General features: G+C 31.8%; 3 protein-coding genes and 1 long non-coding RNA gene across 4 annotated transcripts; 3 read left to right on the top strand and 1 right to left on the bottom strand.

Moving 5' to 3' along the window:
- Positions 1–2,031: 2,031 nt before the first annotated feature.
- LOC143064367 (ATP-dependent DNA helicase RecQ-like) lies at positions 2,032–8,457 on the bottom strand. The gene is made up of 2 exons (XM_076237140.1): positions 8,165–8,457; positions 2,032–4,134 (listed from the first exon to the last, which is right to left on the bottom strand). Exons 1-2 carry the CDS (start codon positions 8,374–8,376, stop codon positions 3,297–3,299), a joined length of 1,050 nt encoding a protein of 349 aa, XP_076093255.1. The 5' UTR covers positions 8,377–8,457; the 3' UTR covers positions 2,032–3,296.
- An 82-nt stretch (positions 8,458–8,539) lies between these two features.
- On the top strand, positions 8,540–14,371 carry LOC143062543 (ATP-dependent DNA helicase RecQ-like). The gene is made up of 2 exons (XM_076234207.1): positions 8,540–9,282; positions 13,534–14,371. Exons 1-2 carry the CDS (start codon positions 8,789–8,791, stop codon positions 14,369–14,371), a joined length of 1,332 nt encoding a protein of 443 aa, XP_076090322.1. The 5' UTR covers positions 8,540–8,788.
- A 10,939-nt stretch (positions 14,372–25,310) lies between these two features.
- On the top strand, positions 25,311–40,391 carry LOC143064366 (melatonin receptor type 1A-like). Its single transcript, XM_076237139.1, has 4 exons — positions 25,311–25,535; positions 33,282–33,399; positions 37,781–37,904; positions 38,740–40,391. Exons 1-4 carry the CDS (start codon positions 25,353–25,355, stop codon positions 39,473–39,475), a joined length of 1,161 nt encoding a protein of 386 aa, XP_076093254.1. The 5' UTR covers positions 25,311–25,352; the 3' UTR covers positions 39,476–40,391.
- Positions 40,392–40,501: 110 nt separating this feature from the next.
- Positions 40,502–67,017, top strand: LOC143064365 (uncharacterized). The gene is made up of 4 exons (XR_012975234.1): positions 40,502–40,792; positions 59,272–59,361; positions 60,145–60,214; positions 66,651–67,017. It is a non-coding gene; the product is annotated as an uncharacterized LOC143064365 (long non-coding RNA).
- Positions 67,018–72,089: the final 5,072 nt, after the last annotated feature.

Here is a 72,089-nt window from a genome sequence, read left to right as displayed (position 1 = left end):
GTTTCTTATTTGCATTCAAAATACGGGTACATACAGGATTACATCGCCTTGATGTGTCTTTTCTGTTTTTATCCAAAATTTGTCTTACAGGCTTGATAGCCATATATAGGCCTAACTTTTGGCGATACTTGTTAGATCTTGTCACATCACATGACACAGAAATCTTCGGATTTAACCCTCCCCCTTTTTTGGTAAAAACGGCTCTAAGGGTATATGCATACGCTAAACGATTTCGCATCATTCAAAACATTTACCAGAGTACTTGTATAGCTAATATAGACCACCAGAAGCTGTTTTTTACGAAAAGAAGCTAAAGTGTGCACATGTATCCGATTTATAAAGCTATAGTCCGTTTCAAAATAGTGAATTTATTTCATATTGAACTGGTCCGAATTTTTAATTTGGTTTTCGGCACAGCGTCACTCAAATTAAATTTTCTGTTGATCGATATCAGAAGCACATGATTACTTCGAAAAGGCAATACTAATAAAGAGACAAAATATTACAGCTGCAACAAACAGTACCGTAATGTCTATAAAAATCAGTGTAATTTTTTACCAATTTTTAAACAGGGGTAGGCTCCAGAAATTAATTCCTGTGTATTATACAGTTTTCAATGAGATATTTTGCATAGTAGAATGAAGTCAAGCAATGTTCAAGTAACTAATGCGGCAAAAAAAATCAAATTTCAAAAATTGTTTATTACCGTATAATGGTCTCAAAATATGTCAAAAATTGTATTTAAAGAAAGATTTAGACATCAAAAACGCTTTACTAGTGTTGTGATATGTGTGAATAATTCCGTTTTCATGCTATAGTCCGTTTCTTATTTGCATTCAAAATACGGGTACATACAGGATTACATCGCCTTGATGTGTCTTTTCTGTTTTTATCCAAAATTTGTCTTACAGGCTTGATAGCCATATATAGGCCTAACTTTTGGCGATACTTGTTAGATCTTGTCACATCACATGACACAGAAATCTTCGGATTTAACCCTCCCCCTTTTTAGGTAAAAACGGCTCTAAGGGTATATGCATACGCTAAACGATTTCGCATCATTCAAAACATTTACCAGACTACTTGTATAGCTAATATAGACCACCAGAAGCTGTTTTTTACGAAAAGAAGCTAAAGTGTGCACATGTATCCGATTTATAAAGCTATAGTCCGTTTCAAAATAGTGAATTTATTTCATATTGAACTGGTCCGAATTTTTAATTTGGTTTTCGGCACAGCGTCACTCAAATTAAATTTTCTGTTGATCGATATCAGAAGCACATGATTACTTCGAAAAGGCAATACTAATAAAGAGACAAAATATTACAGCTGCAACAAACAGTACCGTAATGTCTATAAAAATCAGTGTAATTTTTTACCAATTTTTAAACAGGGGTAGGCTCCAGAAATTAATTCCTGTGTATTATACAGTTTTCAATGAGATATTTTGCATAGTAGAATGAAGTCAAGCAATGTTCAAGTAACTAATGCGGCAAAAAAAAAATCAAATTTCAAAAATTGTTTATTACCGTATAGGTTACAATGTACCAAATAAAATTACATGGGTGCAGCCATTTTATGAAGGGAACATGACATAGAGATAAAAATAGATGGCTCTCTGTGATTGGTTGTAATATCTTTTATATATTTTTCTTCTGGAAAGCATTATGAATGAAGTTTCATTCAAGCATAAATTTGTCCTTAAATGTATAGTATGAAGGGCCGGAAATATTTTTTTATGTTGCTCAAAATTAGGGAAATTTTTCTGCGAAATCGTCAGGTATCGTGAAAAACCCCAAGATTCACCAAGAAAAGCCATGGGACCATATATATTTGAGTGCGGTAAAATCGCAAATAGATATCGAGCTTCAATTAGACAACAGCAGTTTTTCCATAATTAGTTTATTAAAAGCACCTTTTAAGGAGATAATTGCTAAAAATAGCATTGCTGGCAATGGGGCCACCATTTAGTACTTTATATCCTTCAATCTCCCCAATCTCCCATGCAGAGTTGTCGGTCCTTGCTCTCTCTCAATCTCTGCTAATGTCTCAAAAGTAGTCCCAAAACACGTGTTCAAGAAAGATCATGTGACAATATTTTTTAGCAGGAAGTTGAACAACATGGCGGAAGATATGAAATAGTAAATAAGAGCACGATGTAAATTCGACACAATTAACCTTTATGTTGACTTCATATAGAAAATATATAAATATGTGAACTAGATAATATAAATATGTGAACTTAATAATATAAATATATGAACTAAATAATATAAATATGTGAATATGTGAACTTAATATTATAAATAGTGCTACCATTGCCTATCCAGTTTAAAAATGAATCAAAGCACGAAGACTGTCTTGCAATTATGGACTGCTATGAGGATCAGCTATCAAAGATTCATAGGGGTGCCTTTGGTAAGATAGGCTAACTGACCCAAGATATATTGAATAACCTGTTCCAAAATTGCAAATATTCCATATAATATAAAAAAAAAAAGATGTTGTGTGATTGCAAATGAGACAACTAACTCTTCACAAGAGACCAAATGACACAGACATTAACAATTATAGGTCACAGTATGGCCTTCAACAAAGAGCAAAGCCAAAACCACATAGTCAGCTATAAAAGAACAAATTCAAACAATTCAAATGAGAAAACTAACAGCCTTATCAATTTACAAAAAAATGAATGAAAAACAAATATGTAACACAGCAACAAACGACAACCACTGAATTACAGGCTCCTGACTTAGGACAGGCACCTTCATAAAGTGGCAGGGTTAAACATGTTAGCAAGATCCCAAACCTCCCCTAACCTGGGATAGTGGTGTAACCGTACAAATTGTGATGTTTGTTTGATATACTGTAGGTATACTATAGGTATAAAAGAACTGACATGTACACTTTATTTTTAAGTATCATGTATAAATGATTTATGATTTGCAAATGCAACTGAAATTAGATGAGTTCTCATAATGATTTATTTTTTTAAAGGAAATATTGATTTGCTTAGAAAATACAAAGTGCCACTTGGAGGGGACCAACTGACAAGAGTTAGATTGCAAGAAGCCAGAAATCTTAGGACATTGTCCATTACACCTGAGAAGAGATTTGATGACCTACACCCAATTGTCTGTGAAATGTGGCACAGTAAGCAAGATTTTTTAGAGGTAATTTGAGTTGATTAGTTATTAAAAAGGGGGGTAGGCACATATTGTTTATGGGACCATAAGCTGTTTAAATACCTTAATATAATTACCATCTTGGCAGGGTTAAACAAGTTTTACATTTATTTATACATTAAAATTTTGTAACTTTGATAAATCAACACAGGATTCACAAATACAGTTCTCAGCACAAAATGAACAACATTGACAATCAATAATGCTTTTGTCTTTTTCAAAGCCAAACACAGACAGCAGCTGATTCCTTATACATGAAGAATCATTTTTACAATAATTTATGATGTCATCCTTTATTCCTGGCAAATTCTTTCCTAAATCACGATTGGAATAGTATAATGTTGCAACTGACGGTTGTCCACAACGACCAGCACGTCCTATCTCCTGTAAATATTGTGATGTATTTCTGGGAGGGCATGCATGTATAATACTAGTAACATTTTTTGGATCAAACCCCATTCCTGAAATTGATGTTGTTAATACCAGCCGTATAGTTGGGTTCTCCTTTTTTAGCTCTGCTATTGTAGCATCTATTACATATTGATCTTGCCCTGAACATATAGCACTGTAAATTGAATCATTGATTGTTGAAGTACCAAATAAGCTCAGCAAATATACCATGGCTTCGCTCATATAGTATACTGGCAAAAATAATAAAGTTACTGGGAAGTCTGCCTTCTTGTCATACAAATCATCACATAACTTATGAACTATTTGTTCATATTCATTCATTACATCTGTTCCTGGTTCTTTCTTTATTTTCTTTAAGAAAATGTTAGGTCTGTCCGGTGTCTTTTCAATAGTGTGAAAATCTTCAAGTCCTAACTGTTTTGGAATAGTTTCCTTCTGCGAAACTGTTAATGTGCCACTCAATCCTATCACTGGCACGTTGGGAAAAAAGGATTTCAAACCTCTAAGTTTTTTGAATGCAGTTCTGAATTCTTCTCCCCTGAAAAAAAGATCATATACATGTTTATATTTTTTGCAGAGTTCTGGTTCTTGTTGAATATAAAAATATTACAAATTACTCATTAAGGTTGCCTTTTGTTTCAATGCAAGGATCTTTTAACTTGAAGGGAACTATGCATTGCTATGAAATAATATACATGCTGGTCTGTGTCCACACTTGTTATATGATGCTATCATTTTATATTGTTTTTGTGTTATAATTATAGATTCTTTGTCTATTGCAGAAATGTTATAAGACTCTTTACAAAGCAGACAATACACCAGGCACTCTGAATTTCTTCAAAACGATACTACACAGAACTAATGTTAATGGAAAAGTGAAAGGACGTTTCCAGCCACATTATGACCTGCTGATGGCCGTAGGAGAAGGTCTAATCAAAGAACAAATTTTTGAATTTTTCCAAATGGAAAACGAATACAGCAAACCAACACACCCACTGCTTACAGAATTAGAAGATGACAATTTTTCAGAAGATCAAAAAAGGGATATGTTTTATAATGTTATCGCTGATTTCATGAAAATGTATGGTTATGGGATGGTTGACACACCTGATAAGTTTATGGTAAATGCTCAGTATGTCCAAAAATTGCGGGCAGTTATTGTAGATGGGAAGTTAGCAATAGAACAGTTCTTGGAACCAATATTGGTTGAACCAGATGAGCTTTATAACTATTCATTACAATTATGTCACTGGTATTTACAGTTGGCCGAATTATCTGATACAGCAAAAGAGGGTGACATGAATCGACTTGTTCTAAACTGCATCATCATTGCCTGCTGGACTAATTTCTCCATTGTCTACCTGGAGATCAACTTGTTCATCCAAACCATCCTTGCCTACTTGACTAGTTTCATCATTGCCTGTTGGAGTAGTTTCATCATTGCCTGCTTGACTAGTTTCATCATTGTCTGCTTGACTAGTTTCATCATTGCCTGCTGGAGTAGTTTCATCATTGCCTGCTTGACTAGTTTCATCATTGTCTGCTTGACTAATTTCATCATTGCCTGCTTGACTAGTTTCATCATTACCTGCTTGACTAGTTTCATCATTACCTGCTTGACTAGTTTCATCATTACCTGCTTGACTAGTTTCATCATTGCCTGCTGGAGTAGTTTCATCATTGCCTGCTCGACTAGTTTCATCATTGCCTGCTCGACTAGTTTCATCTTTGCCTGCTTGACTAGTTTCATCATTGTCTGCTTGACTAGTTTCATCATTGCCTGCTGGAGTAGTTTCATCATTGCCTGCTTGACTAGTTTCATCATTGCCTGCTTGACTAGTTTCATCATTACCTGCTTGACTAGTTTCATCATTGTCTGCTTGACTAGTTTCATCATTGCCTGCTGGAGTAGTTTCATCATTGCCTGCTCGACTAGTTTCATCATTGCCTGCTCGACTAGTTTCACCTTTGCCTGCTTGACTAGTTTCATCATTGCCTGCTCGACTAGTTTCATCATTGCCTGTTTGACTAGTTTCATCATTGTCTGCTTGACTAGTTTCATCATTGCCTGCTTGACTAGTTTCATCATTGCCTGCTTGACTAGTTTCATCATTGCCTGCTTGACTAGTTTCATCATTGCCTGCTCGACTAGTTTCATCTTTGCCTGCTTGACTAGTTTCATCATTGCCTGATTGACTAGTTTCATCATTGTCTGCTTGACTAGTTTCATCATTGTCTGCTTGACTTGTTTCATCATTGCCTACTTGACTCATCAGTATAAACTTTAAAAAAGTAATGATGTACATAGTATGTTGGGTGATTTTTTACTTGTAAAGAGTGGTACTAATATCTTTAAACGTGTTAAATGCTTTTATGAAATGTGTGTTGATTTTGTACAGTACTGTGTAAATAAACACCATCTTAGTAAGACATTATTATCTTTGTTAAAGAGTGTGATGTTTACAACACAATATGTTCTTGTTGATTACTCATACATGTCAATTCAGTATGCTTTAAATTTGGACAATATTGAACGTAATCATGTTGTTGAAATGATCAATCTGGAGTATAAAAGTATAAATAGTATTTTGTTCCAATTTTTTTTTATAAAACATGATCATGAGCTTTCTATGTCTACTGAATTCTTCAGTAGTATGATGAATAAACCTCAGAACAAATATCAATTTCAAATCCAGTTAATTTAAAATAATTGGGCAATTTTTCAACAATATTTAGGGGCAAAAATATGTTAGTATTTGATTTCCAATGGATGATGTGAAATTTTGTTTTGGCACTGTTCATAAAACATCATAATAGGATTAAGCTAATCAGTACTTGACTTTTCCACTAACACATGTTTCCATTGTATATCATTGATGCTTTATTGTATAAATGTATGCCATGCACATTATCATCAGATGTGAAAGCTATTAAAGCTGAGTATTAAAGTTTAACACTTTTAAACTAGATGTATTTGTTTACATTATTTGATTTTATCCGCTTTGAAAGAACCTAATTACATGAATTTCAAGTCAACATTAAAAACAAAATGTTATGGAATAAATTATAATCAATAGACAATGATGGACTGTACATAATAACAGAAAAAAAACATGCTACAATGTAATTCAACCAGAGATAATCTTACAGTGTACATTGTACATCAATGGTTGCATTATTTTTGGACAACATAAACTACTGTCGACTGAACGAGAACCAAACAGATTTAAATTTAAGCTAATGGAATACTATGGGACTGTCATACAAGTGAGAGGTTTAGCTAGCTTTAAAACCAGGTTTAATCCACCATTTTCTACAATTATTAAATGCCTGTACCAAGTCTGGAATATGACAGTTACTCTCCATTCGTTTGATGTGTTTGAGCCCTCCCCTTGTTTTTGTCATTTGATTATGGGCTGTCCCTTTAGAATTTTCCTTGGAGTTCGGTATTTTTGTTATTTTACTTTTTGAAGGAACTTAAACCTGTAATTGTAAAGGATTACCATACTCTGCATTATGTCTTGGAATAAAAGTTATTTCATTGGTTCTCATACCTCATCTTCCTTAAATTTGCATATTTATTACATTTAGTAATACTGACTGAATAGTTAACAAAACCATTAACATACAGAATAAGAAAGAAATTACATGTATAAATACACATCTAAAAATAAACATGTTAAAAACAGATACAAATGTATACATGTAGCAATAGATGAGCCGGCATGGTTGTTTCCCATACAATTTTATTATATATATAATAAGAGGCAAAATATTGCATGTTGTTAAAACTTAAAGAATTACTGCAATACAATGGTTGTCCATGCTCCCTGGTCCCCCTACATACAATGAACATACAAAATGTACACTGAATGCAGTATTATCTGCTAAAAGCAGGGGTGTCATTGGATGCCATCCAACTCATTGTTGCCAGGATTAGGACACATTTGTATTTTAATTTTAGGTATTAAATAACATAATACAAACAATGAATTGTACATGTAGTTCTATCATTCCTATAACTATATCAACTGAAAATTTGGCTAAGACTGTTTTGTAAAGAAGAAAAAGTGTATGATATCCATGCTCCCTGGTCCCCCTACATACAATGAACATACAAAATGTACACTGAATACAGTATTATCTGCCAAAAGCAGGGGTGTCATTGGATGCCATCCAACTCATTGTTGCCAGGATTAGGACACATTTGTATTTTAATTTAAGGTATTAAATAACATAATACAAATAATGAATTGTACATGTTCTATCATTCCTATAACTATATCAACTGAAATGGCTTAAGACTGTGTTGACAAGAAGAAAAATTGTATGGTAATCACAATAAACATGAGTCATGAATGCAAATATTTTGAAGTTCCATAGGTGGATCCGAGCGCCCAGTCAGGCACCCGCTTTATATTTGAAAAATTTGGCTTATTATATAGGGAATTACTGAAGCTACCCCATCTTAAGGAAGTCAGTTAGCCCCCACTTCTTGTATGCATATTTATAAGTATGTACGTGTATTGACCAGCCACTGTGACTGAATTTAATTTAGCTCTACTTACAACTTCTCTATAATATGACATTCATCAATAACAACAGCAACTACTCTGGAGGTAAACTGTTCATCTGACAGCAGCTCGTGGCCAGTTTTTGTATTGAAGAGAGCCTCTGGGTGGCACAAAACAATTGAAAAGTCCCCCTTTTTTACACGATTCAAATCAACATCACACTCTGCTACAAATTCATCTTCTGTAGTATCTTTCACCTTGGACATGATGTTCAGTCTACAAGCGGTTATTCCATGAACTTTCAACGCCTTAATTTGATCCTTTTGAATAATATTCAGGGGTGAAATAGTTAAACAAATGGGCGTTTCCTTGTCTTTTCCAAGAACTTGTGGAAGAAGGTGGTGCAATCTCCCATGCAGAGTTGTCGGTCCTTGCTCTCTCTCAATCTCTGCTAATGTCTCGATTTTACAAGAATCTTGTAAAATATAATGATACTTTAGATTTTGATTTAATAGAAGTAAATAGCGTTCTTATATATTTTTTCAGTTGTGTCATATCGATTTATATTATTTGATGCGAAAATGCTTTTAAAAAAGGCTTCAGATAGATGTACTATATTTTTTGAGAAAGGTGTTCCTATTCTGAGTAAATCGGTTTATCTATTCATCCGACAAAATTATGGCCACATTAGATGAAATTGTAAGAGAATATGACAAGAATATGGTGTTAAAGGTCTGTCAGAGGCAAGCTTTTGATTATTTATCAGAGAAGAAGGGAGATCTTATGGTAAGCTTGCCTGTCGGATATGGAAAGAGTCTTGTCTACCACCTTCTTCCACAAGTTCTTGGAAAAGACAAGGAAACGCCCATTTGTTTAACTATTTCACCCCTGAATATTATTCAAAAGGATCAAATTAAGGCGTTGAAAGTTCATGGAATAACCGCTTGTAGACTGAACATCATGTCCAAGGTGGAAGATACTACAGAAGATGAATTTGTAGCAGAGTGTGATGTTGATTTGAATCGTGTAAAAAAGGGGGACTTTTCAATTGTTTTGTGCCACCCAGAGGCTCTCTTCAATACAAAAACTGGCCACGAGCTGCTGTCAGATGAACAGCTTACCTCCAGAGTAGTTGATGTTGTTATTGATGAATGTCATATTATAGAGAAGTGGTAAGTAGAGCTAAATTAAATTCACAGTCACAGTGGCTGGTCAATACACGTACATACTTATAAATATGCATACAAGAAGTGGGGGCTAACTGACTTCCTTAAGATGGGGTAGCTTCAGTAATTCCCTATATAATAAGCCAAATTGTTCAAATATAAAGGGGGTGCCTGACTGGGCGCTTGGATCCACCTATGGAACTTCAAAATATTTGCATTCATGACTCATGTTTAGTGTGATTACCATACAATTTTTCTTCTTGTCAACACAGTCTTAAGCCATTTCAGTTGATATAGTTATAGGAATGATAGAACATGTACAATTCATTATTTGTATTATGTTATTTAATACCTTAAATTAAAATACAAATGTGTCCTAATCCTGGCAACAATGAATTGGATGGCATCCAATGACACCCCTGCTTTTGGCAGATAATACTGCATTCAGTGTACATTTTGTATGTTCATTGTATGTAGGGGGACCAGGGAGCATGGATATCATACACTTTTTCTTCTTTACAAAACAGTCTTAGTCAAATTTTCAGTTGATATAGTTATAGGAATGATAGAACTACATGTACAATTCATTGTTTGTATTATGTTATTTAATACCTAAAATTAAAATACAAATGTGTTCTAATCCTGGCAACAATGAGTTGGATGGCATCCAATGACACCCCTGCTTTTAGCAGATAATACTGCATTCAGTGTACATTTTGTATGTTCATTGTATGTAGGGGGACCAGGGAGCATGGACAACCATTGTATTGCAGTAATTCTTTAAGTTTTAACAACATGCAATATTTTGCCTCTTATTATATATATAATAAAATTGTATGGGAAACAACCATGCCGGCTCATCTATTGCTACATGTATACATTTGTATCTGTTTTTAACATGTTTATTTTTAGATGTGTATTTATACATGTAATTTCTTTCTTATTCTGTATGTTAATGGTTTTGTTAACTATTCAGTCAGTATTACTAAATGTAATAAATATGCAAATTTAAGGAAGATGAGGTATGAGAACCAATGAAATAACTTTTATTCCAAGACATAATGCAGAGTATGGTAATCCTTTACAATTACAGGTTTAAGTTCCTTCAAAAAGTAAAATAACAAAAATACCGAACTCCAAGGAAAATTCTAAAGGGACAGCCCATAATCAAATGACAAAAACAAGGGGAGGGCTCAAACACATCAAACGAATGGAGAGTAACTGTCATATTCCAGACTTGGTACAGGCATTTAATAATTGTAGAAAATGGTGGATTAAACCTGGTTTTAAAGCTAGCTAAACCTCTCACTTGTATGACAGTCCCATAGTATTCCATTAGCTTAAATTTAAATCTGTTTGGTTCTCGTTCAGTCGACAGTAGTTTATGTTGTCCAAAAATAATGCAACCATTGATGTACAATGTACACTGTAAGATTATCTCTGGTTGAATTACATTGTAGCATGTTTTTTTTCTGTTATTATGTACAGTCCATCATTGTCTATTGATTATAATTTATTCCATAACATTTTGTTTTTAATGTTGACTTGAAATTCATGTAATTAGGTTCTTTCAAAGCGGATAAAATCAAATAATGTAAACAAATACATCTAGTTTAAAAGTGTTAAACTTTAATACTCAGCTTTAATAGCTTTCACATCTGATGATAATGTGCATGGCATACATTTATACAATAAAGCATCAATGATATACAATGGAAACATGTGTTAGTGGAAAAGTCAAGTACTGATTAGCTTAATCCTATTATGATGTTTTATGAACAGTGCCAAAACAAAATTTCACATCATCCATTGGAAATCAAATACTAACATATTTTTGCCCCTAAATATTGTTGAAAAATTGCCCAATTATTTTAAATTAACTGGATTTGAAATTGATATTTGTTCTGAGGTTTATTCATCATACTACTGAAGAATTCAGTAGACATAGAAAGCTCATGATCATGTTTTATAAAAAAAAATTGGAACAAAATACTATTTATACTTTTATACTCCAGATTGATCATTTCAACAACATGATTACGTTCAATATTGTCCAAATTTAAAGCATACTGAATTGACATGTATGAGTAATCAACAAGAACATATTGTGTTGTAAACATCACACTCTTTAACAAAGATAATAATGTCTTACTAAGATGGTGTTTATTTACACAGTACTGTACAAAATCAACACACATTTCATAAAAGCATTTAACACGTTTAAAGATATTAGTACCACTCTTTACAAGTAAAAAATCACCCAACATACTATGTACATCATTACTTTTTTAAAGTTTATACTGATGAGTCAAGTAGGCAATGATGAAACAAGTCAAGCAGACAATGATGAAACTAGTCAAGCAGACAATGATGAAACTAGTCAATCAGGCAATGATGAAACTAGTCAAGCAGGCAATGATGAAACTAGTCAAGCAGGCAAAGATGAAACTAGTCGAGCAGGCAATGATGAAACTAGTCAAGTAGGCAATGATGAAACTAGTCAAGCAGGCAATGATGAAACTAGTCAAGCAGACAATGATGAAACTAGTCAAGCAGGCAATGATGAAACTAGTCAAGCAGGCAATGATGAAACTAGTCAAGCAGGCAAAGATGAAACTAGTCGAGCAGGCAATGATGAAACTAGTCGAGCAGGCAATGATGATGAAACTACTCCAGCAGGCAATGATGAAACTAGTCAAGCAGACAATGATGAAACTAGTCAAGCAGATAATGATGAAACTAGTCAAGCAGGCAATGATGAAACTAGTCAAGCAGACAATGATGAAACTAGTCAAGCAGACAATGATGAAACTAGTCAAGCAGGTAATGATGAAACTAGTCAAGCAGGCAATGATGAAACTAGTCAAGCAGACAATGATGAAACTAGTCAAGCAGGCAATGATGAAACTACTCCAGCAGTCAATGATGAAACTAGTCAAGCAGACAATGATGAAACTAGTCAAGCAGGCAAAGATGAAACTAGTCGAGCAGGCAATGATGAAACTAGTCGAGCAGGCAATGATGAAACTACTCCAGCAGGCAATGATGAAACTAGTCAAGCAGGTAATGATGAAACTAGTCAAGCAGGCAATGATGAAATTAGTCAAGCAGACAATGATGAAACTAGTCAATCAGGCAATGATGAAACTACTCCAGCAGGCAATGATGAAACTAGTCAAGCAGACAATGATGAAACTAGTCAAGCAGGTAATGATGAAACTAGTCAAGCAGGCAATGATGAAATTAGTCAAGCAGACAATGATGAAACTAGTCAAGCAGGCAATGATGAAACTACTCCAGCAGGCAATGATGAAACTAGTCAAGCAGACAATGATGAAACTAGTCAAGCAGGCAATGATGAAACTACTCCAACAGGCAATGATGAAACTAGGCAAGTAGGCAAGGATGGTTTGGATGAACAAGTTGATCTCCAGGTAGACAATGGAGAAATTAGTCCAGCAGGCAATGATGATGCAGTTTAGAACAAGTCGATTCATGTCACCCTCTTTTGCTGTATCAGATAATTCGGCCAACTGTAAATACCAGTGACATAATTGTAATGAATAGTTATAAAGCTCATCTGGTTCAACCAATATTGGTTCCAAGAACTGTTCTATTGCTAACTTCCCATCTACAATAACTGCCCGCAATTTCTGGACATACTGAGCATTTACTATAAACTTATCAGGTGTGTCAACCATCCCATAACCATACATTTTCATGAAATCAGCGATAACATTATAAAACATATCCCTTTTTTGATCTTCTGAAAAATTGTCATCTTCTAATTCTGTAAGCAGTGGGTGTGTTGGTTTGCTGTATTCGTTTTCCATTTGGAAAAATTCAAAAATTTGTTCTTTGATTAGACCTTCTCCTACGGCCATCAGCAGGTCATAATGTGGCTGGAAACGTCCTTTCACTTTTCCATTAACATTAGTTCTGTGTAGTATCGTTTTGAAGAAATTCAGAGTGCCTGGTGTATTGTCTGCTTTGTAAAGAGTCTTATAACATTTCTGCAATAGACAAAGAATCTATAATTATAACACAAAAACAATATAAAATGATAGCATCATATAACAAGTGTGGACACAGACCAGCATGTATATTATTTCATAGCAATGCATAGTTCCCTTCAAGTTAAAAGATCCTTGCATTGAAACAAAAGGCAACCTTAATGAGTAATTTGTAATATTTTTATATTCAACAAGAACCAGAACTCTGCAAAAAATATAAACATGTATATGATCCTTTTTTCAGGGGAGAAGAATTCAGAACTGCATTCAAAAAACTTAGAGGTTTGAAATCCTTTTTTCCCAACGTGCCAGTGATAGGATTGAGTGGCACATTAACAGTTTCGCAGAAGGAAACTATTCCAAAACAGTTAGGACTTGAAGATTTTCACACTATTGAAAAGACACCGGACAGACCTAACATTTTCTTAAAGAAAATAAAGAAAGAACCAGGAACAGATGTAATGAATGAATATGAACAAATAGTTCATAAGTTATGTGATGATTTGTATGACAAGAAGGCAGACTTCCCAGTAACCTTATTATTTTTGCCAGTATACTATATGAGCGAAGCCATGGTATATTTGCTGAGCTTATTTGGTACTTCAACAATCAATGATTCAATTTACAGTGCTATATGTTCAGGGCAAGATCAATATGTAATAGATGCTACAATAGCAGAGCTAAAAAAGGAGAACCCAACTATTCGGCTGGTATTAACAACATCAATTTCAGGAATGGGGTTTGATCCAAAAAATGTTACTAGTATTATACATGCATGCCCTCCCAGAAATACATCACAATATTTACAGGAGATAGGACGTGCTGGTCGTTGTGGACAACCGTCAGTTGCAACATTATACTATTCCAATCGTGATTTAGGAAAGAATTTGCCAGGAATAAAGGATGACATCATAAATTATTGTAAAAATGATTCTTCATGTATAAGGAATCAGCTGCTGTCTGTGTTTGGCTTTGAAAAAGACAAAAGCATTATTGATTGTCAATGTTGTTCATTTTGTGCTGAGAACTGTATTTGTGAATCCTGTGTTGATTTATCAAAGTTACAAAATTTTAATGTATAAACAAATGTAAAACTTGTTTAACCCTGCCAAGATGGTAATTATATTAAGGTATTTAAACAGCTTATGGTCCCATAAACAATATGTGCCTACCCCCCTTTTTAATAACTAATCAACTCAAATTACCTCTAAAAAATCTTGCTTACTGTGCCACATTTCACAGACAATTGGGTGTAGGTCATCAAATCTCTTCTCAGGTGTAATGGACAATGTCCTAAGATTTCTGGCTTCTTGCAATCTAACTCTTGTCAGTTGGTCCCCTCCAAGTGGCACTTTGTATTTTCTAAGCAAATCAATATTTCCTTTAAAAAAATAAATCATTATGAGAACTCATCTAATTTCAGTTGCATTTGCAAATCATAAATCATTTATACATGATACTTAAAAATAAAGTGTACATGTCAGTTCTTTTATACCTATAGTATACCTACAGTATATCAAACAAACATCACAATTTGTACGGTTACACCACTATCCCAGGTTAGGGGAGGTTTGGGATCTTGCTAACATGTTTAACCCTGCCACTTTATGAAGGTGCCTGTCCTAAGTCAGGAGCCTGTAATTCAGTGGTTGTCGTTTGTTGCTGTGTTACATATTTGTTTTTCATTCATTTTTTGTAAATTGATAAGGCTGTTAGTTTTCTCATTTGAATTGTTTGAATTTGTTCTTTTATAGCTGACTATGTGGTTTTGGCTTTGCTCTTTGTTGAAGGCCATACTGTGACCTATAATTGTTAATGTCTGTGTCATTTGGTCTCTTGTGAAGAGTTAGTTGTCTCATTTGCAATCACACAACATCTTTTTTTTTTTATATTATATGGAATATTTGCAATTTTGGAACAGGTTATTCAATATATCTTGGGTCAGTTAGCCTATCTTACCAAAGGCACCCCTATGAATCTTTGATAGCTGATCCTCATAGCAGTCCATAATTGCAAGACAGTCTTCGTGCTTTGATTCATTTTTAAACTGGATAGGCAATGGTAGCACTATTTATATTAAGTTCACATATTCACATATTTATATTATTTAGTTCATATATTTATATTATTAAGTTCACATATTTATATTATCTAGTTCACATATTTATATATTTTCTATATGAAGTCAACATAAAGGTTAATTGTGTCGAATTTACATCGTGCTCTTATTTACTATTTCATATCTTCCGCCATGTTGTTCAACTTCCTGCTAAAAAATATTGTCACATGATCTTTCTTGAACACGTGTTTTGGGACTACTTTTGAGACATTAGCAGAGATTGAGAGAGAGCAAGGACCGACAACTCTGCATGGGAGATTGACACTCTTTTTCTACTAACCCGAATAATTCAGTCGTTATGTTCCGCTGATCTACGAAGGCTACATTAACGCCTGAACGTCTTCCTCAATAAAGACCGTCAACCGGAAAATTCACACCGCTATGCAATATGGGAATTTTGATTTAAGTTGGCAGCTACAGAAGGAGGAGTTCCGGATATTAATTGATGTTAAATGATGTTAATTGATGTTAATTAATTATTATCGGATTTGTGTTAATTGAATGCACGTGTTTGGTAAGACAACTACAAGACAGTTGCGCAGACTCATTATCCTGATCGCCGCCGATTGGCTCTCTCTCTCAGAGAGCAGGCGACGCGGCCAATGATCATAAGGAGTTCAAGCCCTCGTGTGGGAGAAAATCGGACACGGAAAGGGCTTGAATTATTCGAGTTATTTTTCTACACGAAGTTTTTGACGCAATTTTACAAAAAAATGAGATGAAAGACATATGATTTTCATTGGATTTGCTGAATGATATATGTACACAGTTTCAGAAAAGGTATTACTTCAAGCGATTGAAATTCTACTTTTAGCCAAATTTTGGGGAAATATGTGACATCTTCCCCCCCCCCCCCTTTTTGCAATATTTTATAACAAATAAATGCAGATTGTTGCCATGGATACACCAAAAAGAAATTATATTTTACCATTTTATATACTGGATATAAAATCTATGGAAGATTCTGATTACATATATATGCCCATATATGACACAAACAGTAAGCTTGATATTGCAAAAAAGCAATGAAAAGGGGATGGTAAAATTCTTAAGGGCATATTTTAGTATTTTTTCCTAACTGTTTATTGCTACCTAATGAAAAAAGTTACGGACAAGTTGTTTTTAAGTTACGGACAGCCTAAGCGTTTTTTTTTTCAAATCGTGCTGTGATCGTTTATTTTGTAGAATTTTTAAAATCACCTGTTAAGTTTAGGGGTTTCCCTAACAACTAATACAACTTTTTAATTCAGTGGTTTATTTGATGCATCCATGGTATTGTTATTCTATAGAAGAGAAGTCCCTAACCGACGCAAGGCGGCTCCATCTTGGGCTGTGGGTAGCTTAAGTTACCCACAGCCGTATAAGCACAGTGATTTTGGAGATAATTTTCTAATCGGTGGTATTTTGTTTTTGGAGTACGAATATTTTTGAATAAAGACAGTGTCATTTTTTGGGTGTTTGTAGTTTAGATAATTTAGTTTAAAATTATTGTATTTACAGGCAAAGTATTACATTAGTTATGTAAAAATCACACAATTAGACAGAAAAATAAAATTGAGCATTTAAATTGGGAATATGTCAAAGCGACAACAACCCGACTATAGAGCAAACAACAGCCGAAGGCAACCAATGGGTCTTCAATGTAGCGAGAAACTCCCGCACCCGGAGGCGTCCTTCAGATGGCTCTTAAACAAATTAGTATACTAGACTGCATATATTTATATACCTATACCTTATATGTTTGAAAATACGTCTGGAAATTGTAGAATATATATATCTGTCTTAAGACAAACACGAGTCATTTGTCGACAGATTAAAAGGTATGGAATTTATTTATTTATTTGATGAACTCCAAAGTATTCTTCAGAGGAATTATCTACAGTGTATTCACACGGTAGACTTGTAAATTTTTATTATTTCTTATTCGCATAATTACAATCATAAGAATGCAATAAATGTCATTCACTTATTTATTGTGACAATGTATGTATGTATGCACTGTAGTTTGAACACCAAAAAGATCAATACAACATAAAACATAAAGAGTTTCAATCCTGGCACCAGGTGAACTTTAATTCAAATTAAAAACAATTGACCCTAGGTTTAAGTCAGTATCTTTTGTATTTACAACATCGGCAGATTTGGAGTGTTCTAGGTAGTAACGAATAATAAGAACTCTCTTTCTCACAATTAGCACAAGACCTCGGTGTGTTGACTATTAAGCTCAATGTACGATCTTGATATTTCAAAATGTTAGTGATAACCGTCTCTGTATCACTGAAAAAAGATAAAACACCAGACAATAATGGAATTCAACCCGCGACAACAATAAGGTTTATGGAAAAACAAAAACAAAAAATACCGAAACCAAGGAATATTTAAAAGGAATAAAACCACATATTCACCCCCTGTAAAATGCTGTAATTTCGAGCTTTGACGGCTACTTGGTGTTAGGTTAAAATAAAGTCGCAGTAATTCAAAAGTACGTTATTCTGAATTGTGCTAAAAAAACAACATTCCTGCAATTGAATATAAAGCGCACTAGTTCCTAGAGGTTTGGTACTAAAAACAGGCAATTTTGATCTGAGTCATTAAGCTAAAATATAAATAAGGTTTTTACTTAATGTCTAAGTTCCAGCTATGCTTATGAACTATTTTGTTTAAAGTTTGTACTACATTGTTTTTGTATGTTCTTTCTGCAGAATCAGTGGTTCTATAATAAGGCAGAACGTTCATTATCAAAAATAGTGGATTAAACTTGATTTTACAGCGGACTAATGTTCTCAATAATATGATTCGTACATAAATCAATTAAAATGACAACAATGTGTGAGCAACAATCACTATAAAAGCAAACAACTATGTCCAGAATTTTTCTTGCAATGAAACCAGTATTGTGGAAGATATATACATTTTCATAGACGTAGATATTGTTTTTCAGTCAAATAATTTACTTTTCTTGTTTCAAAGTTAGACAGTACGCATGGAAAAGCTTTATTAATGTGAAGTCAAAGAAGCAACTAAATTGCCAAATAATAATCTCAAAAACAGTTTTACGTAACATTTTATTTTCAAATAAACACAGGAGAACTAATTAGACGATAGTTAATAGAATTAGCAATAAACAAATTGTATGATTCTAAATAAGGTAATTTAAAACATTGTAGGCGAGTGACATTTTCAGAAAAGACGATTAGTTGGTGACTTTAATGCACCCACCTAACACACAGCTGAATTTTTTATATGTTATAGTATAATATCTAAACTTCCTTTTTTGGTCGGTCGTAAGAAAATCGTACGGTGCAATTTTTGTAAAAATTGAATTAAAATCGAGAAATAATTTCAAATTGAAAAATGACCAACGTACAGTGTTGAAGCGTGAAAAATTAACATGTAGCTTTATTTTCTGTTGTCACAATGCAAAAATTGTGTACGTTTAACATGTCAATGTATAAAAAAATACTTTTCAAAAATAAAAGAAGTAATTTTTGCGAAAAAATAGAAGATTTTTGTAACATTTTTGGAATTTTTTTATAAAAATGGTGACAATTTTCATATTTTTCTTCATTTCTTAGATATTTTCGAAATTAATGATGTTCGTATTATTCAAAAGTTCATTACTCGTTTAATAAATATTGTTATCATTGTATTATTCTGGATTTTATACACTTTTACACGCTCCCCCTTTTCAATCAAATTTCCGAAATCGCTTTCTCTATTTGTTTCTCTCAAGTTAACGGAACTAAACGCTTCGAAAAAGAGTATGAATAACCATGAAGGCAATTATTTGGTACAAATATTGCGCAAAGTATTAAAAAAAATCAAAGGACCATAGAAGATGAGATGTCAACGTTTTTTTAGTCTTGGTAGAAAACCAATATCTTATTATTCTTAGTCAATTTGCACTTACAAAAGGCAGAGATTATAAATAACTATTGAAAAATACTTCTTTCTCATTATTGATCAATGCACATTTTAGTTTTGCAACTAAAAGTACGCAAAAATGTGTCAAATCTGATATTTTCCCCCATGAACTTGAACGTGAGATATGTCCACCTTTTAAATTTCCTACCGTTTGAACCATCGCATACGGTACACTTATTGATGATGCAAATTTGGTCAGTATTTTAGAGGAAGCATATTGTATGTGCTAGGGTCACGTCAAGAGCCTGTATGTTGACATGTTATAAATACTTTAATATATGGGGATATCTATTCATTCATGTATTTTAAATAGGATTACGTGTTTTTAAATTTTCTTCGAAGTTTTACTTGGTTCGAGCGTTACGAGTTCTATAACCGGTGGGATTTATGGTTGACGATGCACCATGCTAATTATTGTGCATGTATAGTTTTTTTTTCATTAAATATATGTTCCTTTACCAGCAGTTCATGCTCTTGCAGGTTCTAACAGCGCATCATCTATCTTTGTTCCTAAGAAAGCTCTCTTTTAACGCTTTCGAAATCATCAATAGATGGCGGGTCTATCACAAATTAAACAAAATTCATATTGACACGTCTACAGATCGGTGCTGCAAGAAAACTCTAAAGTTTCCGAAACCAAAAATAAGTATGTATAAGTCTAATCAAGACGATTTGAGCAAGCTACATATCAAACTTTTAACCAAAAAGATTGCCATCGTGTCACGCCTACCACTAAGTGCATCATCATTCAAACTACATGTTCTGAAAGCTAGCAAACAAAGACATGGCGTCATATAACAAATAAATACGGCAGTAGGTTTACCCATGTATCAGCACGGATGACACAGAAACTCCTCCAGAATGACAAAAAAATATATATATATAGGTTTAAACGAATTAAATCCTGCAAATTTCATATTAGTTGATAAATATCTATATATATCTAAGTTTTGAATACTGGTAAGAAATCAATGCTTGCATTATTAACTGCAAACCTTTCGACTGCACAAATGTGAGTGAAAATAAATGCAGTCGTAAGAACAAAAAACGTTAAGAAATTAAAGTGTTTGTAAATTATATAATCCCAAATGTCAAAATAAAGGTCACCGTGGGACCTAAATTTAGTCTGTAAATCACCGCATTCTAATTTTGCATCTGGGGTCAGTTTCACAACGAATCTTACGACTAAAACTGGTCGTAAGTCATGAATAGTTCAATTTACTTACGATTAATCTTGTCTTAAGTTTTTTTGTGAAACCGACTTCTGTATCTGAAGTTTGGTAAACCTTAGTTTTGCAGTTATATATGTCGCGGTAGGATTCCATTATGTTTTGATCCATATCACAGTGACCTGATTTTAGTTTATGACCATCCCCTAGTATATGATGTATGTTCAAATACTTAGTTTGGAAAACCCAGGTTCAACGGTTCAAAAGATATGGACCGGACACAAACCAGACAAGGAGGAATCAAACAATGTTTGAAAACTTGACGGCTCAAATGTCAATGCCAATGAACTGATTTAATTTATGAAGAACCATGTGCCATCCCATACTACATCTCTGAACTAAGTGTGTTTAACATCAGTTCTATAGTTCAATGCAATGCATTTTATATTTGAAAGCATTGGTTTTTGGATGAACTGTATATCTGTATACATGTATAAGTTAGGGACGACATCAAAAGTTCAATGAAGGATAAAAAACTTAATTCACATAGTTTTTTTCACTGACCCCCCACCCCCTCTTAACTTAATTTGGGAAAAATCCATTGACCCATATAGATATATGTAAAAATCAATGTCAGATAACCACATCTTGCAGCAGTTCAACCCCCCCCCCCCACCCCAAAACTATTTGAATTATTTTTTTTTTTATCTTACATTGATCTTTTGATGTCGTCCCTTACAGGCTGATTTAATTCGACACGGACCACAATCAAGTGGGGACTGACGGACGGAAAGACTTAAAATGTGATTCATGTATCCTCTTTAAGTTTGCTTGTGGTTGTATTAAACATGTACGATAGTGATTTCCGATCTTGACACAGTTTGTAGGCTGTTAACAAACAGGAGACTATTGTCACTGTTGATGTGACAAAGACGTCTACTTTTTACTCTCTTTATTGCGTTGTTTTCTCTCCCTTTTACTCGTCCAACTTACAAATATTTAATCATATTTTTTTTATTTTCCATGGCACACCATCAATTATAGTAAATATTAACACATTTAATGTCAAATATTTGTTATTATACGTCGTTTTTGTAGAAAGTACCGTTTTACATATAGCAGAGTGAAAACGTCAAAATGACGTAAATTATCACAAAACCATGAACGATATGCAACTAAGAATGAGAGAGACGTTATCATAGTATCGTGTAAAGTAAAATTTGAATTAACTATATTACCAGCTGCTTCAAATAAACCAATAATACTACAAAAGAGTTATGCTTTAAATTTTTTATGAATGACCTTTAATCCCAATTAAAAAAAAATGCACCATATTTCACTTTTACGACCGGGAGAAATGGAATCTACACATGTTTTCCTTTCGAATGATATATAATATAGCTGTGTGTTAGATAGGTGCATTAAAAATATTTTTTAGGTCTAAATGTCACTCGCCTATTGAGCAAATGCAATATTTGAACAAAATAAGATAAAAAAATTTGCCTAACGAGAATTGACTATAAAGATTGGTTTATAGAAAAAGAGATCATGAATCATTTCTTCATAATAATAGAAGTGCAAAAGGAAAAGGAGAACGCATGCGTTTATAAATGACGGAGGGAAGGAAATATGTGGCATTGCTATATCATAAGGTTTGAATCAGATTGAGTGTTGTTGACAAAGTCCAGATTGTTCGAGTTGTAGTATTTTCAGTAGTAATCAGAATTAACTAAGTCAAATTTAACGGCAAGATTTAACTTTTACATATATCATTGTAAAAATGATACTTCACAAGAACGTCTGATTTACAACACACAACCCTATGGTAAATTTGTGTATTCTTGTCTTTCAATGATGCTAAAATGTTTGGTCTATATTCTATTTTGTGCTTTTTTGTACCATATTTGTCTGTTTTTATAGTGATCAAGATTAAAACACATTGTTGACTGCTGTACCCCTATTTTAGACATTTTATATTTCATGTCTGTTTGTTTTGTTCATACATTGTTGTCAATACAATGGAATTTGATGCGACTGTCATACAAGTGAGAGGTTTAGCTAGCTCTAACACTAAGTTTAATCCACCATTTATAACATAAGACAATGCCTGTATCAAGTCAGGAAAAAACAGTTGTTCAATTCGTTTGATTTGTTTGAGCTCTTGATTTTGCCATTTTATAAGGAACTTTACTTTTTGAAATTTTCCTCGGAATTCAGTATTTTTGTAAATGTACTTTTCACTTGTAAAATATTTGTATATGCATAGAGGTTTAAAAAGTAAATTCATTTCAGAATAAATGGTGAGTGTGACACAAAATTTATGAAATCAAATTATATAAGGCGTAGACAATTTTATTAACACTTTCAAAAGCATACAGAAAAAACCAGTAAATTGTTATAGAGCAATTAATTCCGCCTTTCAAATGCGATTTTTAACAGATTATTTCTGATTCTGTAAACGAATGAAGATGGAACGGGCTTACTTACCCGATTTGTCTTAAACTTATTGTTAACTTATAAGCGTTTCTATACAAGCACCGTACACGTATTAGAATTTTCAGAACATTGAAGAAAAGGCGATTATGAAGTTATATTTTCTTTTTTCCTTGTAGACTTTTTTTAATTTTTAATAAAAGCGAATTAAAAGCAATATATTCTTGCAGTTTAATGAAGTTCAAGCTAAAAAATTAAATACAACCAGATAAAGCCTTGATTCAAGGTTAAAAAAAACCTTGCGGAAACCACTTCAACGCTCCAAGGAGCAAGACAGGATACATTAAATTATCATTTTCTTATTCTGCAGTGCAGAACAATTTTGAAGGATATTTTTGAAGACCTTTTTATTGATAAGAAATAGTAGGGACAAGGTTATCTTCTGGTTGATTAGGTTGGTGTTTGAGGACAGAATTGGGGTCCAATCTTTCCGAATTATATCATGTTTGATTCACATTAAAATTAACATTCTTGTAACTTATGTTATGGCATATGAAACATTAAAGACTCATTAAAGCTCCGAATGTTTATGTTTTACGTATTTGTTTATAAACATAAAAAAAAGTATTAGAAAAGATAGGACATGAAATAATGTTACAATAAATAATTTAGAAAAAGTATAAAAACCATGTTTTACAGTTATTATAATTGCATAAAAAACAAACATATTACTATGAAAAGCTCACCCTAGATCATGAAAATGTTCTAAACACATCTCTCCATCACAAAGTCAAAGCCATTTTTTTATTTTACCTTCTAGAAAACATAAAATCTGTTCCATCTTAAAACTCATTCAACTAATTCATACTTGTTATATTTGAAAGTAAAGAAGAATGTGAAAAAAGTGATTTTGTTTTCATTTAGTTATTGCTTTAAAAATGAGATTTATCAAAATCCGTGAAATGGGAATAAAAGATTCATCTCAGATATTCAAATCAATACATGGTAAATTTACTTAAATTGTCACGTAAACAAATATAGAATTGTATCTTATTTTCAGGTTTTAGTTTTTCATTGTTCGTTTGTGTTATTTACCTTGTATAATACAAGTCATTTAATCTACATTAACCTACAAGGTAATTGCTGAACAATAACAAATTTATACAATCATTGATTTTTGCATTACATTCAAACATTTCTATTGCGAACCAAATGCAATCATTGAACACATTTGATCAAAACAATATTGAAACAATAAGAGCCAAAAATAAGTGTACTAGGTTCCAAGATAACCAGATGTAGACTTAGTTGCGACAATAATTTGGAAAAAAACTCCTCTGATGTGATAGATTCAGTTGCTGTTCATTGTTAATTTTGTAAATCTGAATCGTGAACAGCCTTATGACACATAAGAACAGTGTAAGTCGTATTTTGACATTAACGATACCAATATGTTTTCATCAGATGCGAATGTCGACAACTAATGTCTCCTCAGCGATGCTATTTGAAATTTTAAAATTCTGGAAACAATGAAGTGCCTATAAACCAAATAGGACAAAAGGAAAGTCAGAGCCTTTCATTATAAATGTTGTTTCTGAATACTTTATACCACCGGGGAATACTAACATCAACAAGGTAGACAATGTTCATGTAAAATGTAAATATGAATAAGAGATACACTCTAGACACACATTAAACATCCATCGGTAAAAGGAAGAAAGAGAAAAAAGACTGCAATTATGTTTTTTTTTTTGTAATTATCATAGTACTGTTATATTTGATTGAAATTCTGCAATAATGGGAATTGAACACATAACTTTAATAGATATCATCGCAAGCTTATTGACATAAATATTCACGTAATATTCCACTTCTTAAGAACAATAGTACAATAAATATAGTCATATAATATTTCGTTGGATATTAATTTCGTGGAATTCGTGGGTACAGGGAAACAGGAATTTAAATGTTCAAAAAACTACAAATTTTCTTAAGGAATCTATACAGACTTTTCCAAGTAAATAGTGTATACACTGAAGAAAATAAAATCCTATTAGATGTAGGCAAACAATTATTTTTATAAAATGTTTTGATAAGATAACGTTTGTTTGAGTCTGTTTGCAGATATTATTGTGAAAAAAAAATCATGTAATTTACAAAATGAAAATTTATTTACCTAAATACGATAAACATTCATTGATTATTGAAGTTCTATTTATTATTAATCTATATTTCAATAAGATAAATGCAAACAAGGTAGTTATTCCAGGTAGTTTTAAACTAATTTACATAATGAAGTAGTCAGCTGATTGGATAGTTAAGAATATAAATTCATGCGTATTGGGCATCAGATCAGATCGACAACACAAAGTAGAGCTGAAGAAACATTAGATCACATATATACAGAATAGACAAGAGATGGATCTTGAGGGTATATTTGATGTTATTTTACGAAAACATCAGAAAAACAACCATTTAAATAGCACAGATGGAAGTGAAATCTTGTACAAAAACTTTTTAAAAGACGACTTTGTAATATCATCAGTTTCCTTGGTTATTATATGTGTTGGGATCAGTATAGGAATTGTTGGTAATATTTTGGTAAGATTTATTTATTAAACATTGTGTCTGATAACTGGACATACAAAAGAAAAAAAAAATATTTGGATCATATTTTTAAATTTAAGCTTATGTGTTCAAATAATCATCCATTACTGTTCATTGATTTATGATTTTTTTTTATCCAGTGATAGTACATGGAAACTCAGGTTTGTACCTTGTTTATGTTATTCTAGTTCTAATGACTTTTTTTTAAAACTGAAATGCTTAGTCGAAATTTTTAGGGTTATACAGGATTTAGCCAAAAATCGTCAACCTGCCGACATATATTTATCATTAAATAAAGCGCAAACGTAACAAATCAACGCGACAATGCTACCGAAAAACCAACGTGCACGAGCTGTAAAATAAGAGACAGTATACGCATATCATAAACTGAGTGGTGTAATTAAAACCATTCGCTAAAATAGATATTTTGAATTCAATGTCAATTTCATAAAATATGCAGAATGATTCAATTATAAAAGATAAAAGAATAAACACAAAATGATAAAAATGATAATGAATTTGATCCAGCATACGTATACTATTGTTGTTGCATAATGAACATGTAAAAATCGAAAACTCTTCACAAAACATTGGGTATTGACATGACTATTGATATATCATTTTTATATCATACACTTCTTCAGTTAATTTAGAACAAAATTAGAATAAACAAAACGTAAGGCAAATTTAACGTCCGATGAATTGACTCATCTCTTAGATTCCCATTTGGTGACTTAACTTCTCATTTTTTTTTTAAATATTTATACACCTCTTATATTTTACATTTCCTTGTATATGTACTTGAATGCAATTCCAGAAAAGCGATTCGGATGCACTGAATTGTTATTTTCATTTTTTATCACCGGGTCGATATTGTTGTTAACAAGTTGACTGCGAGTACAACAATGTAACTCCTAATGTGCTCGAGTTTTAAAATAAATTAGTGTTATTTTCATTTAATGGACAAAAATAGAGGTACTTGAATTCCATAAAGACGTTTGTTAAACATATCTAAAAACAATACATCTTTTCATTGCTTAGGGGTTCATTTTTTCCTTGAGTAAATGTGTACTTGACGAATAAGGATATCCTTATTTTACCAAACATGAGAATAAATATATTGACCAGCAATACTTAAAACTACAATGAACGACACTGATCCGAATTATTTGAACTTGACACTCGCTTATTGAAGAATAAAAATAGGAAGGAGATCACAATGAATTAACTAAAACCATTCAGTCGAGTAATATCAGACAACGTCATGACTCCCCCAAAATCATAAAGATAAGTAACAACCCACGAATAGCTTAACACAAAGCTAAAGATAGAAAATTCCAACCCCTTAAAATCAAGTGTTTAACTCAGGTATCCAGTTAGTCTTGCTAAACTAATCTCACCCGTCGTGTTACACATGGGAACACAATGTGTAAAATGATGAAGTGGGTACATAGTTAATATCGCAGATGGAATGCTGAAAATCATATTACATCTTCTGATATTTTTTTTTTTATATAAAAGAACCTCTTAATATTTTGAAATATAGGCCAATTAAAATATGTCCTTGTTATACGTTTTAGTTTGAAGAACACAAGCAAGTCATATTATCTTATTTGCATTCTTTAGCGAGATAATTACGCGTTTCACAGATACTTGAAATCAGTCAGAATTCTGACTTATTGACAAATTAATATTATTATTTCGCTTAGATGAAATTAAAATTATTACGTTTTGTTTTATATTCTTTCGGAGGTATATTGACTAGTATTACAGTGTGCGTAATAAAGGCAACAGTAGTATACCGCTGTTCAAAACTCGTAAATCTATGGACAAAAAACAAAATCGGGGTAACAAACTAAAACTGAGGGAAACGCATGATGGTTGCCTATTTAGATAGTGAGTATTTTAACTTACCGTTATGTTTCACCAAGCATCGATCATAACTTTTTGAATGTTGAAATTTTAATCAACATCATTGACCTAATTTTAGTTTTGGATAAATTGTTTTTCTTTATACACGGGTCATATTCACATCTGAAATACGTCCTTATACAGAGAGGGACACCTCTAAATGCAATCATTCACCATGGAACATATCTACAAATAGTATCTTGTTGTAGTATGCAAACTGGGATTGGCTCAAACAGAAAGATTTTGAAATTAGAGAAAAATGTGGACCTTTAAGTCAGCATTAATTAATATAAAGACATTGCGATTTCTAAAGATTAAGGTTTAAACGGGGTGAAGGTACTTAAATTCAGTCACGGACCCTTGATGTGTGTTTTAGTGTCCATTTAAGTTTCACTGCACTTCCATGAACACAAAATTGCTAATTGATTAATGTAGAAGTTTAAATTTCCCTTAAAGAAAGTCAATAAAAATATGTTTATAGAATTCGAGCTCCTATAAGCTTCAATTGTAGATTTACTGAACCAGGTATTTTTTGTACATAAATAAGGCCGTTAGTTTTCTTGTTTGAATTGTTTCCCATTGTTATTTTGGTGATTTTTATAGCTGACTATGCGGTATGGGCTTTGCTCATTGTTGAAGGCTGTACGGTGACCTAAAGTTGTTAATTTCTGTGTCATTTTGGTCTCTTGCGGAGAGTTGTCTCATTGGCAATCATACCCCATCTTCTTTTTTTCCTACATAAAACCAAGATTTACCTGTAGAGGCGGTATTGATAGGCATCAAATGATTGATAATCGCAATCACACTAATGAACTCAAAAACCTGCAAGTTTGGACAAAAATTCGCATAGGTGATAAAAACAATTTCAATACCTTTATTACGCTTAATATGTAAATGTTTTAATCTTAAAGATACAAGATTTTCCGTCCTTAAACTAGTCTTTTTTTCATGTAGCATGTGTATATCGTAATGAGTGGTTGGCATGTTTACGTTTAAAATCATGTAAAAATAACATGGTTAATGTTTTATATTATTCTAGTATAGTTCTATCGAAAATTTCTTCTAGTAAATTAGATATTATGTTGTAGTAAAGGCTATTTATCAAGAGTATATTGAATGGTAGAATTGTTATACGTTAGTTGAATCTCGGAAATCTGTATCTAAAATTGTCAACTGTTTTACATACCAAAACTTTTAAAAAATCGTATGACTCGACAACGCAAATACCATTATATCGGCGAATAGATCTGCGACCCCAATCCCACTTGAAATATAGTTTGACGCGGAGTTCACACATTGCAGATTATTGCTCCTGTTAAAATCAGACAGCGCAAAGTCACGGAAAGTGAAATAAATGGTAAATTATCCTAATTGATCTTGAATGTCCTATCCTTGTCGAATATGTTTATAACAGACTCTTCGGATCGGGAATGGTTCGGAGAGGTTAGTCGAGCACCCTGACATTCCAGAAAACTCGAAACAATCGTGGCTATGTCTTGACAGATATAGCATTACAAAGTGTTCAAATATCCATATTAACTGAATCTGCAACATATGCAAAAATTATGTGTCTATGATTGAATGTTACAAACAAATTTATAAAAAAATTTAGTCATCTGGTCAAGAAATTCGAAAGCTGAATGAGGTGGACTGCACAAATATATCTATCTGAAAATCATTGGTTATATTATCGCATCCTCATTTGATTTCGAGGAAAGATTGATCGATAACTTAACACCGGATTTAAAAAGGCTTGACGGTCGGTTTTTTTTTTTAGGGTGGCCTTCTTTAACCCTCTTTTAAAAATCAGTAATTATATTGCTATGGGTTATATGGTGAAATGTATCAAAATTTGCTGTTTAAATGATTGGAAAATATTGAAAATTAAGGAATAAATGTCCCTCGTGCAAGGCTCCAATTCCGTAACCAACGTTGGCAATATTTTTGGCCTTTTTGTTTTATATCTCTTCGTATTTTCGTATTTTTAATAAGCTTTAAATTTTCAAATAGTATGGCCTCGAGCATCACCGAAGAGACATTGATTGTGGAAATGTGTATCTGGTGCAGAAGAATTGGAACCGTTTATGTTATTAAACCAGATGCACATTTCGATAAATAATATCTTTTTAATAAAAGATTTAATATAACCTAAATGAATTTTGAGTTAATTCGAACAGAATATGAGCAATACCTAAGGTTAAAACATTCCTTTATTTGAGGAACAATTGCAATGTTTATGACAGTATAGTATGAAGTAATGAGATCATATTTGTATTATACCACTGTGGAATAAAAGTCTGTCAGTAGATATATTGACCCTGCAGTGATAACATTAAGCGATGTCAATTCTACTGCACCAGAGGGACAAGTTTAATTGTTATGTGCAATTTTAAGTTAGTTATTCTGATGAAGGACATTTCGAAACACGAACTGTATACAATAATCCATATATATAATCCTCAAACCTCCTTTTGCATTAAGTAAATCATATTATTTTCTTTTTATAAGGAAAATTACTAAGAAATAGTTCAGATCCGGTTAAGTTAGTTTGTCTTGTTTTAAACATAACTTATATTCTAGTTAGCATCACATAATTCCATTTATGTAACATAGCACGTTAAACTTTAAATTATTGATAGCAATCAATTAAGTCATAAACCCTATGTTCCGCAAGAAATGAAGAGGATTAAGTCAATTACGTCATAGTCAATAAACCTTTCATTACGATGATGGTGTATTATATCCAACCGTTACAAATAAAATTGAATAAATATTTGTGATGTTATCATCCTCTGATAAAGTGCTAATATTAGTCTGATGGTTTAAGTTAATAGTCATGTTTGAAGTTTTGAAGATGGGTCGCTTACTTTACATGACAGTTAATTGTCATAATTCTTCTTTACTTAATAACCTGTATAGTGTGATCACCTGTATAATGTCTCTGACTCATTGTCTGTTTGATGCTACACTCTAACAAGGAAACACCATACAAAAAATATCAAAATTCAAACCGGAGTATGCATAATTAGAATATAAATATTATTTACAAATTAATATACCAGGCTACATTGTTTATGAAAGTGTAGAAATATGGTAATTATAGCAGATTTAGATGGATAAATCAATTATCAGTCTTAAACAGAAATATACAAATAGAGTGTTTTTGGAAGGCTGTTCCTCGACATGCTGAAGGAATCAATTTCTGATGCTGATTACCAGTTCCCCAAACTTAATAGTTTTCTGAAGAATATTTTCAGCGAAAAAACGTACAGGACTTTCGTTATTGCCTCTGATTTAGGTTACTTCTCGTGAAATAAATATGGTCGCGTTGGTATAGTCATTACCTGATGAAATATTCTGTCTTCTTGCTTTATCTTTGTTTTTTTCTGTACTCCAATTTATACTATTCAAAGAGCTGGGGGCATATAAAGTTCTGTAGTCACCTATGACAAATGTTGATATTTGGATAAAGTATGTCGTTTGCTACCAATTTATCTTTCTAGGAACAATGTGTTCAATTCTAGTAAAGCTGATATATGCAAACGAAGCATGATGTTACTTTTCCCTTTTATCTCCTTTCTTCGAATAATCGGATAACGTTTTGTTACAGCTGGTTTAATTTCTGTCGGCAATTCATTCAGGAGCCTTTATACGATGGAATCAGGGCATTTCGGTTGATGTTCCTTAAAGCTTTAGCACACCTTTAACTATAACAATGATATCTGGTATAGATGAAAAGAGGACGTTTTTATATTTTGATGGACTAGTACCTAATAACTCGTGATAGAATACTAATGTAAACCGACCATTTAGGATGTTTGCTTTAGTGTGTTGTTGCTGTGTAGAATACCTTCTTTGCATACAGAGGCCGTTCTTGTTATCTCTGCTCTTTCTTTTATTTTTGATAGAGATTGTTATTTATCTCCACTTATATGCTAACTATATAATAGCAGTAGTTGTAATGTTTTTTTTTAATACTCTGTTATGAATTCGAACATTGCTCATCTATGTTTCCCTTAATTCTTTACATCATAAAAATTGTTCATTTTGTCAATAAACCTGTGGATAACTATATTGTGTACTGGTAATATTGATGAAGTACGCATATAATATATGTGTCACCAGTTCGTTGTTCAATATAGTTAGCAGGAGCAAATCCTTCCTTTTCTTTAAGCTACATCACGATTTCTTTTTAATAGCTTGCGTCCAACTGATCGCTAATATTTTTCTGTTATACAAATGTTATTTTTTTGGTATTGTAACATGAGAATGTATGACTGGGATAGATAAGAATTGATAATCTCTTAATGAAGAACACATCAATAAACTTATTAAAGATACCAGGATTAAAAAATATGTACGTCAGTCAAACGTTTCATCTTAGAAAGACACATCAGTGATTCTTGAATCAGAAAAAAACAAATAGGGCAAACAAGTACGAACTTTAGAAGCATTGAGAACCCGAAATTCATAATGGTTTTGCCAAATACAGCCTATATAATGGGGTTGGAATATTATGGGTTAGATGTACTAGCACTTCTGATATTTACCTGAATGATCCTCACATGGGATGGGCTTCTCCTTCACAAAGAATTTTAAACTGTACCAGTAAGTCTTACTTCTTTTATCTGGATATTACACCATAGAAGGTATTGCTCTGCAGGTTTAAAGCCGGATCGTATGCATAGCGACTGATATGTGAAGTTAAGCAAAACAAGTGAAGCATTTATTGAAATTAAACATACTATTTAAATAAAAATTAGGAGGAGACTGTTACATTACAGGCACTTGCATAAAAAATAAATGTAAATATAGGCCAGTGTGACATACTTTTTTATACTCATTAAGATTCATGTTTACAAAAAGCTGGATGATCCTCTTAATTATAGGTACCTTGAATTGAAGTCAAAGGTCGGAATTAGCCATGAATAGAGAGGTATAAATTGTATACTTATTACCTATATTTTCCAAGCTTCAAACTTATTCTCTGACAGATGCACCTTTAAATAAAATTGAGAATGGAAATGGGGAATGTGTCAAGAATATAAGTACGATCTCGTCTTTAATTCTGTAAAATAGATGTATCATTTGGTTGTCGGTTACCAGCATCAATAGTTAATTCCTTCAGGAAAAGCCTCCCGAAAAAAACTTTACTTAAATTCTAATCATGCATACACCGGGTTTAATTTTGATATTGTTTGTATTGTTTTTATAAACCACAATTACTTTTTTTTATATTTACAGAGATGCAAAAGTCTACACTAAGGATAAACTCGATGTATAATATATACAATGCTCTTCAACTTTGTTATATTTATAAATTTACTATTTACAAATTTTTGAATTTTTTGAAATACTATGACTTTTCTATCTCAGGCATAGATTGCCTTAGCTGTATTTGGCAAAACTTTTAGGAATTTTGGTCCTCAATGCTCTTCAACTTCGTACTTTATTTGGCCTTTTTAACTTTTTTTGGATTCGGGCGTCACTGATGAGTCTTTTGTAGACGAAACGCGCGTCTGGCGGACTAAATAATAATCCTGGTATCTTTGATAACTATATAATTTTTAACCAACTGAATTATGTTTCTTGTCAGTTGCTAACATAACAAACACATATACACTATATATAATCTGCCTAGAACTATAGACTGATTCTTTTTCATTTCATCTTGTTTTCATATCAATCAAATTATGATCATATCTTTAATGTACTACTTTGCTCTGCAATGCGTAAAACATCACAATCAATCATTCATCTAACATACAAGAAGTGTAAATAACAGTTCTACGTCTGATTAAATGAACTTATTTTTTTTTCACTTTCTAGATAATAGGTGGCGTGACCGTGTATAGAAGACTACGTACAACTGGTAATGTGTTCATTGTGAATTTGGCGGTGGCAGATTTAGTGGTAGTGACTATTGTTCAACCGTTCAATGTAATAGGTAATTACATCAATATATAATTTAATTTTGGATGTAACGCGTCTTCTGATTGGCTGACGTTATTTTGTTATGAGCCCATAGACATAATTTAATCATGTGACCGTGACGTCATCAACGTTTTTTCATGGTTTTCTACGGTTTAAAATGGAATTTAGAATTAAATTATAAGAAATGACTGTAATATTTTTTTCTGTCTATTCGAAATAACATAAAAAATGTGGTGCACACTGTTAAATAACCCGCTACGCGCGTTATTCAGTGTGCACCGATTTTTTTATGTTATTTCTTCATAGACAGAATAAATATTACAGTCATTCCTTAAATTAATTTATCAGGTGATTTCAATCTACATAGCGGGAAATCTCCTGGACGAAAATAAAATAAAATTTACTCAATAATAAAGCAATGCCGATGAGGATATTGATCAAAAGTTTATAAATAATAATGTACATTTTAAAGAATTTATTATTGTACATGTATTTGCGGTATTCTCGATCTATTCATATTGAATGTTTACACGGAAATAAGGTTCGTTTAAATTTGCTGAGTAACTTAATTACAAAAGTGCTATTTTTTGCTGCATATCAATCGATTTCTTTTGAAAATTTACCCTGACTTTTCATGATCTAGCCGTATATATATACGGATGATTAGCATGGTTCAAAGAGGTATTATATATCCAGTACAAAAAAAAAAATAAAAAAAATATGTGATTTATTAGCAAAGCAACAGTTTAACCCATTTTATCATTAAGCTTCTATAGCTTGATGTACCTATCGTTTACTATCTAAGAAGGGTAATGATAACAATAAATGGAATTTTTTATTTTATTTTAACTTATTTGTATTTTTACTATTTACTAGAACGTTTTCCCCGTGAATCAATTATTGAAAGTCCCTTTGCTAAAATGGGCTAAACATTACGATGATCTAGTTTTCTGTGTATACAGGGGAGGTAATATTTTGTCACTTGATTTCCCCTGTACAACGGTTTGGTATTTGTATTTACGTACAAAATCTATGTTTTAGTTATTAATATTTTATAATTGATAAAGACTTTCTATAAAAATTTACTTACATTTTAAAGTACAAATGTAATACTTCATTATGCTGTATAAAGGCAACAGTATTTTAACCAGTGTTTAAACGTCATAAATCGATTGAGAGAAAACAAATCCGGGTTAATAACCGAAACCGAGGGAAACACAACAACTTTAACAGGAAAACAAAGGAACAACAGGAACACCGAATTGCTATAAAAGCACACGCCAGCACACATAGAAACGAACTATTTGATTACAAATGCTATATTTTCCATTTTTAGCTCACCTGGCCCGAAGGGCCAAGTGAGCTATTCCCATCACTTTGCGTCCGTCGTCGTCGTCCGTCGTCCGTCGTCGTCCGTCGTCCGTCGTCGTTAACTTTTACAAAAATCTTCTCCTCTGAAACTACTGGGCCAAATTTAACCAAACTTGACCAAAATCATCATTGGGGTATCTAGTTTAAAAAATGTGTGGCGTGACCCGGTCAACCAACCAAGATGGCCGCCACGGCTAAAAATAGAACATAGGGGTAAAATGCAGTTTTTGGCTTATAACTCAAAAACCAAAGCATTTAGAGCAAATCTGACATCGGGTAAATATGTTTATCAGGTCAAGATCTATCTGCCCTGAAATTTTCAGATGAATCGGTCAACCCGTTGTTGGGTTGCTGCCCCTGAATTGGTCATTTTGAGGAAATTTTGCTGTTTTCGGTTATTATCTTGAATATTATTATAGATAGAGATAAGCTGTAAACAGCAATAATGTTTGGCAAAGTTAGATTTACAAGTAAGTCAACATGACGGAAATGGTCAGTTGACCCCTTTAGGAGTTATTGCCCTTTATAGTCAATTTTTAACCATTTTTCGTAAATCTTAGTTATCTTTTACAAAAATCTTCTCCTCTGAAACTACTGGGCCAAATTAATTCAAACTTGGCCACAATCATCTTTGAGGTACCTTGTTTGAAAAATGTGTCCGATGACCTGGCCATCCAACCAAGATGGCCACCACGGCTAAAAATAGAACAGGGGTAAAATGTAGTTTTTTGCTTACAACTCTGAAACCAAATCATTTAGAGGAAATCTGACAAGGAGTTTAATTGTTAATCAAGTCAATATATATCTGCCCTGAAATATTCAAATGAATTGGACAACCTGTTGTTGGGTTGCTGCCCTCCAATTGGTAATTTTTAAAGAAATTTTGCTGTTTTTGGTTATTATCTTGAATACTATTATAGATAGCGATAAACTGTAAACAGCGATAATGTTCATCAAAGTAAGATCTACAAATAAGTCCACATGACCTAAATGGTCAATTGACCCCTTAAGGAGTTATTGCCCTTTATAGTCAATTTTTAACAATTTTCATTAATTTGGTAAATTTATGTAAATTTTTACCAAATATTTTTCTCTGTTACTAATGGGCAAAGTTCATTATAGATATAATTGTAAGAAGCAAGAATGTTCAGTAAAGTAAGAACTTCAAACACATCACCATCACCAAAATACAATTTTGTCATGAATCCATTTGTGTCCTTTGTTAAATATGCACATAGACCAAGGTGAGCGACACAGGCTCTTTAGAGCCTCTAGTTAGTTCTAGTTCAACTTAATGTAATCGAATGCAAGATGTTACACAAAACTGTGTTATAAACCATTTACGGTCACTTGAACTTCAAAAAGAGTAGATTTACATGCAAAATGCAAACCAGCCACATAAAATTATTCCTAAAGCCTAATTCTAAGAAGTTTGTCTTTAGTGTTGACTGTAGTATACTTTCTAGAGTATATTTACATCATTGTTATTAAAGTATATCTTTCGTTGTTAAAAAAATAGTTCAAGAACTTGATATTGATTCGACAAAGTTAATCTAATTTATGAATAGATACAGAAAATTACTATATTTGTAAATGCTTTGTTTTCAGAAGAATTCTGATTACCTTGCGTAATGCAGAATTAAAAAGAATCTATCTCATAGACTTATCTATTCAATTAGTAGTTTTTGTATCCGAAATAATTAGTTGGAATAGGATATGTTTTCAAAATTAAGGACTTAATCATTTTTCATTTGTATCATTCGAAAATTGCAATGACGTAGAACATTATTAACTACAGACTTAAATGAATAATAAAGAATAAATAAGCAGTTTATGGATTTCTGATATTGGAAAAAAGTTTACTTGACATTTATTTTCCAATTTTCATTAAAACATGTCAGTATTCATGACAAAACTTTATTGAGGACAACCCTATTATCTTAAACCTATTAAATTATACAAAAACAATTAAAATCAAACTCATATGATGAAGACATATATGTTTTGGAGTTGAGTGTGACGTCCATTTTCACTGAACTAGTACACAATTTTATTTTCCAAGATTTAGATCCAAGTGAGGACCTGTTCCGGGTGCAGGATTTTCTCGCTGCGTTGAAGACTCATTTCTGGTCTTTGGCTGTTGTCTGCTCTTTGGTCGGGTTGCTGTTTCTTTGACATATTCCCCATTTCTACTCTCAATTTTATCAGTAAGCATAATCTTAAACGGTAGATTCCAATTTTGAAAATATACAAATTAAAAGTATTGTTATGTATTTTTGACTGTATTTTCTACATTCCACTTGGTATGTAACATAGATAATAAACCAAAAACTAAGGAAGCACAAATGTGGACAATGACAAATTTAAATATTGCTGCTAAGTATCCGAAATATTGTAAAGATAAAAAAGATGTAACATATAACAAAAATGATCTCGGCTAAATGTTTACCTGATATTGGTTCGACGCAAAACCTCCACCAACAATTATATCTTAGACTTAGTTCATTTCAGCATAACCTTCAGTTTTAATTGTTTTTCTTTAGTGTAAATGTTTCTGTTATATCACAAAGTTGAATTAATGGATGGATGGATTGGTTGTTTTATTAAAAGTAGTGGTGCACATTTGTCATATAAAACTGTTTAGAGAATGGGTTGGTGAATTATTAGTGTTGATATAATACTAGCTGATGTCAAGCGTAAATAGCAAAATGCATTTTCATGACAAACCATATTAATGAGATGTCAATTCTCTGCTTTCCATTAGAACCTCTGATTTTAAAATCAAGTGTTCATAGGGACACATAACAACAAACTCGGACACACTATTCTTACTCTGAATTGACCAAATATTGCTCTTACTTCTGAAGTGGTATGAAATCCCTAAGTTTGACCAGTCCGTGAATTGGTTTTTTTTTTGTGGAATAAAATGGCTTACAAAAGGGATACATTCACCAATTTGGTAAATATATATCCAACACATTTTTGCTAAGATATAATGAATCTTTTTTTATTTTCATTTAAAGGAATCATCCTTGGACCTGAATTTTTCCACGGGAAGCTTGAAGCACTGTGCCATATGGTCGCGACAGTGTGTGTAATGAGTTGTGCAGGTTCCATGATAACACTTGCATCAGTCGCTCTAAATCGGTGAGTATCTTTCAAAAAAGGAATTTGGAAGTTATTGCGGGCATAATGAAAGGAAAATAAAGTTATCTTTATCTGTTATTGTTTTTTTTTTTAAAGTATTATATTTTGCAATCGTTCAATCATTGTTTTATATACTTATTGTATTTGGGTTACGAGAAAACGACAATTGTCTTCGATTGTTTCATGATAATTTTCAACAATTTCACATCCTTAAGTGAAACTTGAAATTCTATATACTGAGTATATACCTAAAAAGATAGCACAAAAATAAAAGAATTTCATTTTTCAAATTCAGAATGATACCTAAATATTTTCTTTAAAACGATTTATTTTTCTTTAAAGAATAATAAGAATAACAAACCTTAAGGTAAATTCAAAACATTTAAAACTGACAAAAACAAACATAATCAACCAACGGAACAAATGAAAACAAAACATTCCTGTCTTGGTACAGAAATTTTCCAGAGTGAATTTGAACTTCCGGTATTTGATAAGCTTTATTTAGTATCGGTCTTTTGAAAGAATAAAAAGATCATAATTATTTTTAAGATGTATATATATATATATATATATATATATATATATATATATATATATATATATATATATATATATATATATAGGGAAGAACCAAAAATTTGCGAAAGCAAATTTACAGATCTAACATTGTTGGGTTGATGTTTAGACGAGTTGTATATATATATATATATATATATATATATATATATATATATATATATATATATATATATATATATATATATATATATATATATATATATATTTGTTTAATAATGAATCAGGAATCATATTAATATGAATTATATATTTACAGATACATTTTCGTGTGTAAAAATATCAAGTATCATTCCTTTTATTCGAAGAAAAAGATTGCGGTATACATTCTTTTCATATGGTTGCTGGTGAGTATGATTGATTTACCCAACTACCTCAGATGGGGCGGTCATACGTTCGACTATAAGACAATGAGCTGTGTCTTTGATAGAAACTTTCTACCATATACTATGTTTCTCAGCACCCTTATTTATTGGATTCCTCTATCTCTTGTTTTCTACTGCTACGTTTCGATATATCTTTACGTTCGGAGGCATCGAAAGGCGTTTCAAAAACAAATGACCAAATGCGAATCGATTAATGAAGATATTATTTTAGCCAGGCATCAGCAGGACATCCGAATGATACGGACATTTGTACTGGTAGTTATTATTTTCATACTTTGTTGGGTTCCTTACTTCGTCCTCGTTCTCTTCGATAGAGATGAAAACGTATCGAAAGCCGTCTATGCTTTCTCACTTGGTGTTGGTCATTGCAACAGTTCCGTCAACAGCATACTATATGGAGCAACCAATAAAAGATTTCGCAAAGGTTATAAAATGTTCGTTGTCAACTACTGTTGTATGTGCTTTAACAAGAAAACGTCAAAAAAAACAGAGAAAAATTTGTGTTATATCAGCAAATCAAGTTCAAGTTACGATGAAGACAAACCAGCCACACAGACTTCATCTTTGTCAAGTCAGGAGATTCCAATACAGCAAAAGCAAAGGCTTTAACAGAGATAAAAATAAACAGTTACCGAAGAAAACAGAACTTGGATTTCGATATTGTAGAGATATAATCGATTTTTAATTTTAGTTTGTACATACTGTGTTTATAATTTCTGTGCATGTCATGCTTGCGCTTTTACGTATGTCTATCCTTTTAATCAAGGGATTGACATATGGATATTTGAAAAAATCATTAAGATACAAAATAAGATAAAATTGATGTTTAATTGGTGATTCACAACTATTCGAAATATATTTGTAAACAATTGATAAAATATTAAATACGTTTCCTTATTAAATAATTTTGCAAATAATTCCATATTTAAGTTATACGTATTACTGTTTACACATAATTGATTTTTCGTTTGAGATTAGTTAACGTCACTTTTCATGCTGTTTGTTCGTTTATCAGTCTTTGTTGTCATATTATTGTTATTTAATTAAAACAAGGTATTAAATAAAACTGGAAATCAACATCAAGTTTAGAAAACCTCCATTTCTTCTTACCTCTTAATTTCATAGTGTTAGTTCAATTATTTTTTAATTTGATGTAATTACCTTTTTTTCTGTTTAGTTGATTTTTTCATATTCAACCTATTAATTATGATTTAAAGACATATTGTGCATTATAACTTACCTTAAGAAATAAATTGCAAACACTTGACAGTATGACTTAATCTTTTCATGATATGTAAACATGAAAACTAAGGAACTAAGCTTAGTCCATGCATGCATGGACGAAGGTAACTAACGTTACTTAGTCCATGCTTGCATGGACTAACACAACAGACCAAGTCCATGCATGCATGGACGAAGGCAATTAACGCTAACTTAGTCCATGGACTAACACAACAGACTTAGTCCATGCATGCACGGACGAAGGCAACTAAAGTTAACTTTTTTAAAGTTAAAAAATTTATAAATGCAAAATACTACAAAAAATTCGAATTTTTCAAAAATTAAAAAAAAAAATTAAATATTTAAATTTTTTTTTCTTTGAAATTTATACTTAAAAAAATAAATGGAAAAAAACAGAAAAATTTACAAAATTAACAAAAAAAGTTTAAATTCCATTTTTTTTTCAAAATTAAATAAAAAGAAGAAAAAAAGGGTTAATCATCACTGTGTATCATCACAACCAGATATAGGTATAAATGCCACATGAGAATATTCACGTCTGCCAAAAGATTGGAAAGCGTTCACATTTCATTTCAATGGTAAAAACTCTTCACTGAACAGATCAGTTGGAGGTGAAAATTTGTTTAACATAACCTGGACAGTAGCTGCAATTAGTTCCTGAAAGTTCCTAATCATTTAGTAATGGTAAGTGTTATTTTAGTTTATTGTTATTATGTCTGTAATCAACATGTTTTGTTGCACTATGATTTTTGCCTTTGTCTCAATAGCAGCTAACTTTTTGTATATATTGTACATGTACCTGTACATTTTAAACACCAGAGAAGAGCAAATGATTTAAAAGAAAAACACTTTTGTGTAATCCAGCATTATATAAGATGTTTTTTGTGTCTAATGTTATGGTGCAGTTTGAGCACTCATAAACATGTTCATTATGTCCACTGGTTGTGTTTGGTTGCTGTCTGCCATATTAAATGGATTTCCTTTTTTTTTTGTTATTTGCTTAAATTTGTCTATTAGCTTTCTCTTTTGAAATTAAGAAAAAACGTTCACAAATTAAGTGTGCTGAGCTTATTTTAATTAACCTTCATCAGAAACATACAAACAAAAATTTGAAAGCAAAGGATGTAGATGCCATTATCTTGGGACTTAATAAGCCCATGTATAACGATCTTTAAGTTAAGGATTTTGCTCACTGTTGAAGACTTCAGGTGACCTGTACTTGTTTACATCAGTGCCCTACTATGCAGGGTTAGTAGTTGTCTCAATTGCAATCATTCCATGTATCCTTGCTTTTGTATCATTTAAAGACTTCAATTCTTCAATCATTTAAGTTAACACATTTTAATTTCAAAACATTCAACAGATATTTCCAAATAACAAATTTTGATATAATTGGTGAGCTGGTAATTATTTTACAGTCAGTATGTTTTAATATTTATCAAGAGACATCATAAGATAGATGAATGTAGATGAATCATGTTCATTAAATTCTTTCCTTGTCAAACTGTTACTGAGCTCAAAACCAGTGAAAATTGCAAGTAGCTTTTAGTTTCTAGTATTTTGATAAGATGTGTAATTTTTCGTCATTTCTTTTGATGTTCTGTCATATCCAGTCAGACTATTTCACATGTTGAACTTTACTCACAATTATATTTCATCTATAAATGCTAAATTATGCAACTTCTAATGCAAGGAGCCATGAGGGTTACCAATTTTTTAAATGTATAACTAGTTTGTATCTTACACTATATGTTTTAATATCAAAATAAAAATAACTAAAACTGAGTATTTAATAACAACATTTATTTCAGATATCATTTCCTTTGAACCTTTTTCTATAAACATGATACATTTTAAACAAAGGATGGCTGCTGTCTAAAAGGAAAACAACTAAAATGTATATCACAAATCAAAAACACCTTTCAAAGCAATAGGCATGCAACACATATTTTCTTTTAACAACAAGTGCAAATAAATGGCAAAGTTCTGTGTGACATTTTGATTGGTGATTTTTTTTTTTAATTATCTATAAAGGCAAGCATGTTGTTAGTAGTTATCAAAGGTACCAGGATTATAATTTAGTACGCCAGACGCGTGTTTTCGTATACATAAGAATCATCTGTTAGATATGATCAAGACAGCAAAACAATTGGTATCTCAATACTTGGTAGTTACATTTTATTATGGATATTTAGAAAGCAGCTTATTGGAAATAAATAAAATAGCTCTGTAGAAAGTCTTGCTTGAGAAAAAAAAATCCTTAGGTAATACATATACATCATACATTCTGTGAAAAATGATTTCTCAATTTTTTTTAACATGCACATAATAATAAAGAAATAAATTTAATTAGACCTGCAAGTCTTCAAAATATAGCTGCATGAATATTATCTACCCTCTGTATGTAGTATTCTTTGCTGATGTTATTTTAAAGTTTTTTTTCGCATACAAATTTAAACAGCTATCAAGAAAAGAGAGGTGAAAATGATGAATTCCAACAAAAATCTTTAACCAATTTTTAGACAAGAGGCTGTCACAACGACAGCAAACCGGATTTATTAACATTTATTTGTGTCCTGGCAATATCACAAGAACCATTACTGATGAATGGTGAAAGTGAAAATCGTCAATATCAAATTTGACCTCCATTTTGTCATCAGTATCAACATATAAAAATTTGAAAAGCTTAGATTGAATGGTTCATGAGTAAATGCAACAGCGTGAATGGAAACACCGTTTTACGATCTTTCAAGAACCATAACTCCTGAACGGTAAAAGTCAGAATCGTCATTATTGAACTTGACCTCCATTTTGTCATCAGTGACAACATATTAAAATTAGGGAAGCTTTGGTAGAACAGTTCATGCGTAAATGCACGGACACGGCTGGAAACTCCATTTTTCAATCTTTCAAGAACCATAACTCCTGAACGGTAAAAGTCAAAATCGTCATTATTGAACTTGACCTCCATTTAGTCATCAGTAACAACATATAAAAATTTGGGAAGCTTTGGTAGAACAGTTCATGCGTAAATGCACGGACAAAATCGTCATTATTGAACTTGACCTTCATTTAGTTGTCAGTAACAACATATCAAAATTTTAAAAGCTTTGGTTGAACGGTTCATGAGTTAACGCACGGACAACATTTGATTGCCGCCCGCCCGCCCGACGTACATCCCCAAATCAATAACCGACATTTTTGTCACAAAAATCCGGTTAAAAAGGGCTATTACAGAAAAAAATTTAGAGGGGAGGGGGGTTGGAAGGCAGTTTGTTTCATCACCTGCCACCAAGACAATTGTAATTGAGAATCATAGTGCATTATAGTGTGAAAAGTTGCTCTTATAATTATTATCCATGTACTATTAATACAAAGTGCCTTCCAACCCCATCCCAAACCCCTACATTTTTGCTGGAATTAATAGATTATCGTTGATCATCTCGACGAGATTGATTTTCTTCGCTCGAGTCTGTATAGTGAAAGTGATAAAGGCAATCGAGTTAAGATGACCAATGATAAACTATTTATTGCAATTTTACCTATGTCAATGTTGTCAATTTCATGTCAATTTCATTAGCAACCCATGTGCCCTTAGTTTCTAGCGATAATTTTTCATATCACTCGACTCCGCAGAGAAAGGAAATTATCAGTCAGCAAAATCAAAGGAAAATTTCATAAAATTTAATAGCGATAAAGTCCTTTATACATATTTATGGATTAGCTAGAAATACAATGTATGTTGCCTTAAAAATATTGATCAACAGTTATTACAAACTGCAGCAAAATAACAATAAAGGCTTCAACCTACAAGCTCATCATCAGACCAGCATGATGTAGTCAGTTCAAAAAAAGAAATAATTCACATTACTTCACTTCTATTTTGACATCTTTTTAACAACCAAAACTAGAGGCTCCCAAGAGCCTGTGTCGCTCACCTGTTACTGTATTTACTGATGTCGGCCATCTTGGTTGGTAGGCGGGGTCATTAGTCACTTTTTTAAAATAGATACCCTAGTAATGATTGTGGCCAAGTTTGGTTAAATTTGGCCTATAGTTTTAGAAAAGAAGATTTTTGTACAAGTTACAAAAATGACGAAAAGTTGTTCAATATTGACTATAAAAGGCAATAACTCCTTAAGGGGTCCTCTGACAATTTTGGTCATGTTGACTTATTTGTAGATCTTACTTTGCTGAACATTATTCCTGTTTACAGTTTATCTCTATCTATAATAACCAAAAACTGCAAAATTTCCTTAAAATTACCAATTTTAGCGCAGCAACCCAACAACAGGTTGTCCGATTCATCTGAAAATTTGTGAGGGGATAGATCTTATTCTGATGGACATTTAAATCTTGAAAGATTTTCCCTCAATGTCTTAGTTTTAAAAATATAAAGCAAAAACTGCATTTTACCACTATGTTCTAATTTTAGCCATGTCGGCCATTTTGTTTGGTAGGCAGGGTCATCGGACACATTTTTCAAACTATATACCACAATGATGATTGTAGCCAAGTTTAGTTAAATTTGGCTCAGTAGTTTCAGAGAAGATTTATGTACAAGTTACAAAAAATGACGAAAAGTTGTTAAAAATTGACTATAAAGGGCAATAACTCCTTAAGGGGTTGACTGACAATTTTGGTAATGTTGACTTATTTATAGGTCTTACTTTGCTGAACATTATTGCTGTTTACAGTTTATCACTATCTATAAAGGCAACAGTAGTATACCGCCGTTCAAAACTCATAAATCCAGGGACAAAAAACAAAATCGGGGTAACAAACTAAAACCGAGGGAAACGCATCAAATACAAGAGGAGAACAACGACATAACACCGAAACGTAACACACACAGAAACGGACCAAGCATCAGACAAAACACCACGAAAATAACAAATATAACATGAAAACCAAATACATGAATTAGGGATAGACAAATACCGTGCCACGTCTGATCTCAATATCTCAAAAATAAGAGAAAACACAAACGACTCAACGTTAAAATGCAAACACACAGAAATATACTATAATAGTATTCAAAATAATAACCAAAAGCAGCAAAATTTATTTAAAATTACCAATTTAGGAGCAGTAACCCAACAACAGGTTGTCCGATTTGTCTGAAAATTTCAGGGCAGATAGATTTTGACCTGATCAACAATTTTACCCCAATCAGATTTGCTCTAAATGCTTTTATTTCAAAGATATAAGCCGAAATATACATTTTACCCCTGTGTTCTATTTTTAGCCATGGGGCCATCTTGGTTGGATGGCCAGGTCATCGGACACATTTTTTAAACTAAATACCCCAAGGATGATTGTGGTCAAGTTTGGTTAAATTTCGCCCAGTAGTTTCAGAGAAGATTTTTGTAAAAGTTTACGGACGACAGACGCCGGACGCCAAGTGATGAGAAAAGCTCACTTGACCTTTCAGGTCAGGTGAGCTAAAAAAGTAGTGATAAAAAGTACAAAATCATGTCTCAATAATTTAAACAGATTTCATGTGCTACCTCAGCACAACCTAATTTTTTGATTTGTCAATCCTTCTTATTATAGTTTTTATGCCCCTGCCCTAGCAGAGTGGGCATCAAGTTTTACCCTTGTCCATCTGTACGTAACATACGTCTGTACATCCCAGAATGGTTTCCGTTCTCTACCTTAAATTTGCCTCAACCAAATGTTATGAAATTGATGCTCAATGCGAATTACCACAAAACACCTATCAAGATCAAATTTTGGTGGCGTCACTTTTACCATTGTAGAGTTATGCCCCTTTACAAATAGAAAAAATTGCGATTTTTTTCTTTTCCGTTATCTAACTTTAGTTTGCCTCAACTAAATGTTATGAAACTTATAAATCTAGGAAATTTGTAGAACATATTGTTGTTAATTGACCATGTTGATTTGTCATAATTTATCACATTCACACATATTCATTGCAAAAACATCTTCTTTTTCATAAGTGTCTACAGGAGCTTGTGTTTCTGTATCTTTTCTTTAAAGAATCATCATGATAGCTTCTGTTCCCTTCACATTATCTTCGAGACATTAATTAGATCTTCAGGAAAATATCTACTCCTTATATCTTAATCTGAAAAAACAAAACAAAAAATATGCTTTGACATAGTTTCACATATTTTTATAAAATTGTACATACTGAAATGTCTTGCCTGCTTTATGGTCATGATTGAACTTTCTGTTGCATGTTTCCATCTGAAGAATATACAGTGGCGGATCCAGAACTTTTCATAAGGGGGGCCCTCTGACTGACCTAAGGGGGGCCCACTCCAGTTATGCTTCAGTGATTCCCTATATAAGCAACCAAATTTTTCCCACGAAAGGGGGGGCACGGGCCCCTTAGGGCCCCCTGGATCTGCCTATGAATTATACCACAATTAGTTCCTAAAAAATATATACATGTACATGATTTTTTCTTCCAACATGATTTTTATTTATTTACAAATCAAGGTGACAGTAGACAATGAAAAGTAGATAAACATATATAGATGACCGTAGCTTCTCAACTTTAATTTGATATCAACAAAATGTACTGTGGCTATTTCTCAAATATCAGTGGTGGATCCAAGGGGAGGGTTCCGGTGGTTGGAACCCCCCCTTTTTTGGGACGATCAATGCACTTGAATGGAGACATATAGTTGGAACCCCCTTTAGAAATGTCTGGATTCACCCCTGAATATGATAGTTTACCCAATCATCACAAGTTGGTTGACCGTTATGGATAAACCGTTTCACAGATGATATCTATGGAAAGCCAACGGGGTCAAAATTCTTAATTCGTAACTTGTTAATTCGTAACTTGTAACTGTGTAATTTCTAAATTGTTAATTCGTAAATTGTTAATTTGTAACTTGTTACTGTGAAATTCATAATGCTTAAATCGTAAATTTGTAACTTGCACCTTTATAGTTTCAACATTCTTAATCAGTAAATTGTCAGTTTGTTACTTGTAACTGTGCAATTTCATAATGCTTCATTCGTAAATTGTCGATTTGTAACTTGTATCTTTGTATCAAAATTCAACATTCTTCATTTGTTAATTGTCAATTTGTAACTTGTAGATTTCAAAATTCTTTATTGGTTAATTGTCTTTTTGTATATTGATGTTTTGTAACTTGTAACATGTGACTTGTCGATTTGTGAATTGTCGATGTGTGAAATGCCGAAGTGTTAAATGTCATTGTTGTATTATGCTAACGATCATTATGACGACAGATGGCGCTCGGTTTCTTCTTCTGTGTATAAGCCTCCTGTAAGTAGGATCACCGCCATATGGAATTTATTCCAAAGGAGTTTAAATCAATTATGTACAGCGCATACATATAAAAGATAACAAATTGATAAATAAATTGTTTGTTTTATATGGCGGGTATGTATAAAAGGGACTCGGTTTTATATTGATGTAACCTCATATAAACATGTTTGTTTACTGTACTGGTCACCAAACCTGCAATGAGGTGTGTCACTTCCTTTATTAAGGTATATAGATGTGTCGCTGGAACGGGCTTCCTTATCAACTTCGCAAATATATTACTGTCACTTGGAAAGAAATTTCTACTTAAAATTTAACCGGGTCAAAACAAGACTAAAAACATGAAATATAAGACGGTGCTGGAAAAATACTAATATTGTCATGGGCCCGCAAATTTTGGACTCAATGTATAATGGCAGAAATGGTTTGACAACCATCATTCATTAATATTATAATCTCAACATTAAAATTTCAGAAAAGAATGTAATTATCTAATGATATGTTTAAATACAAGAAACAAATGGACTTTATTTATTTGGCTCCTGAGTATAAATGAACATAAATCAGGAATCTGATTACAGTAGTTGTCGTTTGTTTATGTAATTTATACGTGTTTCTCGTTTCTTGTTTTTTTAATTTTAGATTAGACTGTTGGTTTTCCCGTTTGAATGGTTTTACACTAGTAATTTTGGGGCCCTTTATAGCTTGTTGCTCGGTGTGAGCCAAGGCTCCGTGTTGAAGGCCGTATCTTGACCTATAATGGGTAACTTTTATAAATTGTTATTTGGATGGAGAGTTGTCTCATTGGCGCTCATACCACATCTTCCTATATCTATATATAAAAAAAGTACTTTGCAAAACAAATTGAATGAAAAATTATTTTAAATGAGTCACTTAGTTAATGTATACTATATATCAAAACTGTGTTGAATATGCACTATTTTGTAATAAAATCTAAAGGAACCAGAAAACTAATCGAGGCCCTAAAATTTGAGATATTGTCAACCGGAATGCGAGAAAACCGCATATATTTTAATAGTCAGGTCAATAATGGGATATCATATCGTCAATAGTATGGGACCAGTTCACATCTACCCAGCTAACACATAATATTTTCATGATATTATTGACTGGTTATATGTATGTTTGTCAAAAATATTTACCAAAAAATATTTTATAGACATTTTTTTTACATCAGAAATTATACATGAAAGATATTTTAACAATAATATTTCATCCCAATGTTTTATTGCTAATATAAAAACATTTTTTGTAAATATTTTTTTATAATAAATAAATAAATATTCTTTGCTGATGTTTTTAAAACGTCAAATAGACAGTTTTATAAATGAGAACAATTGTATGTCGAGCAGATATTTCTTTGCAATATTCAATCAATATCTGATGGACATTTTTATATTACATTTAATATATATATATTTTTTAGATGTGTAAAAGAAATATTTATAACACATTTTTGATTAATATCTATGTAAAGCATAGGTTTGATGTACAATAAAATATCTTTTTGATGTACCATCAATATAATTTTCTTTTCCTAATTAAAAATATAAAAATGGTAATATCTAATGAATATTTCAATAACATCATAACAACATATTTGTTCGATTTTATTTAGAAAACATTAGTTAAAGACTGTTTCATAAACATTTTAAGATAATATGATTAATAGCTATTTGTAAGATGTTTGATAGAAATGTTTTCCAAATGTTTGTTAGTGATATTTGAGTGAAGCACATGTTTGATATGAAAAAAGAAATATTTTATAAACATTTTTACATAATATTTCTAATTGATATTTGTAAGATGTACGACAAATGTTTTTCTAATGTTTGTAAGTGATATTTGTGTGAAGCCCATGTTTGATATGAAAAAGGAAATACTTTTTTATATAATTTTTTAATCAGATTAACATGAATGTGTCCTCATTTTTGGTAGAAGAGTTTTAACAATTCTAATCTATCTTAGATGAAAATTCCAATTAAGTCAAAAGAAAAATTATCTAGCGAATAGCGATTGTATTTGAAGAGCATTGAGGACTCAGTAAAAATTCAAATGATATAGTCATACCAAATAGGACTACGATAATCTTGTGCCTAGAACTAGAAAATTCTTTGTATTTTGCCTAATTCAAAGTTTTTAAAACAGTGTTTATAAAAAAAATATCATTGATATTTCATGCCAATAAAGAAATATAAGCCAACATTGTGCCAACAATATGCCAACTTATTAGGTACTTATCTCCCCCCCCCCCCCCTTTATACCATATAATTGATTTTTTTTTTTTTTATATTATTCCAACGTTCTAACAAAAAAAGCGCTCTTCATTCTCTTTATCTAACATTTTCAAATCTGTGTAGTCATTTAAATGTATTTACCTAAATGATTGAATAATTTTATGCACAAACATAAAATATTTAAAACCAGCCCAAAACAACAAATACAATTTGAATATACTTTCATTTTTTTCATCTTATTACAAATGACAGGAGTGCATTTTCTTGACAGTTGTGAAATTACTGAATATATATAATATAACATCTACCAGTAGATTTCATGAGTTGTCTTATAATCATTCTATACAATGCATCAACATTTCATTAAAATGGGTATATGGTTGACAGACTGTAATTAAAAAACATTTGGTAGACATCCATAAAACATATCCTAGACATGAGAAGAATATTTTGTCAATATGTTTGAAAGATGTTGTCTGGATATTTTCAATTGACACTGAATAATATCAAAATTATGTTATTTCAATATAATTCAAGATATTTAAAAATAATGTCTTTAAACATTCAGAACAAATATTTCCAGAAAATATGCTATTCACATGAGTAAAGCCAGACATATCATGTCAAAAACATGTTTTTGAATGATATTTTGGTGACATTTTGCAATATATTTTAAAAAATATCAATAAATTTTTTTTGTCCTACCTGGGTACAAACATCAATAAGCTTGAAAGAATACAGTGACAACCTGTGAGATTTATAACAGGAGAGTACAAATCCAGAGAAGTTGGTTGGGGTAATCGTAATCTGTAATCGTAATCGATTGTAATTGATTACATTTTTTCAAGTAATCGACAGTAATCTGTAATCGAAGACATGTTCGATTACATGTAATCGTAATTTAATCGATTACAGCAAAAATTTGGATGTAATCATCGATTACTTTTCAATTACATTTCGATTACTTTAGTAAAATAGTTTGATGAAAAATAACCTATTTCAGAGGAAAATATGTATGTTATCACTTTGTAGTAAAGATAAAATATAATGCATCAACAATACTTAATTAAGTAATTGAGAGAGTTAAGCAACTGTCTTATTTCTATCTATTGTCTCTAGCTGCATTATGAGCAACCAGATCCCCTACCTAAATTTACTTTATATCTAGCTTTTGAAACAAATGAATGTATGTTCTTGTCAATAATTCAAGAGCTTTAATATTAAAATCAGAAAATACATTTGAAATAATAAAATAGATCTTAATCATTTGTTAATTAAGAAATGTGTCTGTCTTTCGTGAAGTTCTGTACTACATTTTTAAAAGTAGTAAGCTTATTTGTATTAAATTTCCTGAAAACATCATTTTCAATCAGAGTTGAAATTAAAGCTTAGAATACATAAACAGTTGATTTCTTAAATGTTATAATATACATGTATATAAATAAAATTAAAAAAGAACACAAAATCCTTTTAACAATGCGCCAATGGCAATGCATTGCAATTCTTTTTAGAAATAGATACATGTATCCATTTGACACTATAAATATATTTTGTATATAATTTGATTGGAGAAGTTAACAAATCTTAACAACATTTTTGCCTTTACTAATGAGCTGATCAAAGTCTTCTAATCAGTAAGAAACATACTTTCATTGACTTTGTTTTTATTTCAATTATCTTATGTCTAATTAAGAAGGAAATTTACAATATTTAGCCCCAGGTTATAAATTGTACTCCAGTAGCAGTTAAATAATCTGTAATTAGGGTGGTTATCCAAACAAATAGTTTAAATCATGCATGTCATTATAAAAATAAATTTTGATCTTAAAAATCAGATGAACTAATTAATTATTGTACTTTTTTTATATTTCCTTAAACATTATAAATTAACTATGCTAAAATATTTTTTTTAAAGAGTAAAAACAAAAAAGCTCAAGTAAGTCAGTAAGAAAGCAAAATTTTTGAAAAACAATTACTTATGAATATGTCTGGCTTTACTCATGTGAATAGCATATTTTCTGGAAATATTTGTTCTGAATGTTTAAAGAGCATTATTTTTAAATATCTTGATTTTATATTGAAATAACATAATTTTGATATTATTCAGTGTCAATTGAAAATATCCAGACAACATCTTTCAAACATATTGACAAAATATTCTTCTCATGTCTAGGATATGTTTTATGGATGTCTACCAAATGTTTTTTAAATACAGTCTGTCAACCATATACCCATTTTAATGAAATGTTGATGCATTGTATAGAATGATTATAAGACAACTCATGAAATCTACTGGTAGATATTATATTATATATATTCAGTAATTTCACAACTGTCAAGAAAATGCACTCCTGTCATTTGTAATAAGATGAAAAAAATGAAAGTATATTCAAATTGTATTTGTTGTTTTGGGCTGGTTTTAAATATTTTATGTTTGTGCATAAAATTATTCAATCATTTAGGTAAATACATTTAAATGACTACACAGATTTGAAAATGTTAGATAAAGAGAATGAAGAGCACTTTTTTTTTGTTAGAACGTTGGAATAATATAAAAAAAAAAAATTTCAATTATATGGTATAAAGGGGGGGAGATAAGTACCTAATAAGTTGGCATATTGTTGGCACAATGTTGGCTTATATTTCTTTATTGGCATGAAATATCAATGATATTTTTTTTATAAACACTGTTTTAAAAACTTTGAATTAGGCAAAATACAAAGAATTTTCTAGTTCTAGGCACAAGATTATCGTAGTCCTATTTGGTATGACTATATCATTTGAATTTTTACTGAGTCCTCAATGCTCTTCAAATACAATCGCTATTCGCTAGATAATTTTTCTTTTGACTTAATTGGAATTTTCATCTAAGTTAGATTAGAATTGTTAAAACTCTTCTACCAAAAATGAGGAGACATTCATGTTAATCTGATTAAAAAATTATATAAAAAAGTATTTCCTTTTTCATATCAAACATGGGCTTCACACAAATATCACTTACAAACATTAGAAAAACATTTGTCGTACATCTTACAAATATCAATTAGAAATATTATGTAAAAATGTTTATAAAATATTTCTTTTTTCATATCAAACATGTGCTTCACTCAAATATCACTAACAAACATTTGGAAAACATTTCTATCAAACATCTTACAAATAGCTATTAATCATATTATCTTAAAATGTTTATGAAACAGTCTTTAACTAATGTTTTCTAAATAAAATGGAACAAATATGTTGTTATGATGTTATTGAAATATTCATTAGATATTACCATTTTTATATTTTTAATTAGGAAAAGAAAATTATATTGATGGTACATCAAAAAGATATTTTATTATACATCAAAAAGATATTTTATTATACATCAAACCTATGCTTTACATAGATATTAATCAAAAATATTTTATAAATATTTCTTTTACACATCTAAAAAATATATATATATTAAATGTAATATATAAATGTCCATCAGATATTGATTGAATCAAGGACGTATAACTAATATACGTCCTTGATTGAATATTGCAAAGAAATATCTGCTCGACATACAATTGTTCTCATTTATAAAACTGTCTATTTGACGTTTTAAAAACATCAGCAAAGAATATTTATTTATTTATTATAAAAAAATATTTACAAAAAATGTTTTTATATTAGCAATAAAACATTGGGATGAAATATTATTGTTAAAATATCTTTCATGTATAATTTCTGATGTAAAAAAAATGTCTATAAAATATTTTTTGGTAAATATTTTTGACAAACATACATATAACCAGTCAATAATATCATGAAAATATTATGTGTTAGCTGGGTAGATGTGAACTGGTCCCATACTATTGACGATATGATATCCCATTATTGACCTGACTATTAAAATATATGCGGTTTACTCGCATTCCGGTTGACAATATCTCAAATTTTAGGGCCTCGATTAGTTTTCTGGTTCCTTTAGATTTTATTACAAAATAGTGCATATTCAACACAGTTTTGATATATAGTATACATTAACTAAGTGACTCATTTAAAATAATTTTTCATTCAGTTTGTTTTGCAAAGTACTTTTTTTTTTATAGATATAGGAAGATGTGGTATGAGCGCCAATGAGACAACTCTCCATCCAAATAACAATTTATAAAAGTTACCCATTATAGGTCAAGATACGGCCTTCAACACGGAGCCTTGGCTCACACCGAGCAACAAGCTATAAAGGGCCCCAAAATTACTAGTGTAAAACCATTCAAACGGGAAAACCAACAGTCTAATCTAAAATTAAAAAAACAAGAAACGAGAAACATGTATAAATTACATAAACAAACGACAACTACTGTACATCAGATTCCTGATTTATGTTCATTTATACTCAGGAGCCAAATAAATAAAGTCCATTTGTTTCTTGTATTTAAACATATCATTAGATAATTACATTCTTTTCTGAAATTTTAATGTTGAGATTATAATATTAATGAATGATGGTTGTCAAACCATTTCTGCCATTATACATTGAGTCCAAAATTTGCGGGCCCAGGACAATATTAGTATTTTTCCAGCACCGTCTTATATTTCATGTTTTTAGTCTTGTTTTGACCCGGTTAAATATTAAGTAGAAATTTCTTTCCAAGTGACAGTAATATATTTGCGAAGTTGATAAGGAAGCCCGTTCCAGCGACACATCTATATACCTTAATAAAGGAAGTGACACACCTCATTGCAGGTTTGGTGACCAGTACAGTAAACAAACATGTTTATATGAGGTTACATCAATATAAAACCGAGTCCCTTTTATACATACCCGCCATATAAAACAAACAATTTATTTATCAATTTGTTATCTTTTATATGTATGCGCTTTACATAATTGATTTAAACTCCTTTGGAATAAATTCCATATGGCGGTGATCCTACTTACAGGAGGCTTATACACAGAAGAAGAAGCCGAGCGCCATCTGTCGTCATAATGATCGTTAGCATAATACAACAATGACATTTAACACTTCGGCATTTCACACATCGACAATTCACGAATCGACAAGTCACATGTTACAAGTTACAAAACATCAATATACAATACAAATACAAATACAAATACAAATATTTTTATTGGCACAAACTCATTAACAATAAATGGTTAAGACCTATGGCATTACATACAACTATAATAATTGACATGGTAGAATGAAAGGTTCCATGATAACATATCATGCTAAATTATGAAAAGTTACAAAATGATGTATTATATAAGTTCACTATTTCTTATATTTAGACATTCTGATATGAAAGAGGAAGACAGTCTAAGTAATAATGCTGAGCTATTATTGACCAATAGAGATATTTTTTCATCAGCGGTAATGTTACGCTGTATTTGAAATATAACATTTATTTAAATCAATTTTATACAAAAAGACATTTATTTAAATCAATTTTAAAAATGTTTGTTTCTAGTTTCTTGGAGAAAAAGATTATTTTGTTTTTGATTCTGAGAAAAAAAAATTGTTTGTTTCCCCCTCAGCTGCCACTATATGTAATGCTAAAATTGAAAGAAAAAAAATGTTTTCGACTTGTCGCGAAAAAAAAATTTGTCCAGAAAAAAATCATAGCCCCCCCCCCCCCCCCCCCCCCCAGAAAATCAAATGGTTGCTGCCTAACTCATGAATAAAAATGGGTATCTGGTCTCAGTTGGGCTGCAGTCATGATAGCTTCTGTTCCCTTCACATTATCTTCGAGACATTAATTAGATCTTCAGGAAAATATCTACTCCTTATATCTTAATCTGAAAAAACAAAACAAAAAATATGCTTTGACATAGTTTCACATATTTTTATAAAATTGTACATACTGAAATGTCTTGCCTGCTTTATGGTCATGATTGAACTTTCTGTTGCATGTTTCCATCTGAAGAATATACAGTGGCGGATCCAGAACTTTTCATAAGGGGGGCCCTCTGACTGACCTATCAGATAGGTCGTGCTGCAGGAATAGGTCACATTTTCTGACCAGGGGGCCTGGTCTGACAACACCTTTTGTTGGAAACATTTGGTTGATTATATAGGGAATGACTGGAGTGGGGACCCCCTCTTAGGCAGTCAATGGGCCCCCTCTTCTGAAAATTTCTAGATCCGTCATTGATTTCTAGTTTAAAAATATGTGAATAGGTGTTGAAAATATTCAGAAATATATTATTAAGTCAACAAATTAAAAAGAAAATGTGGTACACTGTATGTTAATAGACATTCTCCCCGCTGTAGGAAAATGACTTCCACGTCATTCCAGTCTATAAATATAAAAATTTCAGAGAAAAATAAACATTTATTTTTTATTACAAAGTCAAAGGAGTAGATTCAGTAAGACCCCTTTTTGGCCCCATAATATAGCAGTTTTACAAAATTGTGAAAATGTAATCTTTAAGCTATTTATTGGAAAGTAGAATGCTTCTGCTAAATAAATATGGGATGTTTTTGACAAGACAATGCACATATATCAGGTACTAGCATCATTAAGTTATGCTAAATTACTGAAATCTTCAAAATTTTAGATTTTTTGGTAAACTTTAGACGGTTTCCGTCTTTTAAAATGAAAGTGGCCGCATTCGTGTTCATTCATAATATTGAAATGTAAGTTGTATTTGATGATAATACATAATATATAAAAAGGTTGAGGATGAACACGGATGCGGCCACTTTCATTTTTTGTCAAAAACCATCGGAAAAGTGACGTTTTTTGGCATATTTGATAGATTTTTCATATTTAAGCTTGAATCGGAGTGTTTTTAATGACTAAGTCAGTCAAAATCTTTCACATAGATAAACTAATCGAGTCAATTGAAATAGACACTTAAGTGTTTAAAAAGTGTCCAAAATCTTTCGTAAGATGAACTTGAAATTTGAGGCCAAAATCAACCCTTACCGGACCTACTCCTTTTATTTGTTACCTTAAGTACATGTAGTTGTTACTTTATCATATGGTACAAAAATGATTCAAAAAAAAATCAATTCGTGATGGCCTCAGATGAATTGTAAAATGTAGATATCATTGAAATTGCTCTAAAATAATCTCCCTTTGGGACAAAAATGACATTTTTGGAACTCATTGGTGACCTATATTTTTTATTATTATTTTCAATTAAGTTGTACTTAAACTAAACTATTGTAAAATTTGAGCGATTTCTGTAATTAAGTTCTTTTTTCATTTCGGTATTACCTCTATTTCTACTATTAGTTCAACAAAAAAAAGGTACCTTTACAAAAATGTATGCTTCTTTCGAAGGCAGATTGTGAGCGCTGCGTATGAATTTTTCTATTAAGTATAAGATTTAAGTACATTTATCATGTTTATAGAAAAATATAGTGATATCCTATATAAAATAAAAAAAATCGTTTTAGACCCGTAAGCCCCCTTAAATGTAATACATTTGTATAACAGTAGTATAGTGTTATAATAGTCTCAGGCTAAACCCATACAGCAATTTCCCATTATATTTTACTTGTTAAAAACTTGTATGAAAATCCCTGTTATTATTTTCACAGCCAAAAGTTTTGCCAGTGTATACATTACATAAGATAAGGAATCTGAGTCTAAGCAAAATGTGATATTCCACTTATTAAACACACCTCACAAAATTCAACCAATATGATAAATGGTTACATTTTTACCTAATTAAGCAATAAATGAAAAGGTAAACATTTTTGTCGAGCCTTCGACTTTTGTTGAAAAAGCGAGACATAGTGATCCTACATTCCATCGGTGCAGCGTCCAAAATAATTACTCTGTGGTTTAAGTTTTTGAAATTTTAATAAACTAAACTATCCTGGATTTTTACCAAATTTGGACAAAATATAAAAAAGAAGATGTGGTATGATTGCCAATGAGACAACTATCCACAAAAGACCAAAATGACACAGACATTAACAACTATAGGTCACCGTACGGCCTTCAACAATGAGCAAAGCCCATACCGCTTAGTCAGCTATAAAAGGCCCCGATAAGACAATGTAAAACAATTCAAACGAGAAAACTAACGGCCTTATTTATGTAAAAAAATGAACGAAAAACAAATATGTAACACATAAACAAACGACAACCACTGAATTACAGGCTCCTGACTTGGGACAGGCGCATACATTAATAATGTGGCGGGGTTAAACATGTTAGCAGGATCCCAACCCTCCCCCTAACCTTGGACAGTGGTATAACAGTACATCATAAGAGCGAACTATAAAAATCAGTTGAAAAAGGCTTAACTCATTAGATGGACAAAAATACAAGTGGACGTGGCCGGGTACTTATACATCCCGTCACAAAAAGACACAATGAACAGATCTGAGAGTACTCCCAGTTATCTGACAGCTAGTTCAAAGCCACTAACAACTAATAAAAAAATCATGCATCTAAAGCTTGATTATGATCAAAAGATAGTATCCAGATATAAATTTTGTAAAAAGATAATCCTATTTATCTGTATTTTACTTATAAATGGACTTAGTTTTTCTGCCAGTTAAAATCACATTCACTGTATGGTGAAATTTTTTAAAATTCAAATGTCGTACTGAATTATAATCCTGGTACTTTTGATAGCTAATTAAATTTTTGATAACTTTCGTAAACTTTCCTGGATTTCTACCAAACTTGGACAAAAGCTTGTTTAATATGATCTGAAGATGCCAGGTTTATAATCCAGAGGTAAATTTTTAGAAAACTAAAATCCACGAATTTAAAAACCCACGAACATGTAAATATTGCTCAAACCACGAAAATTGATACCCACAAATTAAAGTACAGTCACAATTAAGTAAGCAATTGGACAATTTTATTTGGTTTATGGGATGATTATAAAGTGTATATATGTCTGTCTGGCAGATATCTTCTGTTGCTCTGCCTTTGACCTCATTTCCATGGTTTATTGACCAGTATTAATTTTCTGTAGTTCGGTCCTTTTCTCAGATTCTATAAGTAATACGTTAACTATTTTGGTGTATGGAATGATTGTAAGATGTACTTATCTGTCTGCCAGGGTTCATCAAACCTCCACCTCATTATCATGGTATAATTGCCAATGAAACAACTATCCACCAAATTTCAAATAAGAGGATGTAAACAATTTAAGGCAACCGTATGGCCTTCGTCACAGAGCAAAATCCAAATCCTAAAGTCTGCCGTAAAAGGCCCAGACATAAAAACCAAGCTAATCGAGCAAACTAAGGGCTTAATTTGTAACAAAACAATCATGTAATAAAAACCAATCTGACAGACATGAACTAATGACAACCACTGAACTACATGCTCTTAACTTAGAACAGACACATAAAGAATGTGGCAGGGTCTGAACTGCCTACTGGACTTTATTGTCATACTAGTAAATCAATGATAATGTTAAGTTTATGTGATACTTAAGCTTTTAGTAAAAACTTTATCTTTAAGGCTTTCAACATTAAGTCAATAAAGCAGACAAGACATAAGTGTGTGTAAGTCTCAAGTCTTATGAAAAATATAAAAAAAAAACAAAACATTATTTTACTTTTCCTTTTTTTACTGCAAGCTTTAAGATATTATGTAGAAACAGGTATATTTATTTGCCATAGGAAACACTGCACCTGGACTGAAATTCACACTCTCCAAACAATTTTTCCTTGTAGGTGTTGCAGATAAATTCATAATACAAATGATGTTGAAGAAACAAAGAGAAAAGAAACTTGGACTGTACCATTTTCTTTGCAGCTCCTAAGGTGAAGTATAGCGCAGTACAACACTTATATAAATGTTTTGTAAAAATAAGAAGATGTGGTATGATTGTAAATGAAACAACTCTCCATGAGAGACCAGTGAGACAAAAATTAACAACCATAGGTAACCGTACACCCTTCAACAATGAGCTATACAACGTCAAGGCCTTGAAATTACCAATGAACAACTTAGGGCCTGATTTATTAACAAAACATTGAACAATAAACTGTTATGATATACAGCAACAGCTACTGAATTACAAGCTCCTGAATTGAGACAGGCACATGGAGTTTGTAAAACATTAAAAATGGTTGCTGGCATGAAACCCTCCTTCTAACCTAGGACAGTGGTGTAACAGTACAACTAGCAAACTATAAAAATCTTTTGAAAAGGGCTTAATTCTAAGATCAATACAAAGTCAAAGCACAATAAAAAATCCTAAAACAAAGACACACGAAGTACACATCAGAGATTTATAGCAGTTACTGAAAGCAAGTTCAAATAATCAATATTTTATCCTTGTGTCCTAACACATTCGGCTGAATTTCTCTTAAAAGCTAACCTAGACCTACAAATAAATGATTATAGCCATCACTGGATGTCATCTAAACAAATAACACATAGATGGAGAGTAAATTTAGTTTAAGTTGCAAAAATGATCAACAAGACAAGATCAACAAATAAGTATCATGCATGGTTGAAATTGTCAGTCAACTCCTAATTATTTAATAAATTAGCCACAGAGTTTTTTGTATGGTCTAGTTTTAATTAGGATTTTATTGTAGATAAAGGAGGGGAATTTCCTCTGTTGAGGAGTCGGAAAGTTGGACTGAAGATAAAGGATATCAAATGAAGGTAAACATAAATTTAAAGTAATGGTTATATTGGTAATACATGTACCACGAGTATGCATCAAAGATGTATTGGGTAAGATGGTAATTACTGTATGTGAAACAATAAAATTTGTTTAAAGTAGGCAGTACATGTATAAACATACCATCAACATTAGCACAACCAAAAATGCAATCATAAAAGCATCCCCAAAAGTTTCATAGAAATCTGTGAAAGTATGACACAGTATCCATGGTATCAGTTATTTGATGTCCATGACATTGAAGGTGGATATTGTGTCATTGGCAATACACGGCCGACACTCGGCTAACCGAGAGATTGGTCGGTTAATCTATATTGAGTATGCGGCTATATGGGCGATTGGTCTGTTAATCGGGTTGGTTATACGTCTGTTAAGAGTAAAACCCTTAATTTAATGTTAAACTCTATTAAATATACAGATTTTTGGCATGTTATAAGAACCAAATCAAAAAAAGAAAAGTGTCTGACAAAATGATATCTATAATAGAACATTTTGCATTTGTAAAAACATTTCTTAGTCTGCGCAGTTTTCAGTAAAACTAAAAGGCGTCGCGCAAGTATGTAGTATCTATGCTTATACGCATAGCAATTTTTTAATAAAAGGCGAAAACAAACAAATTTAGATATCATTTAAAGGACAAAAAATAGTACTGTGGTTCTAAAAAATAAATTGACCTTAGGAAATATTTCATAATTGTAAAATAACGTGAATAATACCACGTTTTAGTGAAAATGATGGGAATAAAGTCTGTTAATGGGTTGGACAATTGAAATTGTGTCAGTTAAGAGTTATTTAGCCACGACAATAATTTTGCTACCTTTATATTTTCCCCTTGAAAATCTTAAGAATGAGATGTTCCTGAGTAACAAAAAATGACAATACGTTGCTACAGTATCCTAGAAAGAGCATTTTTATTTTGACTTTCTTTGCATTTTATTAAAGGGTGTGTCACTTCAATATAGCGTGATATGGATTGGCCTCTGGAATATGCATGAATTTTCTATTGACATTTTCAATCAGCCTTAATTTTTGTGTCTGTTCGAAGTAGCACGTTCTCAATTCCGACTGAAAGTGTCTTTCTAATACAACACAGGGTACATATAACGTGTTCTCGTTCTCATATGAACATGATATTTGTCACTGGACGTTAAACCCTAATTCGTCAGTACTTAATCATATGTTGTTTACAAATCATTCTAAAGAAGTAAACGGAAAGGAGCGAATTTAGCTATATTTGGTTATTTTAAGTTTCAATTCATTTTATTTCTTCATAAGTGCAGAGGAGAACTACAGTTGTCTATGGTGGCCGGTGAAGTCCATTCGCGTTTTCGCGTTTTCTCGTTTTCGCCTTTCATATTCTATAGGGCGAAAACGCGAAAACGGGACATCGAGAAGTGAAAAACGCGAAAATGCGAAATCGCGAAGTCGAAAACGCGAAAACGCGAAGTCGAAAAACGCGAAACCGAAAAACGCGAAATCGGTTTCGCGTTTTCGCGTTTTCGACTTCGCAATTTCGCGTTTTCGCCATATAGAATATAAAAATCCGTTACTGTATCAACAGCCATCGGTGTTTCATGTGTGTATTCTTAAACAAGTATTATTTTTCTCTCGTTTTTAGCAATGTATCACTCTCTACTGTCCCTATCTATTATTCTATATTCTGCGTTTCCATCTAGATTCTTGTGTATACCATGAGGGTCCGGATTGGGGGTATTGTTTATTTCTGTATTCTTTCAATTGTTATGTCATTTTTTTCTACATTTTATTTATCTTACTCATTATTCTTTCTTTATTTTTCATATTTTGTCATCCCAATATATTTTACTTACTGATGTTTAGTAACATTACGACCTTTATCTCTGTTTTATATACTGGTTACCAATGTAGATGACAAATTCGTGTCATTCATGACGATTAAACAGAATCAACATGATATATGCGATCATTCTTGGATGAAATTAATATTACTTTAATATTACACTTTTTGAAACCATTTTTATCAATTTTCAATTCCGTGTGTTGTTTCCGTATATGTTATGTTTCATTGCTCATGTGTTGTTGTCGTATATTTTAGCCGCTTGTCTTGAGCCTACCCATTTGATCCGATAACACCCCATATAGCAATAAAATTATACTTTTATTGCTATTCATAACTCTTAACAGACCAATTAACAGACCGGGTTTTATACATCCGACCCATTAACAGACCAGGTTTTAAATAAAGATTGATTTATGTCACCAAAATACAGATTTTCGTGTAGATTTTTCACACAATGATATCAATATGGTTAACAAACATAATGCCTTTCTTTTTTCGGTGTTCAAAATATTGAATGCAAGTAAATTTAACCAATGTGTCATTTTGTGTACATTTCATATGTGTAAAATGTGTATAAATTTATTGATGAGTAACCCGCCTTTTCATTTTATAGATCGTACATCGAAGCTAGAAAAATAATAATTACACCACTGAATTCGGTACATTGAATTGTTTTGTTAGACATGAATACTTTTTATGATGAAAATATAATTAGAAAGTTATACAATGAAACATGCTGAACTTTCAATGATTTTCTCGATAACACCTGATTAACAGACTTTAGCCAACCCAATTAACAGACCAACCGCCGATATAGCCGCATACTCAATATAGATTAACCGACCAATCTCTCGGTTAGCCGAGTGTCGGCCGTGCAATAGACCAATTTCATATTACATGTACCCACTTTAATCGGAACAAATTTGAGGGAAGTTAACTGTTAATTATGCTTTCTTTACATGACTAAATCATCAGAAAACAGTAAACTTTCCCCCAAAATTGCACCGTTTATATTTTTGAATTTACTTTTTTCGGTTGTTCATAGTGACCGAGTACCAGGATGTCTTACCACAGAGAAGGTAACCTGTTGGAAAAATTTAGAATCCGAGTCAAAAGTTGATAATGTGAAAATAGACTATTATACCACATCATCTTATTGTCAAGCCTGCAACTTTTGTTGCAGAAAGCTCGATATAGGTATAGTGTTCTGGTGGTGGCTACAGTGGGGCCAGCAGCAGGGTTAGCTGAATTCTTAAAAGCTTTATATTTCAGAAGGATGAAGACCTGGATGCTTCATACTTTGTATATAGACCAAGATGCCTCAGGTTACCAAGTTTCTCTCAGTCACATGTCCATTGTCCTTGACCTAATTTTCATGGTTCAGTGACTACTTAAAAAGTTAAGATTTTTATACGACTGCAAAAATGGAAAATTTTGGTCGTATATTGGTATGAGGTTGGCGTCGTCGTCGTCCGAAGACATTTGGTTTTCGCACTATAACTTTAGTATAAGTAAATAGAAATCTACGAAATTTAAACACAAGGTTTATGACCAGAAAAGGAAGTTTTGGATTGATTTTGGGAGTTTTGGTCCCAACAGTTTAGGCATTAGGGGCCAAAAAGGGCCCAAATAAGCATTTTTCAAGGTTTTCACACAAAAACTTTAGTATAAGTGAACAGAAATCTATGAAATTTAAACATAAGGTTTATGACCACAAAAGGAAGGTTGGGATTGATTTTGGGAGTTTTTGTTCCAACAGTTTAGGAATTAGGGGTCAAGAAAAGGTCCCAAATAAGCATTTTTCTTGGTTTTTGCACAATAACTTTAGTATAAGTAAATAGAAATCTATGAAATTTTAACACAAAGTTTATGACCACAAAATGAAGGTTGTGATTGATTTTGGGAGTTTTGGTCCCAAACAGTTAAGGAATTAGGGGCCAAAGGGTCCAAAATTAAACTTTGATTTCATCAAAAAATTAATTATAAGGGTTCTTGTATATGCCAAATCTAACCGTGTATTTAGATTCTTAATTTTTGGTCCTGTTTTCAAATTGGTCTACATTAAGGTCCAAAGGGTCCAAAATTAAACTAAGTTTGATTTTAACAAAAGTTGAATTCTTGGACTTCTTTGATATGCTGAATCTAAACATGTACTTAGATTTTCGATTATGAACCCAGTGTTCAAGTTGGTCCAAATCGGGGTCCAAATTAAACTTTGTTTGATTTCAACAAAAATTGAATACATGGGGTTCTTCAATATGCTGAATCTAACCATGTATTTAGATTTTTAATATTTGGGCCCGGTTATCAAATTGAGGTCTAAAGGGTCTAAAATTGAACATTATTTGATTTCATCACAAATTGAATTCTTGGGGTTCTATGATATGCTGAATCTAACCATGTATTTAGAGTTTGGATATTGGACCATAATAGGTAAATGTCCAATTTAAAATTTTTAAGTTTTTAAGTTTAAGTTCTTAGACCACATTCATTCTGTGTCAGAAACCTATCTTGTGCCAACTATTTAATCACAATCCAAATTCAGAGCTGTATCAAGCTTAAATGTTGTGTCCATACTTGCCCCAACTGTTCAGGGTTCGACCTCTGTGGTCGTATAAAGCTGTGCCCTGTGGAGCCTCTGGTTTGTAATGTGAAATTCTCTCTTATTATAAGTAATAGGATAGCTATATTTGGTATGTGCGTACCTTGCAAGGTCCTCATGGCTGTCATACAGTTTTCACTTGACCTCGACCTCATTTCATGGATCAGTGAACAAGGTTAAATTTTGGTGGTCAAGTCTATACCTCAGATACTATAAGCAATAGGTCTAGTATATTCGGTGTATGGAATACTGTAAGGTGTACATGTCCAACTGGCAGGTGTCATCTGACCTTGACCTCATTTCCATGGTTCAGTGGTTATAGTTGAGTTTTTGTGGGTTTTTTTTTCTGTTTTTCATATACTGTTTGCAAAAGGTCTACTATATTTGGTGTATGGAATGATTGTTAGGTGTACATTTCTAGCTGGTATGAGTCATCTGACCTTGACCTCATTTTCATGGTTCAGTGGTCAAAGTTAAGTTTTTGAGTTTTTGTCTTTTTATCTAATACTATATGCAATAAGTCTACTACTATAATAACTATATTAGGTTTATGGAAATATTTTATGATCTATATGTCAGTTGCTCAGATTGAATTTGACCTTGACCTCATTTTCATGGTTCATTGCTCAGTGTTAAGATTTTGAGTTTTGGTCCGTTTTTTTTTAAAACTTTAAGCAATAGGTCAACTATATTTGTTGTATGGAAGAATTATTAGCTGTATATGTGTGCCTTGCATGGTTCATCTCACCTTGACCTCATTTTCATGGTTTAGTGGTCAATTTTTAGTTTTTTTGGGTTAATGTTAAGTTTATGTTTCAATTGTAATAAAGCTTTATATTAAGGACTACAAAATGTATCAACATAATATCAATGATTAGTAAAGAAGGCAAGACATTTCAGCGTGTGCACTCTTGGTTTTATATTTAACCCTAGAAAGTAGCTACCGGTAAATGTTAACTGCAAAAAAAACTAAAATCCTTTATCAATTAGATACAGGAAATGAAAATATTTTGAAATTTTTTATCATAAAAATGGTTAAGCTTATATTCAAGTTTCACTAAATTCCAAGAAGGGTTTCCACAAATAACCATGACTGATTTTCAAAATGATCATCATGTAAAAATAAAGAGATGTGCTAAGATTGCCCATGAAAACTATTTGTATGAACAATGACAGTTCAGTGGTTTGCTTTCAACCTTTAGCAAAAATGATTACCATATATATTGTAATAAGCTATTAATAAAAGCCCCGCATTGTAAAATGTTAAACAATTAAAAAGTAAAAACAGCATCCTGATTTTTATAAGTTCGAAAAAAAAAATTGAGTCGTATTATGGTATGATGTCGTCGTTAGCGATGCATGTCGACACATGGTTTCCGGATAATTACATAGTTTAAGCAAATGGATATTCATGAAATTTTACTACAAGGTTCAATACCAAAAAGGAAGGTTGGGATTGATTTTCAGGGTAATGGTACCAACAGTTTAGAAATTAGAGGCCAAAAACCAAGCATTTTTGTAGTTTCCGGACATAAACTTGTGTGTAAGTGTACTGATCTCTCTAAAATTGTTTTTCAAGGTTCCATATCACAAAGGGAAGGCTGGAATTTTTTAAGGGGTAATTGCATCAAACGTTCAGGAAATAGGGGTCAAAAACAAGCATTTTTCTAATTCCAGACAATAACTTGTGTTTAAGTGTATGGATTTCTTTAAAATTGTACTGCAAGGTACCATACCACAGAGGAAAAGGCTGGGATTAAGTTTTGGGGTAATTACTGAAAGGGGGTTAAAAAAAATGGGGGGGGGATTTTTTTATCCATAATTTTGATCACAATCCAAATACAGACAGTCTATCAAGCTTGAATATTGTGTCCAAACATGCACCAACTGGTCAGTCCAATAAGGCTGCGCTCTGCACATCATTTTCTTAATCATATTAATCTGACATGTTAAAGTTTGTACATTATGAAGTTACTGTTGATTTTGTGTATTTCAGATTATTATTGAAAAAAGAGCACTTTGAAGTACTAGGAGAATTTGAAAACATCTTGGTGAAATAGTCTGACTGGATATGACAGAACATCAAAAGAAATGACGAAAAATTACACATCTTATCAAAATACTAGAAACTAAAAGCTACTTGCAATTTTCACTGGTTTTGAGCTCAGTAACAGTCTGACAAGGAAAGAATTTAATGAACATGATTCATCTACATTCATCTATCTTATGATGTCTCTTGATAAATATTAAAACATATTGACTGTAAAATAATTACCAGCTCACCAATTATATCTGTTGTTCACAAAATTTGTTATTTGGAAATATCTGTTGAATGTTTTGAAATTAAAATGTGTTAACTTAAATGATTGAAGAATTGAAGTCTTTAAATGATACAAAAGCAAGGATACATGGAATGATTGCAATTGAGACAACTACTAACCCTGCATAGTAGGGCACTGATGTAAACAAGTACAGGTCACCTGAAGTCTTCAACAATGAGCAAAATCATTAACTTAAAGATCGTTATACATGGGCTTATTAAGTCCCAAGATAATGGTATCTACATCCTTTGCTTTCAAATTTTTGTTTGTATGCTTCTGATGAAGGTTAATTAAAATAAGCCAAGCACACTTAATTTGTGAACTGTTTTTTTTTAATTTCAAAAGAGAAAGCTAATAGACAAATTTAAGCAAATAACAAAAAAAAGGAAATCCATTTAATATGGCAGACAGCAACCAAACACGACCAGTGGACATAATGAACATGTTTTTGAGTGCTCAAACTGCACCATAACATTAGACACAAAAAACATCTTATATAATGCTGGATTACACAAAAGTGTTTTTCTTTTAAATCATCTGCTCTTCTCTGGTGTTTAAAAATTGTACAGATTTTTTGTCACGATATCTCAGTAGCATGGGTTCGAATCCTGGCGAGGGAAGAACAAAAAATTTGCGAAAGCAAATTTACAGATCTAACATTGTTGATGTTGATGTTTAGACGAGTTGCATGTACATGTACAATATATACAAAAAGTTAGCTGCTATTGAGACAAAGGCAAAAATCATAGTGCAACAAAACATGTTGATTACAGACATAATACTAATAAACTAAAATAACACTTACCACTACTAAAAGATTAGGAACTTTCAGGAACTAATTGCAGCTACTGTCCAGGTTATGTTAAACAAATTTTCACCTCCAACTGATCTGTTCAGTGAAGAGTTTTTACCATTGAAATGAAATGTGAACACATTCCAATCTTTTGGCAGACGTGAATATTCTCATGTGGCATTTATACCTATATCCAAGGGTACCTATATCTGGTGGTGATGATACACAGTGATAATTAACCATTTTTTTCTTCTTTTTATTTGATTTTGAAAAAAAAAAAAAATGGAATTTAAACTTTTTTTGTTAATTTTGTAAATTTTTCATTTTTTTCCATTTATTATTAAATTTCAAAGAATTTTTTTTTTTAAATATTTAATTTTTTTTTTAATTTTTGAAAAATTCGATTTTTTTGTAATATTTTGCATTTATAAATTTGTTAACTTTAAAAAAGTTAACTTTAGTTGCCTTCGTCCATGCATGCATGGACTAAGTCTGTTGTGTTAGTCCATGCAAGCATGGACTAAGTTAGCGTTAATTGCCTTCGTCCATGCATGCATGGACTAAATCTGTTGTGTTAGTCCATGCAAGCATGGACTAAGTTAACGTTAGTTGCCTTCGTCCATGCATGCATGGACTAAGTCTGTTGTGTTAGTCCATGCAAGCATGGACTAAGTAACGTTAGTTACCTTCGTCCATGCATGCATGGACTAAGCTTAGTTCCTTAGTTTTCATGTTTACATATCATGAAAAGATTTAGTCATACTGTCAAGTGTTTGCAATTTATTTCTTAAGGTAAGTTATAATGCACAATATGTCTTTAAATCATAATTAATAGGTTGAATATGAAAAAATCAACTAAACAGAAAAAAAAGGTAATTACATCAAATTAAAAAATAATTGAACTAACACCATGAAATTAAGAGGTAAAAAGAAATGGAGGTTTTCTAAACTTGATGTTGATTTCCAGTTTTATTTAATACCTTGTTTTAATTCTCTCGCGGGTTTTATGATCTCTTAATAGTTACATGAAGCACTGTTTGACAGGGGAATAAGAAATTTTCATTCCTGAAGTTAGAAATATTGTAGTTATTGACTAATTTGTAATTTTATAGACTCGGGACGATTTTGATGTCGAAAAGTCTTTCTCATTTTATTATACCTCAGGTCTCATTTTAATGTATCTCCCTCATGCAAAGCTCTTGCAAAACTTGTTTCCCAATCCACTATAAATAAATATGTTTAAATAAATAAAGCTCTGATTCCTTTCACGGTTTTGAATTTACTTTTTAGACCTTTTGGATTATATTTCTTCATATTTTATATAAGCTTTGGATTTTAAATATTTTGGCCATGAGCATCACTGAAGAGACATGTATTGTCCAAATATGCATCTGGTGCAGGAACTTTGGTACTGTTAATGTTATTCTATATGAAATACGTACACAATATTTTCACTATTTTTCAAATTGCAAGTGTTGAACTAGTGGACTGTCCAATAGTTTCCATCATTAAACCATAATAAAACTAGAGGACCGCAAACGTCATTATAATTCGCTGCAATTCAAATCCTGCAACTATGAGATATGAGAATTTTAAAATACCACGGTAGTTACGACGGCGCGTTTTACCTACTGTATCAAGGGTTGACGTCAGTGCAGGATGTAGTATAACCTTTTAAGAATATTTATGAAGTAATAATTGTAATGATTAGAAGAACAAAACGTGTTTGATAAGAATGGCTAAAGTGGATTTGAATATGTATTTTCGAAAGGTTTGCCTCTAACTAACACCACCAAATCTATATAGATGAATACAGATTAGTCTGCTTTAAATTTGTTACTGCATCTTGGTCCTAACTCTACGACGACAAAATTACGCCAATTTACCAACTTGGAACATTAATCCGGATTTTGGCATAACAAGACAGAACGACACCAAAGATGCAAATAATGTCTTAGGTGTACTTGTATCTTGTACCTTTCAACATCTAAAAGATGACATAAGTGATTTAAAAGAACACCCAATATCCTGTAATTGCTTCTTTCAAAGGACGTATGCAGGCTTAATACTTTGTTAATCATAATACTTAATAAACTCATCATAGACATCAGGATTAAATTTTGTATTTACGCCAGATGTGCGTTTCGTCTAAAAAATGCTGATCAGTGACCCTCGAATCAAAAAACGTTAAAAAGGCCAAAATAAAGTACGAAGTTTAAGAGCATTGAGGACCAAAATTTCTAAATGTTTTGCCAAATACAGCTAGATATGTATATAAATTATGTCAACTTAACTGGTTGTTTACTGAAGTTGCATTTGTGATTAAATATACCAAACTGTTTGAGAACCAAACACAAAACTATAAATTATAAATCTCATTATAATAATGTATGTAACTTGATGTATCGTTTTCTTTTAGAATTAAAGATACAAATTCTACTTATCTTCTTATATCTACAAAAAGACGAACTGATTACGATTTTTATGGTCGGTATTTTGAACGGTCATAACTTCGAAATATAATACCAAATATGTTTTTTTTGTATTCTGTCAATAAGGAGGACATGTTCAGCTGGTTTTACCATTAGGCATAACAATCCACAAGCACAAGTTTCATCTCATTTGATTGAGTAAAGGTACCAATATGGACATTTCGTCAATTAATGTCCCTTCAGTGATACTCGAGGCCAAAACACTGAACATGCATAAACTAATAGTACAGAGGTTGAGGTGATGATAAACAGGTAAAGACTCACAGTATAGCCACAACAAGAAAAGGAATCCCAGTTCTACAGTATGTCATTTATATCATAGAAACACAAAAAAGCATAAAGACAAAGCACATTAGAAAATATTAAAGACAAGAATACCAAAATTATGATGAAACAATGACAGGATGTATAAGTACAGAGCCAAGTCATATGTACACAAAAAAAAGGAACATAAGCAATAATGACAGACAATAATACAAATATGCCCACCAGAATATTAACACAATATCGGAGGGGGAGGGGAGTACAATCACGTCTAATGGATATCATCAGCAGCCAGAATCTATACTTCAAGACCATTGTGTATTGTTTGTGAATATTTATCAAGGTTTTGGTACCTTCCGAAAACCTTTTTTTTTTTTTTTAGAAAAAGGACAAGACGTTTGTTTTAAATACATTTTAAAGATTGATTTGTTTTATTTTTTACGAGTCAGGATATATTCTTAACAATCAAACAAAAAAGGCTATACATAGTCTTGTACACAAATCAAAGTGTTCACGCTATAAATGATTCCTCATTAAAATCATTAAATAATTCTGATCTAAATGAATTTCCAACAATGTTTTTATTCTCCCTTTTTAGTTTGAGTCAAGAGTTTCTGCTACGTATGTCTTGTTGTCTCTTTCACACATTTTTTCAATTTCACTAGTCAAAAACAATATAAAATAAAATATCAAAGAAGCCAGATCTTTCAATTTCACACTCAACTATATTGATGATATTCTTTCCATTTATATGTTTTCTACTTGGTCGGTTTGTGGTCTGACATATTCCACATTACCCTTTTCAATTTTTCTTGCAAAAAACAAGAAGATCAATGAAGCTAGATCATTTAATTTCACAGTCAGACATTGATGATTTTCTTTCCCTTAACAATCCAAACTTTTCTGATTGGGTTCCATTAATATATCACCCAGAACTAGAAATTGAAGAAACAACAGACTCGGCTTCTTCTGTCTCATTTTGAGACGTATACCTTGAAATGGAGATACTAGGTCATCTCAGTATCGGAATATATCACAAACAAGAAGATTGTTAATTAGAAGTTATAATTTTCCCCAATTTTAGTAGCAATAAACTCACTTCACATGGATATGGGTTATACATTTCGTAAACTCATTCGGTTTTCAAGAGCTTAAAACTACTATTCAGACTAAAAACGTCAACTGTTTCTGGTAAAAAAAAAGTTGACGAATCAGGGTTATGTCAAAGAACGTCTCGTCCTTTTCCTAAAAAAAGTGATACCAAGATACAAATCCCTGAACAGAGTCAGGAATATGACAGTTGATATATATTTGTTTGGTTTGCTGGAGCTTTCGAATTTTCGATTTCATTAGGGACTTGAATTTTCCTCGTAATTCCTTGTATTTTTGTTATTTTACCTTTTTAAACTGGAGGAATTTTAGTATACATGTTCTTTACGACCATTAACTATTAGTTGCAAAACAATTTAGTCCACATAAAATAACAACAAATATACAACTGAGTCAAGTGATGTCATAAAAATGTGATATATGTCTAGACTATTTGTAATTGTTTACTAAAAGAC

This window comes from Mytilus galloprovincialis, chromosome 2 (genome assembly GCF_965363235.1).
Source record: "Mytilus galloprovincialis chromosome 2, xbMytGall1.hap1.1, whole genome shotgun sequence".
Classification (NCBI taxonomy): Eukaryota; Metazoa; Mollusca; class Bivalvia; order Mytilida; family Mytilidae; genus Mytilus; species Mytilus galloprovincialis.
The sequence above is the reverse complement of the archived record's forward strand: the minus strand, read 5'-3'. Positions and strand labels throughout refer to the sequence as shown.

What these genes read in the sequence shown, in the direction of transcription:
- LOC143062543 (XM_076234207.1), top strand. Translation starts at nt 8,789, where the DNA reads ATGGCCACATTAGATGAAATTGTAAGAGAATATGACAAGAATATGGTG. An exon ending in TGTCATATTATAGAGAAGTG is followed by an intron (nt 9,283 to 13,533) that starts GTAAGTAGAGCT and finishes TCCTTTTTTCAG; the next exon opens with GGGAGAAGAATTCAGAACTG.
- LOC143064366 (XM_076237139.1), top strand. Translation starts at nt 25,353, where the DNA reads ATGGATCTTGAGGGTATATTTGATGTTATTTTACGAAAACATCAGAAA. An exon ending in GAATTGTTGGTAATATTTTG is followed by an intron (nt 25,536 to 33,281) that starts GTAAGATTTATT and finishes TTCACTTTCTAG; the next exon opens with ATAATAGGTGGCGTGACCGT. An exon ending in GCATCAGTCGCTCTAAATCG is followed by an intron (nt 37,905 to 38,739) that starts GTGAGTATCTTT and finishes ATATATTTACAG; the next exon opens with ATACATTTTCGTGTGTAAAA.
- LOC143064367 (XM_076237140.1), bottom strand. Translation starts at nt 8,376, where the DNA reads ATGTCCAAGGTGAAAGATACTACAGAAGATGAATTTGTAGCAGAGTGT. An exon ending in TGTCATATTATAGAGAAGTT is followed by an intron (nt 4,135 to 8,164) that starts GTAAGTAGAGCT and finishes TCTTTTTTTCAG; the next exon opens with GGGAGAAGAATTCAGAACTG.